A 72089-nucleotide genomic window follows, 5' to 3' on the forward strand; every position below is an offset into this window, starting at 1 on the left:
AACAAGTAACACAGATTGGGTGGCTCAGACAGCAGAAGATTATTTTCGCTCACAGTGCTGGAGGCTGGAAATCTGAGATCAACGTGTTGGCAGGGTCGGGGTCTCCTGAGGCCTCCCTCCTTGGCTAGCTGACGTTGCCTTCTCCTCCCTGTGTCTTCCCATGGTCCATTGCCCCTGCCCCGCCCGCGTATCTGTGTCGAAATTCCCTCTTCTTGTAAGAACCCCAGTGATATTGGATTAGGGGCCACTGGAATGACCATGTTTTACCTTAACTACCTTTTTTGGCCCCATCTCCAGATACAGTCACACTCTGAAGAGCTGGGGTTGGGATTTCAACATATGAGTTTGAGGGGCACAACTCAGCACACAGCAGGAGCCAGCAGGAGCCACAGGCTGGAGAGGAGAGTGGAGGAGAGGAGACCAGCATGTCCTCCATCCCCTGCCTGCTCTAGCACCTCGAATGGGCAAAGGCAGCCTCTATTCCCAGCCTGCTCCCTTCCTGTAAGTAACATCACTTCCCTCCCCGCCCCCCAGGCTGGTAACGGCTTCCCCTGGTATTGTCTCAGCCTCAGTACCCCTTGTTTGTTCCCTCTACCCTACCCACACTCTGAGACTCTCCCTTATTGACAGGCCCTCCATTGGAGCCACCGAGTTGGAGTCTGTTTCCTGCTGTGGTGCTGTCAGGCACAGTTTGTTCATTCACGGTTTTTCAGTCCCTGTCTTCTGCCTGCTTGTCCCAGGCACCCAGGCACATCGCTCCTAAGTAACAGGGAGTCAATGGTTACGGAATGCTGTGACAACACGACAGGAAAGGAGAGGGGGACTGCTTCCCCTCTAATGGTAAGGAAGGCTGCCTGGAGGAGGAAACACTGCGGCTATAAGCGGGAGCAAGTTTGGTGAGTGAAGAAGGGACTGAGGTGGGACCAAGGTTACAGCAAAAGCCAGAGCCAGAAGCTCTCAAAGGAAGTGTGACTCTCCCCCGGCTGTCGTCCACAGTGTCACCATCCACACGGTCACTGGGCTAGAAGCCTTGGCTCCACCGTCAACCCTTCCGTTACCCTCCCCTCCCATGCGTGGCTGGTCCCTGAACCCAGTTGGGTCTCCTGATTCTGATATACTCCTCCCCTGTCTGTCTCCTTTTCTCCACCTTTTCTGCCACTTCGACCTGGTAGCTTGGGACGGGGGTGGGGGTGGGGGTCCTATCTGGCCAGTGCATAATCCAAAGACATGCAAAGAGGTGAGTGTCCTTTGGACATCTACTACATACTTTGTACTATGCTAGGTAGTTTAAATGTATTATTTTTAATTTTAATGACCTTCCTGGGACGTGAGGCAGTATTGCCCCTGTTTGCAGGTGAAGAAATTGGGCTCAAGAGATTAACTAACTGTGTTGTTCCCTCTGCTTTGAAAGTGCCTGTGAATTTTGACACAGGGAGAGAGGGGGCTTGGGGGTTCATCTGTGCTGCCCCCAGGCTCTGGGCTCCTGGGGTGGTGGGATGGCAGCATGCCCCAGAGCTCAGCTCCTTAGAGACAGAGCTTGTGCACAGAATTTAGCGAGCAAGTTTCTCCAGAGCCAGCTGGAGACACAAGCTTCCTGGAGATCTGGCAGGTCCATGAAGGGACGTTTTATTTCTCTGGGCAACTCTAGGCGCATTTTCACCCAGTGGGCCCCAGAGGGGAGACTAGAGCAAACTGTTTTTTTGTCCTGACTGCTTGTGAAATTGAGAATATTTTTAGCAGATCTGAAAGCTTTGGAGACAAATCCCATTACTCATTGCCCTGCTCAGAGCAGGCACTCAATAAACCTGTGTCGAATGTTGCTGAATGCTACTCATTGGCACAAACGATCCTTCAGTGAATGTGCACATTAGGGCATCGGATGAAGATGTCAGCCAGCTTGACTGTAAAAAGTTGTCTTTATGATGCCATAAAAAGGAACACGGACAATAGCTAGAATGTCATTCGAGAGCACAATAAATATTTCCCTGAAGTTCCGTGGCCCATCAGGAAACCACATCACACGCACTTTCAAAACCAGTGGCCCATTTCAACTTTATGGAAAATGCCAGTTTTTTATGGGAACTGATTGGGTTTGCAGTTAACTAAAGTGCACAATAATCCTGTCCGCCCTGATTGATTTATGGGGCAGAGAGCGTGCTTGCGAGAGTTAGGAAAGGGATAGTGCGCAATCAGGGTTTTAAGCACTGCCAAACGCAGTCACTTGGCTTCAGAACAAGGTCCACTGCGTGTATTAAAGAAAGCGAACGCAGCTACGACGGTGTGGTGCCTCTGTTCCACCAGTCAGCCAGCGCTGGCTGAGCTGCGGCGTGCCAGGCGTGGTGCCGGAGGTGCAGGGCTGAGAAGACAGAGGACTGATCCCAGGGGCTCACAGTGTACGGGCAGGCAGGTAATGACAAGCAAGTGTCATCAGGGCTGGGAGAGAGGCATGCCCAGGTCACTGGAGAGGACAGGGATGGAGCAGCAAAATGTGGCTTGGGTGGGCAAGGAGACGTGCAGGAAAATCGAAGGGATTATTGAGGGGTGATGCAGAGCAGGGTGGGGGGGACACACAAAGGCACGGGCTTGTGGGAGGGCTGGAGGAAAGGTTGGAGGAGCTGAGAATGGGCGTGTCGCCGGGGGCTGGTGAAGGGCTTCCGCGACTGTCAAGGAGCCTGCAGGTTAGCCTAACCTCCTCCTTTTGGGGAAGTCGCCCTGTAATGCTCCAACTTGGAGCATCCAGTGGCTCGATTCCTCCTAATGCTGCACACCACACTTTAGGGAAGTCAGCGCTGCTGAAAACTCACAGGGTCAACGTCAGCCGGCGTGGTGCAGTGTTCCTGTAGAGCCAGGCTCTATTTTGCTAACCAAACCCATCCCTTTACAGCAAACGTGGAGCCCGGCTTCCTCCCAGCTGCCTCGGCTCCCTGAACGATCTCACCGTCTATTGCAAAGAACAGAGGGAGAGAAGACGGTGCCTGTATGCCCCACGTCCTCTGAAATCCAATGTCACCTGGGCAAATGTGACCACTGGGGAAGGACCTGCTTGGGGAAGTTGAAAAGCTGAAGCCCGAGGAGGTGGTTCCTGGGGGTAGGTGGCATTCACGGCCGCGTGTCACTGACCTTTCCACTGGAAGGTGGCCAGGATCTGGTAGACAGCTGTTTGCTGAAGGCTTTGAGATGTGGCTTAGGGCTCTCGTCTTCCCAGTGCTGATGAAGGAACAATCCCTAGGGTTCTGTGGGTCAAGCGTCCATCCAGACCATGGGCTACTGAGGCGGGACAAGAGGACCTTCGCTTCACTTCAGAGAGGAGCCTTCTCATTGCCCTGGGGCTTGGGCTCATGCCAGTCCCTCTGTGCAGAGAAAGGGAAGTCTGCTCTTTAAAGCCTGGGTTCTGCTGCCTTCCATACCCCAACATGCTCCATCTGCCCCCACCCCACCCCAAGCGACCTTTTTAGGACAGCACATCTGCAGTAAGCATCCTAAATACACAGACTCGCCGACTCGAGTTTGAGACAACCTCAGGTCCACACTATTTATCGATGATGCCAGCTGCGGGCTTGCCCTTCTTGGCTGGATTAAGCATTAAACAGCCAGCTCCAGGCCAGCCCTGGTAGGCAAGGACCCTGGAACGCTGGAGTTGGGTGGGCCTCTGAGGCCACTCTTTACAAGTTGGTAATACCGCTCAGTGCAGAACACGGGCAGACAGTGCATCCACGCTGGGCCGCCCCAGTGGATGGAGAGGCTGTCCTTACACGGGACCGAGTCTATCTCCCTGAGGCTGGAAATCAGGGACCCTTGTTCTGGCATCTGCAAGATCACAGAATAAGCCTATCCTTTCTTCAAGTATTGCTATTATTATTTACAGCTTACGTTTTTATGGAGTTGATGGTGACAAAGGAAACCTCTTTAGATATGTGATGAATAGTGGTCTCAAAATCCTCTCCAGGTGACGTACCACAGCCTCCTTCAAACAGTCCTTAAATGGCAAACTTCCCATTTCCCTTCAACGCACAGCGTCAGTTTCAATTGTAATTTTTTTTTCTGTTTATAAAAGTGATAGAAGCGTGTTGCAGAAAATTAGGCAAACACAGACAATTAAAAGAAGACAAATATAACCAGTTTGTTGGCTGCTTCTTTCAGCCAAACTCTCTCGGGATTGCCTCCCCTGCTGGCCCCGCGATGGCACGCTGGGTCTGTGGCGCTCCGGTTCCTCAGACTTAGTTACTAACAGTCAGCCCAGTTGAACCCGTCCATCTTCCGTTCAGTTTAAATCTCGCCTCCTTGCCTTCCTCGCACAGGCTCAGGCTGGCACCTCCGCCTCTTTGTCCCGTGTGCCCCCTTCTCCCTGTCAAGTGCATTGGGAGGGGGAGCTGGGCCAGGAAACAGGCTCTCCTCTACACACCCAGCCCATGTCGCCTCCTCCGCTCACTGGCTGTTGGTGCTCCCTCTGTGGCAGGCGTGAGAATGTTGGTGATCTTGTGGGGCACACCGAGGAGGTTTTTTGGGGGAAGTGTGGAGTTCCCCATGGCACCGTTTCCAGATGTAGGAGACAGGTTCCTTTTTATCCCCTTGTCAACTCTCCTACAAACTCAAGTCTGTCCTCTTCCTGGGGGGCGGGGGTTCCTTGCTCCGTGGGCTGCCCCGTTGGGTGAGGCATCTGCATCCCTCACAGGTGTCATTCGGCCACAGGAAACGCAGGCATCCTTGCCGTGGCAAGTGGCAAGAATGTGTGAAATTGACCATGTCTCCCCAGAAGCTGACATTTTTTGTTGTGCTGTTGAATTCAGTGTGCTAATATTTAATCAGGATCTTTATTTATTATTGAAATTGATTTATTTTTCGGCTAACTCCTTTTTTAGGTTTTGTTATTAGTGCTATGCTAGATTTATGAAATAAATTGGATTGTATTCCATCTTTTTCGTACTTTGGACCAGTTTATATAACGTGAGAAGTATCTGTTCCAGGAACATTTGAAAGAACACGCTGTGACAACAGGCTGACCCCAGAGGTTTTGTTTGGGGAGACACTTCTTTGAAACTGGTTTGCTTTCTTCCGTGCTTGTTGGTCAACACAAATTTTTTTTATTTCTCTTTGAGACAAATTTAGTAATTTGTGTTTTTGCCGAAATGATCCATTTCATTGAGACTTTCAAATAAATTAGCAAAGTTGTACTATCGTATCCTCTTACAGATAAAAATCCTCCATATTTGTTCTTATGTCTCATTTTTCGTTTCTGCTTTTTGAGATCTCTCCTCCTCTTTTCTTTCTTTCTTTTTTTTCTATATTAGGATTTTCAGAGGTTTCTGTGCTCACATGCGTGTTTGTAGAACCTGGTCTTGGAATCATTGATCTTTTCTACCAGTTGTTGATTTCCTTGTTTTTCTGCTTTACCTTTGTTATACCCTCTCATCTACTATCCTTGGGCTTAAAAACTCTGGAGTTGAATGTTTAGCTTATTTATTCTTTTCAAATGATGAAAATGCTTAAATCTATGACTTTATTCTCAGACTACAGCCTTGTCCCTTTCTCTTCGTCTCCTAGCTTTCAGCCAGAGCTGGCACGATCTTGCAGATTTTCTTTGGACTCAGAAGAGCCACCCGCCGCCCCGCCCCCTTCCCTGACAACCAGCAGCCCCCTCCCTAGGGACTCCTGTGGCAGCAAATCCCCCTCACTTTCCCCACCTGCTGGCTTTGGGGAGGCTACTACTGCACTGGGGAGGTGGCCTTGGGCACCCTGGAGCTGCGTTTGCTTCCCTTACACCCACAGCTGGGCCCTCCTGCGAGGAGCATACAGCCCGCCTTTACTGTCCTGAATTCTCCAGCGATGCTTGGTGGATCTAAATTCCCCCTCAGTGGCACAAACCCCAGAAAATTCCACTGTGAGATGGAAATGGCACCTCCAATTAAAGGCCAAACCTGGCCTGAGGCTTCAGCCATCCTCACGAAGAGCCGGCTGTCTGCGCATTAGCTGGAAGCACAGCCTCACCTAGTGCGTGCCCCAAACTGCTGCTCCCTGGAGGGTCTGCCTGTGACACTGGCTGATGACAGGAAAACACGGTCGTGATGTAACAGCCCACTCTGAGATGGGAAATCCACTGGAATGCTACAGCCATCCACTATAACGATGGTCCATTGCAGATAACCCGTGGAAGAGGAAATTCTGCCCAGTGGACTGACTTCAGATCAGGACTCTGCCGATAAAGTACACCCACCCAAAACTTACTGAAATAAACCTTTACACAGTTGCATGGACCACCATTGCTGATGACCCAGCTGTATGGTCAGGCCCCCAGACACAGGACCACTGAGATCACACCCACAGGAGGTACTTGCTATGGAAACAAATCCAAGAAGCTGACCACGAGTTTGATCTTTGTGTTGCTCATGTGCATGCCCACAGGAAGCAACCGTACCGGGGGAAGCAGGCCGGGAGCATGCGAGACTATCATCTCTCCTCCAACTCTCTGGATCTGTGCTCGAATCCACATGGGAACAGAGCCCTCAGCAGGGACGGGGATGCTGAGTGAGAAAGCCATTGTCCCCTGCAAAGGTGGCTACATGCCAACTGTGCCAGCGTCTCCAGAGATGACTTCCACAAGGCCTGCTGGTCTGTCAGGCTTCAGCTGCCTATATGTCACACACAGCCTCGCCCTGTCTGTCTGTCTGAGTTCCTTGGCACCCAGGAGGCAGGGGTGGGGAACAAGGAGGATGTGAGGAGCAACCGTATACTCTTCTCCTGTCTTTCGAGCAGGACGCATTGAAAGAGAAACAGTACATGTCTCTCTTGTTTTTTTGTTTTTGTCTTTTTTTGGTAAGGAAGATTGGCCCTGAGCTAATGTCTGTGCCAATCTTCCCTGATTTTATGTGGGATGCCACCACAGTGTGACCTGACGAACGGTGCTCAGTCTACACCTGGGATCTGAACTGGCAAACCCCAGGCTTAACAACGATGCCACCGGGCTGGCCCTCTATGTCCCTCTTGTTTTTGTACCTGCTTTGACCTCAGTGGATAGATGGAAATTTATGTTACATCATCTGATGGTTCCTATTGCTCAGACTGAGGCCACCTGACTAGACATGAACTTGGACCCTGACTTTTCCTTGAGCTCTTCTACAGCCCCCTTCTCTGCCCCCAAGATCATTTCTGACGACCAGTGGTGGCACCTTGATCCCTACAGAAGTCACCACTCGGGGGGAGGAGAGCCCGTCTGGCTCATCCCTGAAGGGTGAGGGACAGAGGCCTCGACTGGAAAGGTGTGAGCACATCTCTTCCGGGGAGATGGGTGAGGGCGAACGGGAGTATGTGAATCCCTGTCCTCTTTCTGAGCTTGGACGTGACCGCCTGAAGTGGCTCTGCGGGATTGCCCCAGGCAGGGACTCAGTGCCAGCTGCTCCTGCTGGTGGAAACGTCCACCCTCCAGCTGACATAACCGAGGGGACCTTGTTGATGCCTCGCTTCCAGACAATGCTATGGAAACCACTAATCCTGGTGGCAACCGGAGTCTGTGAGGACCTTGTGGTTAGGAAGCCTTAAGAGCCCGGGAGAGGAGAGAGGACATGGGCGACGGAACGGCTGGTGCCAGCCTCTGGATTCTGGTTGCTGCCCTCTTTCTTCTCCAGCAAGAGCTTTTCTCTGCGTGTCCCCAGGCCCTCTAAACAGGTGGAGCTTCCTAGGGACAGATTTCTCTCTCCTGGAGCTTTGGTCATAGGGCACGCAGTCCACCCATGCCCGGCCTAAGCTGGGGACAATATTTAGTGGGTCCCATGTGCTTGGCCACGTGCTCCTGTTTTCCCTCGTGACTCTAGTTTTGTATCTGCCCCACATGGTGCTAGGGTGTGTGTCCTTTGCATGAAGGTGCTAAAATTGTTGCTGCCTCCCTCTCATACCCATCTTACTCTCGTTCCTGCCCTTTCATCACAGTGCGTTTCAGTCTCAAATGGGTGTATAATCTGTTATAGCCACAGCTAACAATACTGAGTATCACTATAGGCCAAGCACTGTGCTAAGAGCTTTATATGTATTAAATCATTGAGGTAAGTAGGTGCAATTATCTCTTGTTTTCTACACATTCTTTTTTCAGAAAAGGAAACAGAGGCACAGAGAGGTTAATAATTTGTCCGAGGTCACACAGCTGTAAGTTCTGAGGCCAGTATTCAAGGCCAGGCAGTCTGCCTCTAGAGCCTGTGCTATTAAACTCTCAGCTGATGACTCGTGAGTGGCCTGGAGGGGGAGTCCAGGGGTAGAATTAAAGTATTTTGCTTCAAAGTATCATCTTTAAAAACAGTATCCCATAGGCCTAGATTCTTGTGCTATTTTCTGACCCCCAAGAAGGATCTACTTGCTGTTCCTTAATCCACATACTTGCTTGTCGCACAATAATACCCTCCGCCTATCACCCATTAGGCCCCCATGACACACCCTATAGGTCTTATATCTGATAGCATTGCTTCCATGCAGGTGTGCTATGAGTCCCAAAGTTTCAGGGGTGCTATAGTTTCTGGGATTTTTTGTTTGTTTGCTTGCTTTTCTGTGTGTTCCTAGGTACCTAAGTGGGAAGTGGGGTGGGACGGCTCCTGGGGAAGGAACGGCTGGGCTGCACCCCAGAGGCTGCCAGGCTGCAGGCTCTGCTGTGCACACTCCTTACAGCTCGGCTCTGGCTCCACGAGCAGACTCGCCCCCTGAGATGTGGAAGGAGAGGGCTCCAGCATGAGGCGGGGGCTGCGTTCCACTGCCTCTTCCTGACTCTGGAGGGGTTGGGTTTTCCTGTGACAGCTGCAGCAGAGGTCGTGGGCTGGGGCGGCGTGGGAGCCAGAGCAGGTGTGAGGTGGCGCAGGCACCGGCAGCCAAGACCGCGGCCTCTCCTTACCTGGCTTCTCGATCACGACCAAGCAGCAGCTGGCCGCCCGGAGTCATTCCCGGAAGCTCAGCTCCGGCCCTGCTCCTCTGGTTCTGCCATCAGTTTTGCAGGGACCTGGTTCTCTCTTGTGTAAACGAGCCGAGGCTTCCATGTTATCTGCAACTTGTTGCTGATATTTTGCGACAGTTTTTTAAAACACAGTTGGTTCAGATTGAGCCCGTGATAAGCTAAACCCCTCAGATTTCTTTTCCCATTGATGTTCTTAGGATAGGTGTCCTCTGTTCTGGGTGAGTGCGACAATTTAACTTACCTGTGCTGGCCCAGCCACCCGGCCGGTGAGTCCTTTCGAGTTACTGTCTCTGTGGGAAGCCCGCCACTGAGACCACACTGTTCCCTCCGCCCGCAGCTTGTCCCGTGGCTCCACGATGCTGCCTCCCGCTGGGTTCCTCCCAGGGTTTTCTGAGCTTGTTCTCTGCTCCAGTACTGTGCTCTCCAGGGGAGCCCATCAATGCGTTTACTTTCTTCTCCGTCTCTTCGGTGACCCGAGGGTTAGCGACTCTGGCCCCCTCCCCTGGGGACAGGTGTCCACATTTCTCTTGCTACGTGGCAGGACCATTAGGAACAGTCTGGGTGCATTTTCCCTCAAGAATCCCTTTTAGAAAGATGTGTTTTCTAATACCCGGGTCTCCCAGTGGGGCGTGTGTGCGAGAAGTTTCACGAGCATTGTATGGTTCTTCAAACTGCCGCTTATGATCCTTTAATGGAATATAAAACTGATTTAGAGGGTTGGACCAGCATTGAATATGTAGAAGTTCTTTGTAAGGAGGGAGAGTAAGTAAGTATTGTCTTGAGCATCTTTTGTTTTAGTTGAAGGTGTGTGGGTATGTTATCAGTCAGGGTTCCACCGGAGAAACAGAACAGAAACAGATCTATTTATCCATCTATTTCCTATATAGTCTCTCTCTCTGTATATATACTCACATTTGTGTATATGTGTGTGTATGTATACATATATTCTATATACATATCTATACAGGATGTGTATGTCTATAGACATATATGTGCATATACAGAGAGAGAGAGAGATTTGTTGTAAGGAATTGGCTTGTGTGATGGTGGGGGTTGCCTAGGGAAGTCTGGAATCGCAGGACAGGCCATCAGGAAGGGCAGGCGCAGCCTCTCAGGCACAAGCTGCAGTTGCTGTCCACGGGGGACTTCCTCTACTTCAGAGAAACTCCTAAGGACCTTCAGCTTATTGAACCAGGCCCACCCAGATTATCCGGGAAAATCTTCCCTATTTAAGGTAAACTGGTTGCAGACTTTAACCACATCTCCAGAACACTCTCACAGCAACACCTAGCTTAGTGTTGAATTGCTGGGGACCGTCACATAGCCAAGTTGACACACAAAACTGACCATCAGAGTGTGTGTATGTGTGTACTGAATGGTGATTAAAAATGAAATTCTTACCGTCAAATATAATTTGAAGAATGCAGGGGACAATCATTACCCCTCCTGTCCCCTGTTTGGGGATAGGTGTGTTCAGACCCGCCCCCTTTCCTCTGTCACACTCCAGGCTTTCCGCAGTGGGAGGGAAGCACGCAGACCAATGTTTCTTGAGTCATGTCGGCTGTTTTGGCTTCCTCCAAGGGCATGAGGTCAGCCACTGGGAGCAAGGGCACCTGGTACACTGGAACTGACTCCCTGGACTGTGGGCAAACTGGAAATCAGTGGACGCCACAGCCAGGCTTGAAGAAAGAGCCTGAGTGTGGTCTGTGGACCGAAGGGAGAATCTGCCTCCTGTGCATTCAGGGTGGATGGTGAAATTCCAAGATTCAAAGTCATGTAAGAGGAAGCTGAGCCAGGGGGCTAGCAGGCACGCACCCCCTCCTAACCCTGACGAGTCAGAAAGGCTCTAAGGAAGCAATCGGAGGAGGATCCGAGAAGCACTGTGTCCCCTTGGCAGTTTCTCATCAATCCTACAGTTCAGCTTTCCCGAGTGGTTTTCTAAGGAACAGCTTATTCATAATTCCCAAGCTGAAGATACTTCTAAGGAAAGAATGTACGACATCATGAGTAAACAAAGAAGTCCTAAATTGTTAACGCCTATAATAGGAAAGTGTCATAAGTGGGAACTTCTTCAAATTGTGTGTCTTCCTGAGAGAGCAATACATTCGTTCCACGAGCATAGGTGAACCAGGCTGCATGCAAGGCGCTGGGGCTGTGCAGCTGATGAAGTCGAGGCTAGAGGCTGCCGAGGAGGAGACAGACAGGGAGAGGAACCATAGCCCGGGGAAGCGAGAGAGTGAGGGCTCCGATGAGGGGTGTGTGCATATGGGGCAGAGGCCAGCAGCCTGGCAGGGGAGGCAGGAAGTGGTGGGGGCCTACCAGGCACGAGGCAGCACGCTGGGCCCCGGGAATTGACTAGCAGGTAGGACAGAGATGAGCTTAGGATCCAGGTGGAGAGAGAGATGTTAGTCAGTCACCCCAAGAAATGGACACTGTCCCCAGCATGGGCACGCCCTGCCGCAAGGTCACGCTTCACGCTGAGCATGTGCCAAGCTCCAGGTTTCCCATGGGACTTCCCTTCTGGAGGGCCTACCAGTGCCCCCCAGCCACTAACTGGGATAGGATCTTATTCGTGGAAGTGACATTCCCCAAGTAATGTCACCGGGTTAGAGGAATCCCTCAGGGTCTCTTGACTGTCAATTCTCTGTGATCAATGGTTTTAATGGATGAAGTTCATGTGAGCCATTCTGTTTGGTTCTAGAAGCACACACCAATATTTTTCCTCTTTGTCCCTCCAAAGCGCTTTCTTGGCCCATTGCTTCTGAACGCTTACTAGATTTTGCTTCTCAGTCCCCCACCCTCCCTAACTGTCCTATTTATAACTTTCAGCTGTTGGCAGGTCTGCAGGGCTGGGCCACTGGGGAGATGTAAGGAGACCAAGCTGCCTGTGAGTTGTCTGGGAACGCGGGCTGGGGTGATGGAGACACCCGGGCCAGCCTTTGCTCTCAGAATTTATGGTGCAAACTCGGATTTGGGGAGAGCCAGGGTTTGCGATGGACAACAGTCCTGTGTTTGTAACGCTGGAAGGTGAGGAAGGCGCATTCCACTTAGGCTGGAACCAGCTAAAACCAGCTGTTTGACTCACAAATTAGTCAATAACTTTCTAGCAAAATTTAGAAATAGTGGTTTCAGCAACAAGTTGCTTTAGCTAAAGTAACTTTAAAAGACAAACAAACAAACACCAAGTGGGATATTTGGGACAAAATTTAAATATGGGTTTTGGGCAGAAAGTGTTTTCTGGATGGAAGACTGAAGTCGGGTCATTAAGTGGGGCTGGCGAGACTCCGCCGGGAGGAGGTTAGCGGAGGGGAGACGATGGAAGCTTCGGGGTTAAGACATCCACGCTGGGCCCGCCCTGATAAGCATACATAATTTCAACCTGACCGCTGATTTGTTCCCAGGCGGTCAGAAAGCCACGCTTCCCAAGGGCTTTACCTGCTCATTGTCGAGGCCTGAGATAAACACCATTTGAGAAATTGCCTCCAAAGGCCCGATTTCCCTCCTCCAAGAAGCTGCCGGTGGCGTCCTTCCTTTTCGCTGTTTCATTCCCAGTTCTCTCCACCAGCTCACTTTGGAGCACGATTCTTTCTTGGACCATGAATGAAAAGATTCTGCTGTCACATCAGCATCTTAGCATTTTCTGGCTTTTTTTTTTCTTTCTGGGATTCATGCCGATTCCTTTTTTTCATTTCGTGGAAGCTCCGCTTAAACGATGTGTTTCTGAGGCTCAGCCTCTTGGCCTGTGAGGAGCCCGCAGGGAGCCTTCCTCCGCTGAGTTTGTCTCAGGCTTTATAGCACATCAAAGTTAGCTGCAGTCAACGTCAGCAGAGCCCCACACCTCCAGTCTGGGGGAGCGGGGTGCGGGCTTTGACTCATTTGCCTGACCAGCCTGTGCACCATGAGCAGCCCGCGTCTGCGGATGGACCTGGGCAAAATGCCTGAAGGTCAAAATATTGTATCCAAAAAGCCATGTCAAAGTGCATCTGTGTTCACTGGAAGGGGAGAAGCAGGGAATTTGTCAGCATTCTTGTAGAGTCCTCGATGTGAAGGAGGCAAACACTTATTACTCACTCTTCAGTGCTCTTTGTTCATATGGCTGGTTAAGCCCTCAACCCAGAGAGTCACAATTAATTGTGCACATTTTTCTCCCTTCTGCTGGCTTATAGTGGCCCTCAGAGGATAGGGCCTGTCTTTTAGGCCAATCCTCAGTCTCCAGGCTGTTAAATGAGGAACGCTTGGCATTGCTCGATGGCTATTGAATGACTGAGTGAGTGTATGATGGTTAATTTTATGTGTCAACTTGACTGGACTAAGGGACGCCCAGATAGCTAGTGAAACATTACTTCTAGGTGTGTCAGTGAGGGTGTTTTCAGAAGAGATTAGCATTTTAATCAGTAGACCCAGTAAAGAAGATTGCCCTCCCCAATGTGGGTGGGCGTCTTCCAGTCCGTAGAGGACCTGAATGGAACAAAAAGGAGGAGGAAGAGGGACTTTTCTGGGGGGTATCCATCCTCTCCTGCCCTTAGACATTGATGCTCCTGGTTCTCAGGCCTTTGGACTCAGACTGAATTACACCACTGGCTGTCCTGCGTCTCCAGCCTGCAGACGGCAGATTAAGGGACTTCTCAACCTCTATAATCACGTGAGCCAATTCCTATAATAAATCTATAATTGTGACACCCAGTTACAACGTGCGGACTTTTTCTCTACACAAGCAATTCCCACACTGCCTGGGTGTCCTACAATTCAAGTCAATTCTGACACTATCTGCCTGGAAATAGCATCAGATCCCACAGGTTAAAGGCTCAGTCCCACAAAACTGCCCCCACTTCAGACGCCAACGGAAACTCCAGGTTGTCGCCTGTGCTTCTGACCAACTGCCCATAAAGCAGAGGTTCCCACGGCTCCCTTTGTGGGTTCCATTTATTCGCTAGAGCAGCTCACAGAACTCAGGAAAACAGCTTACTCACTACATTACCAGTTCATTACAGAGGATATTAAAGGATACGAATCAATAGCCCTCATGTAGGATGAGGTCCCAAACGAGGAGCTTCTGTCCCTGTGGAGTTTGGGCCCCACATGGCACATGTGGGTGCTTTCTGGCTCCCCAACCTGGAAGCTCTCCAAATCCTGTCCATTTTGTTTTTTATGGGGGCTTCAGTAGGTAGGCATGATTAATTAAATCACTGGCCATTGGTCATTGATTCAACTTCCAGCCCCTCTCTCCTGTCTGGAAATCAGGGGATGGGACTGGAAAGTTCCACCCTCCTAATCAAGATTGGTTCCTCTGGCAACCAGCACCCTGCCCCCCCACCAGCCATCATTAGAGGATTTCCAAAAGTTACCTTATTAACATGAACTCGGTTGTGGTTGAAAGGGGCTTGTTAAGAAAAACAAGACACCCATATCACCCTTATGGCTCTGAAGGCATGTCAGGAACTGAGAGCAAATATTCTAACAAGAGATGCTCCCGTTGCTCTCATTGCTTCTGTAATTCCAAGGGTTTTGGGCGCTTGAGCCAGGAACTGTGGACAAAGATCAAAATATATATTTATTATAAATCACAACATCATAAAATCGATCTATGTCTGTCTATCTACCTATCCATCACCTATCCTGTTGGATCTGTTTCTCTGGAGAACTCCGACTGGTAGTGAACATCCGTCCCCAGCCCACGGGGCCAAGGTCATTATGTTGTTTATCTCACTTGGTTCCAGAACTAGGGGGGCTCCGGGTGGGCCGTCAGAGGCTGGGCCAGCTGCAAGGGGCAAGGAGAACAGAGATGGGGGCTGACAGGGGTGCTCTGGGCGACACCTGCCACTTCAGCCCTACTTCTCAGGGCCTCTGTAAAAGGAGCTATAGGAGGAGATGGTCTCACCTAATACCAGCACAGTGAGTCCTCTAAAGAACACATTGGCCATCGAGTTTCTTTTTATAATATTCCCGTAAAGCAGAGGAGAGAGGGAAAGCATCCATTTGTGCCTTACAGTGGTGGATACGAGCTGGTGACAGGGAATCCAGGCCAGTCAGCCAGCCCTAGCAGGCCAGCCTCCCCTTTCCATGGCAGTTTTGTAGCAACGGCCTGGCTACCCCCTGAAAGGCGACTCCTAGTTTATGTAACCTATTTACTCTGATAATGAAAAAAATGGCTTTCGTCGTCATATAAAGGAGAAAGAGCAGGAAATATTTTATGGGAAAATATTTTGTATTTAATAAGGAAGTAGATGAGTTTCAGTGAGTGAGTTTGGATTTATGAGATGTGAGATAATATTCAACTGAATAATTTTGAAACTTTAACAATATTTGACCTTCGGAAATAAGGGCTAACTATGTATATTTATACACAGTCACAGGGTTACTGTGAATATGATTACTCCAGATTTGGACCTATTCAGGTGTGTTTACCCACAATCAAGATGCTGTGAGTGGCATGGCTGGAGATGACAGGATTTTCCAAAATGGTGAACAATTTTTGGCAAAATTTTAAACAAAACAAAAACCCATGTTTCATAGTAGTTGCGTTCATGGAAAACTGTCTAAAAATTACTTTGTTTTTATATCTAAACTGGAGCTAGGTTTTAAGCTCAGATGTTATAAGCAGATTTTCCACTCACCTGAATCTCCATAAGTACATTTGAAAGTTATACAGGACACAGGACAATTTTTTTTTTTTTTTTTTTTTTTTTTTGGTGAGGAAGATTGGTGCTGGGCTATCATCTGTTGCCAGTCTTCCTCTTTTTGCTTGAGAAAGATTGTCCCTGAACTAACATCTGTGCCAGTCTTCCTTCACTTTGTATGTGGGATGCGGCCACAACATGGCCTGACGAGCAGTGTGTAGGTCCACACCTGGGATCCGAACTTAAGAACCCCAGGTTGCCAGAGCAGAGCATGTGAACTTAACCACTACGCCACTGGGCTGGCCCCCAAGGAAAATTCCTTTTTGTGCAGAACAGTCCCTGCATTGAGATGTCTCACATCCCTGTCTCCAGCCACTAAATGATGGCCCCTGCCACCATTATGACAATGGAAACCATCCCCACATTTGTGGCATGTCCCCCACTACAAGTTTCTGCCCTTGTTGGGAACATTTGCTCTGGATGGACACACAAAGCATTTAGACAGTACTGATTAGGGACTCAGGATCATCTAGAGAAGAAAACAATAACATCTTTCAGTAAAGAAAAGCAGTTGAAAGGGAAAATAGGGAATGAGAGGGCAAATTATGAGTGTTTTTATTGATACCACTTGTATCAGTTAGAATACTTTGGGCTGGAAGTAAATAAAATCATTTAGAGCCAGCTTAAACAATAAGGAAATGCAGTGGCACACATACGGGGAGATTAAGAGGTACAGAGTATTGCCAGCTGGGAGACGGTGCAGTGAGGACAAACTCCGGAGCCAGACTAGCTGGATTTGCGTTCCAGACCCAGCATTTACTAGTTGGTTGTATTGCCTTGGGCAAGCTGCCTAACTTTTCTCTATCTCAGCTCCATCATCTGTAAATTGGGGGATGAAGTGTGTCCCCCTCATAGGAGTAAATGAGGTAATATAGATAAAAGTACTTCAGAACAGTGTAAGGTATCTAGTCTTAGTTTTTGTTATTACTATTATTATCAAAGACAATTTGGGTATACAATCACCTTGATTTCATCCTGGGAAGACCCTTAGCAGAGAATCTAGCCACAGTGGGACCAGGCTCTAGAAACTGAGAGATGATGTAGTTGTTGTTTCGCAAGGAAATTCGCCCTGAGCTAAAGTCTGTTACCAATCTTCCTCTTTTCTTTTTCCTCCTCAAAAGCCCAGCTCATGGTTGTATATTCTAGTTGTGAGTCCTTCTAGCTCTTCTATGTGAGTCACCACCACAGCATGGCTACTGAAAGAAGGGTGGTATGATTCCGCAACCGGGAAATGAACCCAGGCCACTGAAGCTGTGAGAGCGCCAAACTTTAACCACTCGACCATCAGGGCTGGCTCTACAGTTGTTGTTTTAAGCTGTTTGTGGTAATTTGTTACACAGCAATAGAAAACCAATACAGCTGGCTTCATCCTAAGGCTGTTTCCTCCGGTGTTTATAAGAAGGCTGCCTGGAGTAACTGGTGCCAAATGCACCTCCACTGGGAGAAAAAGGGACCACTTGACTTTCTGATTTTCCTTCAGGACAAGAAAACGTCCCCCAAATCCCCCCAAACCTTCCTCTCATATCTCATTGATTGACAGGACTAGGTCAGCGTGCTTGCTCCTGAGTCAACTGCTGACGATGAGACGGGTGTTACCACAGTTTGTTACGCAAAGTCAAGTTTTAAAATAAGACAATTAACAATGTACTTGGAATGAAAAAATTTTGGCAGCGAAGAGGTAAGATGAAGAATTGTCACATATTGAAATCTTTTTGCACCTTGTGTATCCCCGTTCGTGGCTCACCTTCCAAGCATGGACAACGTACCCAAATCCCCATGAAATCTGGGTCCTTGGATTTAATGGAATTTAAGATGTTTGAGAAGGGCTAATAACTGGTCGCCTTTGAGAAATGAAGGAAAGGGAGGACTCCAGAGTCCTGGCCTCAGTTCTGTGGATGTGGAGTTCGGAGGCACCCATGGGATAGCAAGGTAAAATGTTCAGTGGGCGGTTGGGAAATATGCGTGGTGAGCTCAGCAGCGAGTGTCAGTGGTAGACTTGGGGGTCCATCCGGGACTCTCTTCTAAGCGATGTTCTTCTTTCCCATAGAGCTTCCGACAGGTAAGTGTCTGCCTCACAGGCTTGGAAGCTCTTGGTCAAGAGTACATTCTCCATTTGTGAGGCTGCACCACAGCAGCTTCAAAACATCTATCAGAGGTTATGTACTTATCCAAGCTGAAGCCATCCAATAATTCCACAATGGCCAACATCTTCATCTATTTCATACCTGCCCTTAGGTCCATGAACCAGTATTTTGTGCCTCACTGAGAGCAGGTCTTATTTCCAACAGGGCAGGACAAAGTAGGTGTGACTTCTGGAAGATTCATGAGATTGGTGTGAACTCTGTATTACTCAGGGCGCTGGCAGGGGTCAGATGGCATATAGAGTGACACCATTGGTGCAGACTAGCCTCCTGGGTTAGCACAGAAGCTGGGGAGTGGATCTGGAGGGGCCAAGGGAGATTTTCCAGCACAGCTTGTGCAAAACACACTTGTGCAGAATCTCCTTCTTGATTTTGTTTTGACATAAAAAGACATTTATGGTCTATCTATCCTTGCTTCCTTTCTCTCTTCCATCATCTACCTATCTATCTTTTTATCTATCTATCAACCTACCTACCTATCTATCCATTCATCCTTCTATCCACCTTTTTAAAAATAAGAGCTTTATTGGGATATAATTCACAAAAAATTACCATAAAAGTCTCCTCTTATATAATAAAATTTTCCCTTTTAAAGTGTACAATCCAGTGATTTTTAGTATATTCACAGTCTTTCTTGATTTGTTAAAAAAAGAACAGATAGGTTCCATTTGATTCTGGAGACAGAAGGATTCAGTTTAAGGAAGATTTTTGTTATTGTGGTAAAACATACATAACATTTTAACTGCTTTTGGATGTACATGAGGAAGATTTCTAAAATTGTGTTACATATCCCAAAGTGTGCAGGCGGGGTGGGGAGACAAATAAGGTGAGAGAGCGGACGAAAGCAGGGTTTTCCAAGCGTTTGGGCTGAAAGAGCAGTTTCCTCAATTCCCATCCTTGGCAGACAGCCACCTGGTCCCAGTGCGCTTGACTAGTGTGGCCCATGCCACATGCTTTTCCCTACGTGAGTGCAGTGATGCCCAGACTGGCCCACACTCTGTTCGAGCAGCCAGGTCCATCCATCTCATCCTTGAATATCACGGCAGTTTCAGACTGACACACAGCTTCCTAAATGTTCATTCTTAATTTGTGGACCAGTGAAAACAGGTCAGACTGGCACTGGGCCGTGAATCACGGTTTAGGTAAACTGCACCAGGGGAAACTTCTAGAGAATTAGTACCCTCCTAGTTTTCTTCCTGGCTCTCTTTGTTATCCACAGATTCTTTTCTCCTAGAGGAATCCTTAGTGCCTTACTCACCTCCCGGGCTCAGCTGTGGCCTCCGAGCTTCCCAGAAAAGCCACGCCGCCATAGGGAGGAAGTCCTGAACCTTGTGGACAGGCCGTTTAGGGCTGGAGCTGGCCTGCGGCCATGCGTCTGCCCCTCATCTGCAGAGCCAGGTCCTCCTGCACAGCCACACGTGGTCTCACTCCAGTTTCCCGTTGGCTGGATGCTCCTGGATTCTCAGCAGTCTGGGGACGAGGGAGAGAAGCAGAGCTGGAGCTTCCAGGCCCTGAGGGGACAGTTAAGAGAGGGCAGTGGTTAGGTGAGGACACTTCCTGAAGGCAAAATTGTAAGAATAGCCAAGGACTGGAAAACCTTTATTGAGATGTAGCAGTCAAACCACACAGTTGTTAAACAACCCTAACTGGGTCTTAAATAATCAGTTCAGCTGGCCTCTATTTAACATAATAGCTGCCTGTTAAACCTAAATTAAGTGCAGAGTTAAACGTCTCTAGGACACAAAACCTCCAAAATGACTGCCAAAGCCAGAATGAAACCTCCGGCTGGAATGAACGGCGAACGTGTCCGCCTGGTCTGGGTGTGCTCTGTTCTGGATGAAGCGGGAGCCCCATTGCACTGCCCAGCTGTCTGTGCCTGGAGAGTCGTGTTTCCCAGGGTTGGGGGCATGGGGGCGGAGGACAGGCTCTGCAGGACATTTCAGTCCCGATTATGTGTCACAAATATTTTACGTAGACGTTCTCACATACGCCAGAAATAGAGAAAATGTCTCCAAGAAGTACTGTAAGGCCTCTCCGGCCTCAAATATCCCAGAATGATCGTAAGTTCTGCCCCTCCTCTCTACTCCCATTCTCCTGCCATAGACAGGCCCTTATCCCATGCTCAGACCTCAGCAAGAGACTTCCAGCCTCCCAACTTCCTTCCAAAGCATCCTCTAACCTGCTGCTACTCACCCACTCATTCATTCCTTCATCCATCCATCCACTCATTCATTCAAGAAATACTTTGCCCTAGTATGTGCTAAAGACTCAGGTAGAACACAGTAGCAGTAAAAACAAACCAGTGGGGCTTAGATTCTGGTGGGAGAGGCAGCCGTTGTTCAGAAGGCTCTTTCTAAGAGGCAATCTGACCTCTGACTCTTTGCATCTTTTCTCCCCACAAGCTCTTAGCTTGGGGAATAAAAGGCCCTGTTTCTGTCTCCATTCTCATTTCCTGCATCTTCTTCCTTCCTCCCTAGAGGCCAGCCAAGGATGTTCACTTAGTGGTGTTTCTCAGGGCTACCTTCTGGGGACCACCGGCATAGAAATTACCTGGGATGAGAGCTAAAAATGCATCCCCAGGCACCTCCCCAGATCTAGAATTGGAATTTTTTGTTGTTTAGGTCAGAGAAACAAGCTTTCATCTTTAACCAGGTTCTCCAGGTGACTCTGCTGCACGCTAAGATCGCTGAGTCACCACTGGTTAGCATTTCCTCAGTGTTGGCTGCATCCAGGACTTAGCCCCAAGCCTCCCTCTGCCTGGATGTCCCTCAGTCCTCTAGATCTGCTTGGTGACTCCCATCTGTCAAGGTTCAACTCGATGTCACAACCTCTGTAGCTTTTCCTGACCCTCACTCCCAGTGTCGCCCCCCCTTCCCCCCCCCCCCCAGCACATACCCCTTGGGCCTTAATCAGCACAGAGGGCTGTTTATATTGCTGTGCCCTCCAGGACAGGAGTTCCCGCCGGTGGCTCCTCTTCACAGCCCAGCCCCTCCGTGGGACCCAGCCCACTGCCAGCTCACCCAGCTCACAGCTGAGGGAGGCAAGTACTGTGGTGTAGAGAACAGCAATTAAGAAGTTCAAATCCTGGCTCTTCCATGCTCTGGCTCTGTGGCATCAGGCCGTAACCTCTCTGAGCCTGTTTCCCCAGGTATCAATGGGGCTAATCCGCCTGACTCATAGGGTTGTCTTGAGGAATAAGGAATAAATGCATTCTCCAAGCCAAGGCTTTTAGACTTGAAAGGACCCACAGACCACCCGGATGTCTTCTGAAAATGCAAGTTCTGATTCAGCAGGTCTGGGGTGGGGCCAGCGGTTCGGCATCTCAAGCCAGCTCCCAGGTCTGCCAATGCTGCTGCTCTGGGAACCCCACTTTGAGAAGCAGTGGCTCCAAAGGTTGGTTATTTTAGAGTTACTGACGTTCAAGGTAGTGGGCACATGAAAAAAGATAGTGAAGCTTTCCATTAAAGCACAACGCCAGTCAGCTGCCAGTCAGCTGGGCTCGGTGTAGGGGCCAGAAGGTGGCCCCCACTTCCTGCCAGTAATGCACCCCCAGACGTGCTACTGTCGTATCCTCCCCCGAGGGAAGTGGACAGAGAGAGGCCAGTGCGGGGGTGGGATGGGGTGGGGTGGGGTGTGGGTGGGGCATCGCTCTTTCCCCAGGGCTGAGGGACAGGGTGTAGGATGCAGAACTTGGTTCTGCCCCCACCGCTGTCAGGTGCGCGCATGCGCAGAAACTTAGTAATGGAATGTGAAAGTGTTATACGAGATATTTTGGGGCACTTTGCAGCACTTACATCTTCATTTTCTTACTGTCACTCTTCATCCTACTGCAATCTTGCTCCTGCCTCCATCACTCCACAGAAACAGCTCTTGCTAAGAGTATTAATTACCTTCTGTCACTGCAAATACTGATATTTTGCTGTCCTCTTTCGTGACCTCTCAGCAGCATTGAACAGTGAAGATCCTTCTTGAAACACTCTCTTCCTTTGACTATCCTGATGTAACACGTTGTTGATTTTACAGGCTTGCAGAATCGCCCTCGTCTACTGGCGTTAAATGTTGGAGTTCCTCAAGAGCTGGATCCTAGGCTCTCTCACCCTCTCCCTTCTGTCTTTACCCTTGGGAGGTCTGGTTCACCGGAATGGTGTCTGGTACCACTTACATGAGGATGGCCCAGTCGTTTGTATCTCGACTCAGACCTCTGCATGGAACTCCTGAGCAATTGCCAACCTTCTCTTGGATGTCTCAAAGGCAAGTCAACTTCAGAATGTCCGGAACCAAACTTGAGATCTCTTCATCTCAATCTGTCATTTTCCTGGTTTTCCCAAATCAGTGACTGACCCCAGTTCTATGGGTACCGAAATATCATCCCCCACACTCCTTTCTCTCTCTATGCATGTGCCGGGCCTGGTGATATTACTTCTTACAGGTTCTCCCAAATCTGTCCACTTCTCTTAACCTCCATCACCACCACCTCGCGGGGCTGTGATTGTTATTTTGGTTTTGAGCATCACCTGATTTCTCCTCTGCTGGAGGAGATTGACAAAGTTAATATCCCTTAAACTCGAGGATGAGCAATGACTTTCATCTCTTTTCTATGAAGATGGTTTTATTCAATATGGCAGGAAGTCGTTCTTGTGGGATGGCTTGGACCACTGATGCAGGATGGCTTGGACCACTTAGTCCAGGCTTGGTTTTCTTTTGTGGGGTGGGGTTGGAGTTCATCTCCTGCTTACCTGCCGGAAAACTCTTACTGAGGATGTAGGCATTGATGTTGTTTTCATGTGGATGACAGGACTGCTAAGACTAGGAGCGAGAAATTACCAGTATCAGTGATACAATCAATTTTGCTTTCCACATTTTAATAGTGAATTCATTTGCTCTATATAATAGACTGGACACGTGTTTTCTTGGTTCACCCGTTTACTCATTTGTCTGGGAAGATCTATTTTGGGGAATAATTTTTGCTTTATTGAGTAGACGATGTCATCCGTAATGAGAAATTTTCCGTCTTCACGCTTGTGCTGAGGATTGCATGAGGGTAAGAACTGTGATGACGGGGAAGAACAGAGCCTGCCCTCGTCCCGGCTCTGGCCCTGCCTGAAGGGCTCTCTGGGAGCGGGTGTCCTCGTCCCCGGCTCAGCTGTGTGAGCCAAAACCCTGGATGTTTCTTAGCCTTTTGTTATGAATGATGGATCCAAGGCACAATATTCAGTCCTTAGTTTTCTTTAATTTAGTTGGAGGTCAAAATATAGTCTTTGTGGTTAGACTGCTTGGTTTCAAATTCTCGTTAGGCCTCTTACGAGCTCTGCATTCTTGGGCAAGTTACTTACCCTTTCTCTGCTGTGGTTTCCGCAAGTGTAAAGCGGGGATCATAATGGGACCATCCACATTAGTGTCGTTGTGAGGATTAAACAGGATGGCGCGTGTTTAGAGCTCCCAGCACAGGGACTTCTCCTGAGTGGCTCTTCTTCTTTGCTGACAACACTCCGTTTTTCTCCTGCTTGTTCCATTTCATCATCCTTTCTTGGTATTCTGCCTCTTTCTCTCCCTCAAATATGGGCTTTCCTGAGAGTTCTTTCCTTACTCTGTTTTTTTTTGTTACTCAACTCATATTTTTGGGGGTGATTTAATTTAGTTTTGCAGTGTCAACTCTCATTTCCTTGCTAAGACCTCCAAATCTGGGTCTCCAGTCCAGCCCCTTCATTGCAAAGCTCTGAAGACATTGCCAAAGGCCTGCTGGGCATTTCCACATGGACGTCTCGTGGGCATCTCCAAGTCTGAGCTCATCTTTCTATCCCATCCCCTCTCCTCAACAACACCAACTCAGCCTTATTCTCCTTCCTTAGTGTCTAATTTTTAAAATTTTTTAATTAAAAAAAATTTTTTTTGAGGAAGATTAGCCCTGAGCTAACTGCTGCCAATCCTCCTCTTTTTGCTGAGGAAGACTGGCCCTGAGCTAACATCCATGCCCATCTTCCTCTACTTTATATGTGGGACGCCTACCACAGCATGGCGTGCCAAGCAGTGCCATGTCTGTACCCGGGATCTGAACCGCTCAAGCCCGGGCCACCGAAGTGGAATGTGCGCACTTAACCGCTGTGCCACTGGGCCGGCCCCCTTAGTGTCTAGTTTCCAGCTCCTTAACATCCTGGATGTTGCCTTTGAACGGGCATCCGTCAAGTAATGTCTCTTTTAATAATAATGGTAATATTAAGTATGACATTTAATAATTTTTTAAAAGTAAATCAGATGATAAAACTCATTCTTAAAACACGGCAATACCTTTTAAATGAAAAAAGCCACTATTTTCTTCTGCTCACAGAATACTTCTGACACCAAGTGTGTGGGTTTTCCACACCCAGTAATTCTCCAACACCAACTGAGTGTGCCACAATGCAATTCAATTCTGACACTCTGTATCCCGAGTTAGTGTAGACCCCAGAGGTTAAGGGCTCAGTCCCACAAGACTGCCCCCAACTTCAGATGTCAGTTGCGAGTAGTGGGTCCCCAGGTTACCCACAACTTCTGTCTCACTTGAATACAAGTCAGCGTTTTCCAAGACCCCCTTCACAGTTTCGATAATTTGCTAGAGTGGCTCACAGAACCCAGGAAAACACTTTGCTTACTAGATTACTGGTTTATTATAAAAGGATCCAACTCAGAAACAGCTAGATGGAAGAGATGCATAGGGCAAGGTATGGGAAAAGGGGTACAGAGTGTCCACACTCTCTCAGCACCTCCATGTGTTCAGCAACCCGGAAGCTCTCCCAACACCTTCGGTTAGATTTTCTTTGTTTTCTTTCTATGGAGCCTTCATTACATAGGCGTGATTGATGAAATCTTTGGCCATTAGTGATTAACTCAACCTCCGGTGCCTCTCCTCTCCTCAGAGGTCAGGGGGTGGGGCTGAGAGTTCCAACCCTCTAATCCCGAGGTTGGTTCCCCTGGCAACCAGTCCGCATCCACTCCCAGTCCACAACGCCCCTCCCCCCCCCGCCACGCCCCTGATCCAGTAATCACTTAATTAGCATAAACTCAGGTAGGATGAAAGGGACTTACTATGAATAACAAAGGACGTTCCTCTTACTTCTTCCACTCAGAAATTCCACGGGCTTTTGGAGCTCTGTCCAGGAACGGGGGATGAAAACCAAATATACATTTATTTTTTTTTATCACAATATAGCACCTTTCTTTTGCACGTAGAATGAAATAAGAACTTCACCGTGGCCCCACATGGTTTCCATTCTATATTTCTCCATTCACTGGGCTTTGATAGATTCTGTTGTTGAGCCATCCAAAGGGAAATGAGCACCAAGTGGGGAAATGACTCTTTTCTCCAAAGAACAATGTTTTTCTGCCAAAAGCAGTGCTTCAAAATAGCTCTCAAATTAGTCCGTGACGAGAAGTTACTGGCAGTCAGAAATTGAGGTTGGCTTTGAAAACGGACAGAGCGGGAGATAAATCGAACCAGGGATAATGTCAGCACATCTCATAACTTGATGTTTATACGTCCAGGAGTGAGGGGGACGCGCAAAATTTCAGCTAATTGTTCTAATCCTTGATTTGAGAGTTAGAAGTGTCAGACTGTCATCTTGGCTTTCCCTTGAAGAAGTCACTTTTATGCACCTTTATAGGGAGAGAAACTAGATTACTGGTGCTCCTAGGGAACATTTTGGAAGTTTGTGGGGACATTTCCGATTGTCACAGTGATGGAGACAGATCTACTGGCATTAGTGGGTGGAGCCCAGGGCATGGTGGGATCCTGTATCCCACGAGGCATCCTGAGCCATGTCTCACCCACTTTTCTCTTCTTCAGGTAGGTAAAAATCGTGTTGGCGATCACCTGGACCTCGAACCTGACTCTGTTTTATGTATTAACTCGAGCCATTGCTTCGTGGTTTTAATACACACTGACATATTCCAGAAAGACAAGTACCATGTAAATGGAAGAAAGCATGTCCTTTGTTTTGTTTGTAGCTTTACCAAGATCACGCAACGTTTTGAGAAATCACGTTACTGGTGACAATGCCGTTCCTAGTGTTGGAAGTGCCAGGACAGCACGATCTAACTGTACTTGTCAGCATTGAATTCTTGGTGATTCCATACCTTTTGTTAACGTGCTTGTTTAGCTCTTATTTCAAAATGTCAAAGAGAAAGAATAAACATGGATAATATATCAAAACTACATATAAGCATCTGATTTATTCTTTATGTCTGCTAAATATATTTGTCACAAGCATTTGCATGTTGAAATTCATCTGATTTCAGTTTGTTACTTTCTCATTTATATCATTTATATTACAAGGCATTATATTTATTTTTTAAATTATGTACTTATGTAGCTTATACATCTGTAATTCCATTTAAGAACAGCAAAGGGGCTATTGCAAAATATTTGCTATGAAAGTGGGATGTTGGGTCTAACTGGATTAGGAAGCTTTGGACGGGTTAATTTTAAGTTCTAATTTAGGAAAATGAAATGACATCAAATAAAACGAAAAGGCCGCCAGAACTCCTAACAAAAAGAATGACCGGCACACTAACCCGAGATTGCATATGCCCTTCACAGTGGCAAGCCCCGTGACCCACCCCATTCAAACAAATGCCAATTACACAGCCCTCCATATCTTCATCTCCACTGAGAGTTGAGTTCACTCTCACAATCTTCCCTGGCAACTGTTGCTAGGAAGATGCTGCCTCTCAGCTGACCTTCCAAAGACTTGAGATCGCAGCCCATTGTTTGCCAGCTGCTGATGAGGAGATCAAATTTGCCCAGCGACAGTGATGGAGAAACGTGCAAACAGGGCACAAATGTCAACACACAGAGGATGCAGGGATAATACAGAAGATGTGGTGATCAGGGGGACTCCATGGCTTACCGGCAGGCAGTGTCCGCGTTTCACTGCTTCAGCTTTGGCTGCTCCATTCTTTTGATACAGTTGAATAGCAATAATGATTACGATCAGGATAATGATAATGATAGCTATCATTCATTGATACTTGCTTTCTTCCTGGCCTTGTCCTAAGTGCTTTTCAGGTATTACCTCATTTAATTCCCACAGCAACCCAATGAGGGAGATGTCACAACCTCCCCTACTGTACTACTGAAGAAACTGATTAAATCGCTTGTCTCACCCCATTTAGCCAGCGAGCAGCAGCCCCGCACTAGTGACTACTTTGCACTCTTTGCTTTATTTACTGATTTTGATCATTTGCTTTCTGTCTGACATAACAGGTGCCAGTGCAGGCAGTAAGATTCTTTCCTTCATTCACGCATTCGTTCGTTCTTCCGCAGATGTGGCTCAAGCCTGCACTTGGTGCCAAGCTCATTGGAAGCTTGGGTGAGGAAGACCCACACCTTCCCCAGTTGCTGAGGGGCTGGTTCTGTGCAGAACTGAGCTTTCCCTGAAGGCTCCTTTGCAGAAGCCCACGGCCTCTTTGAACCTTTTGAGGCTCTGAGGGGCACAGTGGAAAGGAGTACCTCCACAGACTGGGGCAGGATACTGGGCCACACAGGTGCTCGTGAAACGCTAGTTGACTGTTTGACCTTCTGCCTTCAGCCTGGGCTCCCATCCCAGGGTGCAGCCCTTAGGAGCAAGAGGCAGAATGAAAGCCACACTGACAAGAGTCAGCAGCCAACCTGTGCCTGCTGTTGCTTGGGGGCAGGCATTGCACTTCATGTCACTTAAGCCGCAGAATGACTTGGACCAGCAGTGCAGGCTTTGAGTGTGTGATTCCGGAAGAACATGGCTGTGTGGAAGGCAAGGACTGGCAGGAGCACCTTTGTAGTACCTGTCGTCACCTCTTTATACTCTACTTGGGCTCAGCTGGACATTCAGCCCAGGCTGCTGATTCAGACAGGAGTTTTTGACGTCTTTCCCTGACTTGCATTTGCATCTGCTCAAGAGGATTCGAGTCTAAAAGAGAGAAATGGAGAACGAGGTGGATGCGGCAGAAACTCTGCCTACAAACACAGGGAGCTGCTTGCCTAGACTGTGCAAAGGGCAAGAGTCAGGTGCTGGAAGACGTCTTTCTAGATCTTCACTGAAGGTGTCCATTGGACAGCTCTGGCGACTTCAGGCTTCCCTTTGCCTGAAGGTCTCGCACTAGTGGACAATGCTCGTCAACATCCTCCCAGGGCCTCTGCCTCCATTTACACTCATGCTGGACCCAGGGAGGGGCCAGAAGCCAGGCCAGGTCTCTGGACGGAGCTTGGCTCAGTGGTCCAAGCAGTGGTGTTTGTGTCTCTTTCTTTCTTCATGTATGAGAATTAAAAACTTCTTAAAAAATTTATTTTTAAATTTACATACTGTAAAATTCACTTTTCTGGCATACAGTTTAATGAGTTTTGACAAATACCATAGTCAAGATAAAGAATAGTTCTATCAACTCACCAAAACATCCCTCATGCTGCCCCTTAGTCAATCCACTGCACCCATCACCCATCCCCCCACAGCCATCTCTTCCCAGCCCCACAGGTTTGCTTTTTCCACAACGTAATATAAATGGACTCACACAACACGTAACCTTTTGAGTCTGATTCCTTTCACTCAGAAAATACAGTGGAGATTCATTCATGTCGTTGTATTTATCAATAGTTCCATTCATTTTCATTGCCGAGTGGTATTCCCTTGTATGGATATACAACATTTGCTTGACCATTCTCTGGGTGAAGGGCATTTGGGTTGTTTCCAGTTTTTGGCGATTACAAATAAAGGTGCTATAAACATTCAGGTACAGGTTTTTGTGTGAATATCGACTTTATTTCACTTGAGTAAATATCTAGGAGCAGGATTGTTGGGTCATATGATAAATACCTTTAACTTTATAAAAAACTGCCCAACTTTTCCAAAGTGGTGTACCATTTTGCATTCTCATCAACAACATGCGAGAGTTCCAGTTGCTTCTTTTCCTCCCCAACGTTTGGGATGGTCAAGTTTTAAGTTTTAAAAAATTTTATTTAAGCCAATCTAATAGATGTGAAATAATATCACATTGTGGTTTTAATTTGCATTTCCCTAATGGCTAATGATGTTGGGCATCTTTTCACGTGCTTATTTGCAATCCACATGTCTTCTTTGTTGAAGTGTCCGTTCAAATCTTTTGGCCATTTTTAAAACTTGGGTTATTAGTTTTCTCATTATTGGGTTTTGAGAGTGTTAAAAAATGTATTCTAGATAGAAGTCAGATATACAACCTGCAAATATTTTCTCCCAGCCTGTGGCCTTGGAGTGATGTGTGTTATTTCCACCTGAGACCCATTCACCAGGACTGGTCATATGGTCACATGGAATCACAGGGCGCTGGGAAATGCTGGGGTCAGCAAATCACAGACAGGCCAAATCTGGCTTGCTCTCTGTTTTTCTTCAGTCTGCAAGCTAAGAATGCTTTTTATAGGTGAACATTTGAAATCGCTTTGATGATAAGGAAAACTGACTGTGAACCCCAATTAAGCAAAATGTTATTAGTTCAAAAAGAATGAGATTATTCTCACTAGTAGGCATGTGTTACCAAAAAATTAATCATTCTTGCATTTTGAATTTGTCAATAAAAATTTTGTGGGGGGCTGGCCCCGTGGCCGAGTGGTTAAGTTCGCGCGCTCCGCTGCAGGCGGCCCAGTGTTTCGTTGGTTCGAATCCTGGGTGCGGACATGGCACTGCTCGTCAGACCACGCTGAGGCAGCATCCCACATGCCACAACTAGAAGAACCCACAACGAAGAATACACAACTATGTACCGGGGGGCTTTGGGGAGAAAAAGGAAAAAATAAAATCTTTAAAAAAAAAAATAAAATAAAATAATTTTGTGGAAATTTGTTTTCTCTATTTATTGTAAGTACTACATAAGATCCTTGATTTTGTCTCTTGGCCCACAAAGCCTAAAATATTTACCCTCTGGCACTTGATAGAAAACGTTTGCCAAGTCCTATTATGTTGAATGGTTCTTCAGAGCTGCATGGGATTCCGTAATATTCTATATATGTACATATCATAACATTCTTATGTTCACATTGTTCAACTGCATTGTTTCTAGATTTTTTCTTTCTTTTTTTTTGAGGAAGATTAACTCTGAGCTAACATCTGCTGCCAATCCTCCTCTTTTTTTTGCTGAAGAAGACTGGCCCTGAGCTAACATCCATGCCCATCTTCCTCTACTTTATATATGGGACACATGCCACTCCATGGCTTGACAAGCCACTGGGCCGCCCCTAGATTTTTTCTATTTAAACAATGCAGCAATATAGATCGTTCCACATGTGACAAAAAGGTAAGCATTGGTTATTTCCTTAAAATAGATTCCTAGAAGTGGAACTGCTGAGTCAAAGGATGGATACATTCTACAGGGTTTGACGCAATGTTTCTAAGTAATCTGCCAGAAAGGTATCATTTCATAGTCCCACCTTCAGTGGATAAATGTGCTTATTGTCCATTTTCCAAAACTGTTGGTCTAATTCTACAATATCAGTGGTGATTTAATTAGGGATAAAATGGTTCCTTATTATCATTTTAATTTGTCTTTTAAAAATAATTGATGAAGCACTACATAATTTTACGTACTTCCAAGCCTTTTGTATCTCCTCTTTTGCAATTGGATTCTTTAAGTCCTTTGACTAAATTTCTGTGGGGTAATTTTAAATTCATTATTTAACATCCAGCAGTGTCCTGGATAAGTGGCTGAAAAGGTATTTGCAAGGTTGAATGAAACCCAGCCCAGATACTCTTCAGGGGAGCCATCCAGCTGCATTCCCTGACTGAAGGCAAATCGCGTCCCTTTCTTCCGCGGCGTCAATCTGTGCTGTGGTTTTAAAAGACTCTCCCCATCAGTCGGTGGATGGACATCTGCTGCTCAGCAAGAAAACACAGCTGCATTTGCCTCATCGGCCAAGCCTGGGGCTTGAAAATACGGCAGTAAGAACACTGAAAGATAAGTTGCACAAAAGTCTTCTGGTTTGAAATTCGTAAGATTTTCTTGGCTCCCAACCAGACCCAACCTCTAACAGTGACAGCGGCAGACATGTGGTGGAATGTGGGGAAGATTCTGGGAACACCACTTGGCTATGAGAAGCTTAGGATATTTCCCCATGGTTAGAAATGCGATCAAATCAACGTTCTCAAAAGTGGTGAGATACAGACGGGGGCCAGGGGCAAGTATCCCCATTGCATTGTTGAGGACCCTACAGGTCTCTCACGTATCAGTGATCATTAGGGAGTTGAAGAAGGAAGCCAAGTGTCTTTGAGCCAGCCTGGCTCAACGGTAGCCAGACCACCCCGATACTGGGGAAACCAGAATCACTGAAGAGAAGCGTCTCCTACATGTGATCCGATCCCTAGGAGATCCATATGCATTCCCTTTGATGCTCATTGTGTTAAGGCCATGTGGGGGTAGAAGAAGACCTTTTCTGACCTGTATCCTTGTCACCACTGATTTCTGGAATTAAATTTTTAAAATGTCCAGGCAAAATGTCCACCTCTGTTTTGGGTTCTCTCTCCATCAATACAGTTGTCCCCACAATGTGAGGACTCTGAGAGAACAGATTCTAAATGATCCTTGACACCAAATAGCAGACGTATTTCAATTTCCTTGAGTTTGGAGATGTGGAGATATAAGGAAAGAAAGCACAGTCTTTGCTTTCAAAGAGCTCGTGGTCAGGTGGCGGGAACCGCGCTAAAGCAATGATTCCAGTACAGGGTGAAAGACATCTAGAGATTTATGTCCAAGTTGTTCTGGGAGCAGCTAGAGGGAGCAGGAGTGGAGGACGGGGGTGGGAGAAGACTTCTCAGAAAAGGGAAACTTGAGCTGGGTTTAAAAACAAAGAACCCAGGCTTCCAGTTACCCAGCAATCGGCTATCCCAGGTATTTCTTGAACCAGGCACTGCTCTTCATGCTACGTTATGACAGTGTTCTCTACATGAGACTCAGTTGAAAGTCTTGGTGTCACTTAGCTTACTTTCTGCACCCTACCCCGTACAAATTTCCAGGCAGGTGAGAATGGAAGTGTTAGAAAGGGCATAGTAGATTTAAAAAAAATCACTCTGTTCCTTGTTTTCTTGGAAAGTTCCCCAGGAATAGACTGTGAAGCCCAGGAAAATACACATATATGTGTTACCCTGCAAAGTCTTTGCTGGTCGCCGACCTCAATGTACCAGAGGCTTCTGTTAGTAACACTCATCACGGAGCACAGTCCAGGGCAGCGTGAGGGCCGCTCTGACCCTCTTTCAATGGAGTTTATCACTGACCTCGTTACGATTTAGGTTTTTAGGAAAAAGCAGAATGAGATAGGCTCAGGGACATTGCACTGGGACAGCTGGGAGCCACAGCCTGGCCCCCAAGGATGAAAATTTGGTTGTTCTAGAAAGATGTTCAAATGATTCCAAAGAATGAAAAAGGCTCATCTTTGCAGAGCTCTTCATTTAAAATCCAGTCCCTTCAGCCTCTTGGAGGCCAGTGTCAAGCTTTTTTCCAATTCGCAGCTGTGGAAATTGATGCTCAGGAGACTGAATGATTTTCTGTTAAAGGGCCAGTACCTGAAGTCAGGCCTCTGGTTCCGGGTCTGATGTTTCCTCTCCTTATATCTTACTTATTAAAATTTCCATAGACAATGTGTTTTCAGTAAAACATGATGGGACAGCGTCTCTCTGTTCAGATCACTTAAGGGTAAAGTGAGATCTCGGTCAATACCGTCTTTTGAGATTTGCCACTCGGTTCCTGATGATTCTATTCTAAATCCAACTTGCTTTTGCAATTATGAGGTTTCCCTTGGTTTTTCGAGCTTGTTCTCGGAATGTTGCGGAATTCCCTCTCGGTAACTTTGGGGCAAGGCAGGAGGGAGTTCTTGGTTTCTATTGAGGAGAAAATTGTTTTTCTTTTTTTCCAATTGAGGTTATGATAGTTTACAACTTTGCGAAATTTCGGGTGTACATTATTATTTGTCAGTCACATTATAGGTGCACTGCTTCGCCCTTTGTGCCCACCTCCCCACCCTCCTTCCCCCGGTAACGACTAATCTGTTCTCTTTGTCCACATGTGTGCTTATCTTCCAAATATGAGTGGAGTCATACAGAGTTTGTCTTTCTCTATCTGGCTTATTTTGCTTAACATAATACCTCAAGGTCCATGCATGTTGTTGTGAATGGGACGATTTTATCCTTTTTTATGGCTGAGTAGTATTCCATTGTGTGTGTGTATATTTTATATATATATATACCATATCTTCTTTATCCAACCATCAGTTGATGGACAGTTAGGTTGCTTCCACGTCTTGGCTATTGTAAATAGTGCTGCAATGAACATAGGGGTACATAGGTCACTTTGGATTGCTGATTTCAAGTTCTTTGGATAGATACCCAGTAGTGGGATGGCTGGGTCATATGGTATTTCTATTTTTAACTATTTGAGAAATCTCCATACTGTTTCCATAGTGGCTGCACCAGTTTGCATTCCCACCAGCAGTGGATGAGGGTTCCTTTTTCTCCACAACCTCTCCAACATTTGTTATTTTTTGTCTTGGTGATTAGAGCCATTCTAACAGGTGTAAGGTGACATCATAGTGTAGCTTTGATTTGCATTTCCCTGATGATCAATGATGTTGAGCATCTTTTCGTGTGCCTATTGGCCATCCATATATCTTGTTTGGAGAAATGTCTGTTCATAGCCCCTGCTCAGAAAATTGGTATTTTTGTTGTTCACTTTGGGTTTCCTTAGTGTGAGATCTCAAGTACAACAGGAACCAAGAAACCAGCTTTCTGAGCAATAAGGGAGATGGGGAGAAAAGTGGGGTGGGCGGAGAAGGGACCACACTGTGTTTGCAAAGCTAGCTCGTAGGAGGCTGGAAAGGGAAAGGACAGGGAGGAGAGGAAGGTGAGAGAAGGCATGCGTCTTTATTCACGATGACCCTTCCAGGGCCTAGCTCAACATTTACCATGGCGAGATGACTCACATTCAGTTGCTGTGGAATGAGGCTGAAGGGATCAGAATGCTGCAGGGTGATTCTGGGAGTCCCTTAGGAGAAGAGTGTGTGAAAGGCAGGAGCATTTTGTCATTGATATGCCTGGTCTTCCGAAAGTGCAGGTTGGTTGTAGAAAGTAGAGGAATGAACAGGCAGATTCCACTACCACTACCCCTACCAGCACCGTCTTAACCACCCCTCCCACTCTCCCCTTACTCCAGCATCATTATCACCATCACCATCACTGCCACCACATCAGGCTCTGCCATCTTCACTACCACTTTTACCACAAACTCTAACACGGCCACCACCACTGCCGTCGTCACCAGCGTCTCCACCATCACTGTCACCACCACCACCACTACCGCCATTTCCTGGGCCTTGTTACATGCCAAACACCATGCGAAAGGTGTTACATGGGTTTATCTTCACAACACTCCACAGTAGGAGTTATTAGTCCTATTTTACAGTGGAGAGGACTGAGCTCAGAGAAGTTAAGTAATTTGCTGAAGATCACACCGTAGAAAGCTGTATGGCCAGGATTTCAACCCAGGCCTGCAGGTTCTTCCAACATGCAAGGCATGGTGGTTCTGAAAGCTGCACTGTTAGGTACGGGCTCATGCTGGGGCTTGTTTTATGTACCACTAGGACACACCATTTGGGTCTGAGAGGCTCCTTGTTGGTTGTGACCAGGCCCAACAATCTGGGCAATCTGTTCTTCCTTCCTTTTTCTGACTTCCTTTCACACATTCTGGATCACTTGGCTTTTCAGGTCAGAACAAATAGAAATGTCTTACATTCCCTCTTTCCAGAGCTTCGTGGGCTACTGTTTGCACACAGTTCTGAAAGCAGATGGAGGCTCATAGAAACCCCAGATGACAACTCAGACGAGAGGGCTCTGTGAGAACATCCATGAGCATGGGTACCTCCGGGCGTATGAGAGAGAGAGAGAGGGCCAGAGAGAGAGACGGAGACGGCCAGAGAGAGACACAGAGAGAGATAAACAGAGACACACAGAGAGACAGAGACAGAGATAGAGAGAGAAAGAAATAGAGAGAGACAGAGTAGGACAGAGACACAGAGAGAAGACAGAGAGAAAGAGGGAGAAACAGACAGAGCGACACAGAGACAGAGACACACGCAGAGACAGGGAGAGAAAGAGAGAGAGAGAGAGAGAGCATGTCTGACGACACCATTCACTGTTTATACTTTTGGGTCTAATTGCGCCAGGACCACCCCTGGGCCTTTCTGTCTCCTGAGCCAATGAATTTCCAGCAGCTTGTCTTCCTCGCAGCTGAAAGACTGTGATGAAAAGACGTAGAGCACCTCACCGTGTGTCTGGCACCAAGTCAGTGCCCGAGGTATAGCCATTCTTTTCACGAACAAGGACCTCTCTTTCCTAGTCATGCTCTGCCAGGTGGGCCCCGCTCCTGGCCATTCCTCACCCGTTTTCTGTTCCAGACTGAGGCCGGGAGGTGGACACTATCTTCTCCCTGGGAGTCCAAGGGCCAACACCTGCAGTGAGCCCTTCTCTGTGCCTGGTCTTCGCTCAGGGGAATGGGACCCCCAGGTGTGTCCCCTCCTCCTGGAGGCCACAGCTCCAGCCCAGGGCCGGGGGTGTCCACAAGAAGTCGAAATTCGTTGCCAAGTGCACAATGTGAACTTCAGCGACATCCCAGAGCAGGTGGCAAGAAAGCCCTGACATTGTTATTTCAAAAGTCAATTCGCCCTCCGTTTAAAGGGATGCTCAGATCACTGTGCTGACATCACCAACAGTTACATAAAAGTGGAGCTTGATTAGGGTTCTGACACAAATGAGTCAAGTGGAAAAAGGCTCTCCAGTGGCAGATTTGGCCTGAGGGGGAGGAGCTCAGCTGCTCTATATTCTGGAAGCATGCAGCTCAGAATCCGTTGAGAATATTGCTGTTGACATCCCACTGGAGGAGGGTGTGTGGGCACAGATGGCTCTGACCCTCCCTCAGGACTTTTCCCTCACCTCCTTTTGCTCCCTCTTACCTGCATCACTTCTTCACCCCCTCAAGCTCTGTGGGGCAGCCCGGGGCCCTCGGAGAAGGTGGCGGTGGGGTTCAGAGGGGAAAGCCCGAGTCTGTGTTTACCCCTCCTCCATCTATGTGACTGTAGCTGACTCATTAGTTTCTTGGAGCTACATCTGTAAAATGGGCACAATAATAGCCTTCCTGCTTATGTCACGAGGATATTGAAGGACAGGAAGAAATAACAGTCATGAAAGTACTTCTGAAGGAGTAAAGTGACCCCCATAACCTCTGTGACCTTGCCAAGTGAATACCTTCACCAATAAAACTGGCAAACAGCAATACCCTTTTCTTGTGCCTACGACCATATAATGTCAGGATCCAAAGTCAGGATGCAAAGCAGGGCGTGTGACAGGCTGTCATCAATGGGTGATAGAAAGTCCCAGGTGTAAGATGGAGGAAAGGCTTCCATCACCCACAGGGGCTGCTCTCGGTGGGGACCGTCATAAGCTTTCAAAAATTTGTTTCACTTTGTCTGTGGTTTCTAGATTTTCCACAATGGCAACCTAAGTTTCCTATAAAGTATTACCTTTAAAATTTGGGAGATTTCATGAAAGTTCAAATTCGCATCTGTAGCTTATTTCCCAGTGGCCGTCTGCTGCCCGCCTGCCTCCCGCCCAGGCAGCCGTCCTCAGCCGCTCCTGAGCCAGCCTGGCCAGTTCTGCCTCGGGCTGGCTGCAGCGAGGCCCAGCAGGGCTGGATGGGACAGTCCGTGGTAAGGATCCAGAGGGGGCCTGCTGAGTGGCCGGGCTGAGTGCCTCTGTCGTTTGGGATAGGGCCAGAGCACAGGGTGTGACCACCCCTCTGCTGAGCTCCCACCCTGCACCAACATCTTTGTGAGCAGCGTCTCCTTCAATCTTCCCATCAGCCTCAAGAGGAGGATGTTGCCATCAGCCCTATTGATTTTGCAGATGAGGCTACTGAGGCTCAGAGAGGTTAAGCATCTTCTCTAAGTCACACAGCCAGTAAGGAACTGAGCTGTAATTCGAACCTGAAGGACTTGAACTCCGAGAGTGGGGCTCGTTCCACCTGCAGGAGCCCCTCAGGGGAGAGCTGCAAGAGAGATGCCTAGTGAATTGTACTGGGTAGCGGGCGTTGAGGAAGGAGGAGTGAGGGAGGGAGAGAGGGAGGGAGAGTTTGTGGTGAGGAATACTCATGCATCCCCCACCTCGATCGATCGTGGGGTAGCAACAAAATGTGCCCCCTTCCTGACTACTCAGAAGGAAGTTAGTCCGCTTTTCCTTGCCAGTGGGAGCAGACGGGGCCTGCCGATGGTGCTGACCCTAAGCCTTTCAAATCCCCACAGTGGAAAGCGCCCACAGTGTGAAATATTTCACTTTTATTTATAAATTAGTATATCAATATTTCTTGTTAAAAAGAGGATCTTATGGGGGCCGGCCCGGTGGTGCAGTGGTTAAGTTCGCACGTTCCGCTTCGGTGGCCTGGTGTTCGCCGGTTCGGATCCCGGGTGCGGACATGGCACTGCTTGGCAGGCCATGCTGTGGTAGGTGTCCTACGTATAAAGTAGAGGAGGATGGGCATGGATGTCAGCTCAGGGCCAGGCTTCCTCAGCAAAAAGAGGAGGATTGGCAGCAGATGCTAGCTCAGGGCTAATCTTCCTCAAAAAAAAAAAAAAAAAAAAAAGAGAAAAAGAGGATCTTATTGTTCAATACAAAGTGTAACAATGTGATTTTGTTAAGAAACAGGAACCCAGGGCATAAGAAGGATGACGTGGGGCCTCCTTTTCAGAGCAGCTCCCCCAGGACGTGGCTTGACATTGGGAGTGGCAGGTGATGGGTCAGCATGAGTACACAGGTCCCTGGTGCCTTTCTTTGTGGGGGTTCTGGCCCTATGGGGTGGGGGGTGGGAAGGTGACTGGCATTATGGATTCCCCACCTCCCTCATGTTGTGTCCCCAGTTTCCAGAGGAGGAAAATCAGGGACAGCTAAGAGACGACAGTGCAGGATTTGAACCCACGACTATCTGGGTTCAGAATCGCTTGATGGGTCCATCCCACTTTGCTTCCTGGGCTGGGCAGGAGAGGCAGTCCTCTGGAAGGAAAAGTAGTGGAAGGTGGGGAGACAGCCCCCACCCGAAGCACACAGCCGTGGGGAGCACAGGGTTTCCTTGGACCACACTCTGAGACCGGCTCCTCTCTCCCCACCAGGACACAGCACCGCAGGCGTCTGCTTTGACTGGGACAGGCCACGGCCGAGCAGAGATCGGGCACGCAGCTGTGGTCCAGGGCCCTCTCACACCTGAGAAACGGCATTTGCAGATGGGGAAGATGGAGAACCTGCGAGAAGACAGGAAGGAGGAAAATCAACAGACACGCGGCCGGCGTCCTGGGAGCTGGGGTTGCAGCCTGGGGAGGGAAAATCAGCCTCAGCCAGCGGGCAGGGCACAAACCCAGAGGCACCATGACGGCCCGTCTGCTGGAAGGAACCTCACTGGCTGGGTTCTGGAGGAAAGGTTAGCCTGGTGTGCAGCGCTTTGGAGGGAGCCCTGCCGTGGAGGGCCAGGGCTTCTGAGCTGGAAGACGAAGTGGCACCTTGCAGAGGGGCCAGGCCCCGGCCTCCGTCTGCCCCCAGAGTCCCCCCATCTCAGTGCTTCTGGCTCGGGCCTCCCACTGGGTCAGTCACAGGCCTCAGTGTAGGGCAGCAGCCTGTAATGCTGTCAGAAAGAACATTCTGGCCAGGAGTGACCCAAGGAAGAGATTCACAGGGTTCCAGCAAGCACAGGGGAGTGAATGCCTCAACCATCTCCTTCCTCTCTGCCTTTTCTAGTTAAAAACAGCCTTGTTGACCTGCAGACGCTTTGAGCTGCTTGTCTGGGTGTGCAGAGGGCTGCCAGCAGCTTCCTCCAGAGTTGTGGGACTGGCTGATTGTCTACCAGGCAGTGAGCGCTGGCTCTATTCAAGGGCAGTGCTGGGCACTGGGGGGCGAGGACCAGAGCATCTACTGGGGGCAGCTCAGCCCCGGCACTTTCTTGGGTCAGCACTTCGCCCTCAGGTGGCCCAGGGGTGGTGAGCTGCCCTTGACAGCTGAAGACACTGTAAAGAGGTTTCCCGATGTGCCTGGGCAATGGCTCCATGGCTTGTGCAGGGTCGCAGAACAACACTGTGACTGTGGGGCTGCCCGGAGGGACCCTGCTGGCTCCCACGCGATGACCTGATGTTGCAACCCAGAGATAAGGATGCTCCGGGCCTGCCTTTGCTAACGTGCAGCATCGACGGGAGGCACCGACGACGCCATTCTGGTGCCATGTGGTGCAAAGAGAGAGAACATGGCTCATGCAGCCTGGCCTGCAGCCCTGGGTTCCCAGTTTCCCAGGGTGAAGCTGTAGCCTTCGCAGCAGGAAGTGGGCGCCAGAGTGGGGAAGGTGACAATAACGGTAATTAATAATGATGATGATGATGACGCTTGCTCTCCTTACTGCCCGGGTTTACTGTACAACCAGATGAGGGAGCAAATGTGGTTCTTTTCTCTGGACTGCAAACCTTGATTCACTTGTGTGAAGAGCTGAATTGTGTCCCCCCAAACTCCTAGATTGAAGTCCCAACCCTAGCACGTCAGAATATGACCGTATTCAGAGATAAGGCCTTAATTAAGAAAATGAGGTCATTAGGGTGAACCCTAATCCTAGATGACTGGTGTCCTTGTAAGAAGAAGAGGTTAGGACACAGACACATGTAACATGTGAAGACGCAGGGACAAGACGGGTGTCCACAAGCCAAGGAGAGGGGCCTCAGAAGGAACCTACCCTGCTGACACCTGCTTCTCAGATTTCCAGGCTCCAGAACTGTGAGGAAGAACTTCTGTGCACGCCGCTTAGTCTGTGGCGTTTGTTACCACAGCTCTGAGACACTAATACAAACGTGTTAGTCATGGCTGTCACGAGGACTCCGGACATACCCAGACACAGACAAAGAATGATGCTCCAGTGCCTGGGGTGTAGCTGTGGGGGCTCCAGAGACGGTGGGAAGTGAGAGGAAGGCACAGCGCTGTCAGCCGGGGCGGTCGGGCCAGGCTTCATGGACGAGGCCGACTCAATTTTGGTTTCTAATCTGTAAAATGGGGACGACAAGAGCTCCTCTCTCAGAGCTGTCAGAAGGACAAAATGAAGGAATCCCTGTGAAGTGGGGTCCAGTGCCTGGCACGGAGGCTGCATGTGGTGAATGTCACTATAATTTTTGAGTATTCGTGTTATTAAAGGATGGTGGGTTCTGGGGTGGGGAACGCAGTAGCCTGGGAACAGGCAGAGCACGGGGCAGCAGACAGCAAGAGGCCCAGCTGCCCGGGGAGGGTAGACCTCCCATGGCCGGCCATGGAGAGTGGAGGGAACAGACGGGATTATTGCAGACATCAGGAGGAGGGTGATGATGGCCATGTTTCTTGTCCTCTGAGCAGAACTTCTCCCAAAACCAGTTTTAAATTCTCCTATCTGATCCAATTTCCCAGTACCAAAGTTACCCATAAAAACTGTAAGATCTCAAAAAAGTCAGAAAGAGTAAAGCCAGGCCCCCCAGTGGGCACCATTGTATAGGGGAGATCTTCAACGTCTCCACAGACCTCTGTTGCAGGGGAAAACCCTCATTTGGGATTCATCAGCCATTTTATATGGGGCTAGGGTCCAGGCTTATCACAGCCTCTGATTTTTCCTTGTCAGTCAATTGGCCCAATACCAATTCACTCATTCATTCATTCGTCATTCATTCATTCATCCCATAGATATTCGTCAGTGCCGTGTATGCACCGGGCCTTTCAACTGTGTGCTGGATATTGGGCAGACAGCGGTGCCGAAGTTGGGCACAGCTCCTCGTTCCACGTGGCGTTTATCTGACTTCAGTCTGCGGGGGACTGTCTGCCTCCTGTCTAGGTCCTCTGGCTGGGCTAATTCCTTGGAGGGGAAAGGGGACCAGAAGGTCTGTCCCACAGCCTGGGCACCGCAGGCCCCGGCACCGAGCTGCTGAATGTGCGTGTGCTCAGTAGGAGAATTGGGTTCGCTGTGGGCACTCAGAGGGAGCTGTCAGGGGAGGCCTTGGAAGACGTAAAGGAGGTCTGGGATGGTTGCCATCAATAACACCCAGGCTTTTAATCCTGCTTTTATCTTAATGATTTCTGTAACAACAGTTGCAAAATGCACGCTAATAATAGTCAGAGTCTAAGGGAAGGAGTGCAGCTTATTACGGTAAAACCTCTTGCCAGAAGCTGCAGAAGACTGACATCTTGGAGTCTGGAATGGCTGTGAAATGCGTCTTGGCCCTTGATCAGTGTGGGCTGATACACATTGAACAGACCCTTCCTCCCATTCCTGCACCTGTTGCAGGCAGCACTAATCAACTTGCTGATCTCATGATCTCTCTTAGGAAAGCCACTACCCACTGAAATTAGCATGGGGATCAGCTCTGTTTATTGTCTCACATGGGTTCTAGGGGCTTGTCTTAGTCTGTTTGGGCTGCTATAACAAAACACTACAGACTGGGAAGCTTATAAACAACGGACATTTATTTTTATCATTCCGAAGGCTGGGCAGTCCAAGCTCAGGGGGCCAGCATGGCTGTGTTCTGGTTAGGACTCTCTTCCTGATTCATAGCTGGTGTCTTCTCGCTGTGCCCTCACCTGATGGACGGGGTTAGGGAGCTCTCTGGGGTCTCTTTTATAAGAACACTGATCCCATTCACCAGGGCTCCCCCCTCGTGACTTAAGCACCTCCCAAAGGCCTCAGCCAGCCCTGCTGGTCTAGTGGTTAAGACTCAGCACTCTCACCACCAGGGCCCTGGTTCATTTCCCGGTCAGGGAACCACGCCACCTGTCTGTTGGTTGTCATACTATGGTGGCTGTATGTTGCTGTGGTGCTGAGAGCTATGCCACTCATATTTCAAATACAAGCGCGGTCACCCATGGTGGACAGATTTCAGCAGAGCTTCCAGACAAAGACAGACTAGGAAGAAGGATCTGACCACCCACTTCCAAAAAAACTGGCTGTGAAAACCCTATGAATAGCAGCAGAGCATGGTGTGATATAGCGCTGGACAGTGAGAGGACGGTGCAAAAAGACCGGGCAGGGTTCTGCTCTGCTGCCCACAGGGTCACCAGGAGTTGGAATCAACTGGATGGCACTAACAACGACCAAAGGCCCCATCTCCTAATGCCATCATCTTTGGGGATTAGGATTTCACCATGTGAATTTTGGGGGGACACAAATGTTCAGACCATAGCAGGATTTCTATGCTGACCTAGGTCCAAGGTCCCAGGGCCTCATTTCTCAAAAGGAGGTCCTTGAGCCAAGTTTATCAGAGCCATTAGAACTCAGGCAGCTGGTTTAAAATGCAGATTCCTGGGCTCCCCCCCCCAGAGCTGTGCAGTCAGCATCTTTGGGATTGGGGCCTCAGAATTCTCATTTCAAAGAAACTGTTCGGTGACTCTTCTATAGACAGCACTAACCCCTGTCCTAGGGACCGGGACTAATCCCAGTGCTTTCTTTTTGGCCTTTGTGTTGGAGGGAGGGGTCTGAGTGTTCTCACACGAGAGTCTTCTTGAGGCTCCCTTCGCAGGGTGAATTCTAGCAGAGACAACTGTTTTCAAGTAAAAGGTCTCATTTGTGCTCCCGGTCTAAGAAATTGTTGGCTCTTTATGGGTGTGAGGGGCATGATCAGGTAGAATGAAGACCACGGACTCTGGCTGCTTCTGTCTGGCTTCAAATTTCATCCCTGCCACTCACTGGCTGTGAAAGCTCGGGCAGTTTCCTTAGTTCCTTTTGCCTCAGTTTCCTCATCTGTAAAATGAGAATGCTTATAGTCCTGCCTCATAGGCTGTCCTGAGGATTAAATGGGCTAATACATATTAACACTTAGGACGGTGCCCAGCCTGACCCCATAACTCACTATGTGTTAGCTCTTTGTTTATTATCTCTAAGGAGGAAAGGCCTTTACAGGTTGTCTTCTCTGTTCTCCATCTTTCAGGAAGCCCACAGCCTTGCAAACCAACATGTGCCAAAGTTAATAGCTTACACGGTCTGTACATTCTTACTTATTTCTGACCAAAATGACTGCTTAACAAAATCTTTGGGGGAATGGAGAACAGTTGGGCACTAGATATGGTATGAACTTCTTCTATCTCAGTAGTTCTTAACCAGTGATTTCCCTCTTGGGGATGTTTGGCAATGTCTACAGACATTTTTGCTTGTTACAGCTGGCAAGGGTTGGGGATGCTACTGGCATCTAGTGGGGAAAGGCCAGGGATGCTGCTAAACATCCTATCGTACACAAGACAGCCCTCATGACTGTTGCCTGGTCCCAGTGTCAATAGAGCTGCCATTGAGAAATGCTGCCATTGAGAAATGCTGCCGTCGCAACAGAAGGCAGTCTTCAATGTGGAAGATATGGGCATTAGAGCCCAGGAGGCAGGGGTTTGCCTTCACGAGTCCACTGTGTGCCCTGGAACAAGTTTCCAAACCCCCACAGACACTGCATTACCCATTTGAAAGCATAGAGATTAATAAAGCCTACTTTGAAGGGTTATTGTTATCTGAGATAATGTACATAAAACGCCAAACACAGTGCCCAGCACGTGGTAAATACTCAGAAATATTAATTCCTCATTCCTGCCTTCAAAGAGAAATGGTTTTTCATCCTCCCTTTGGCCTTCTATACCAGCAGGAAGAGACCCGGTGAGTTAACCTACCATTGTTGGTCTCATTTTTCAATTCTTTAATCATTTTTGTGGTTTTTCTGCTGAATTCTGTCCAATTTTCTCAAGTCCTTCTCTTGTAGAACTGGACTCAGACTCCCCAGGGCCAAGGAATGGGAGAATTATTGCAAAATTCCTACACTGACACTCCCATTTATACACGCTTATGTGCCTGTGAATGGCAACCTTACCCTGCTGACACATTGTCATCTGGCCAGCCCCTTGGGCATTTCATCTGCTTCTTTATATATATGCATTCCTTCTATACAAGTTCTTTGTCTTCCAGGTTTCACAATGAAGAATTATCAATGACAATTGATAAGGAGGTAGAAATTAAAAATAAAAGAGTTTGGGGGATAAACGTAAACAGGTACAAGAAAGCTATAGTTAGAAAAAAAAAAGACCTGGAGAGCCTTTCGGTAGGAAGAGAAGATAATTAAATGAAGAGAGAGCTATACAGTAAGTTGAAGGGCAACTTTGGGCATTACTAACCAGCCTTCCTGGTGCGCTGGAGAGAAGTCATGTGATGGAGAAGCAAGCTCGGTCATGTAGCTTGACAGGAACGCCAGTCCACCCCTTTGGACTCATGGCCAGTCTGGCCCACGGAATCCACAATGCAGAGCCCTGAGACCTGGCCCCCTGCCAGAAAGCAGCAGGAGAGGGCAGTCATCAGCCCCTGGTGCTGGAGTCAGATCGCCATTGATTTGAGGCTGGCTTCGCCACTTACTGCATTGAACGAACAAGGGCAAATTATCTCCCTCTTCAAGACTCCAATTTTGCAAGGGTGACATTGCAAATTGGCAGTAATAGTCACACGTCTTCCTAGGACTGTGTTAGAAAGCAATGCATAGAAAACATTGAACACACATTGTGAATGCTCAATAAATGTTGCTGATGAAGAAGAAGATGACGATGACGTGATGGCCTACTCATGAATATCTGCTCTGGTTGTCTTGTCTGGTGATATATACATACATATAGGACTGCATGTACATGAAAAGCTAAAATGCATACAAAATGTGTATATACACACACATATGCACTTCTATGTACACACACATATATGTATACACACTGATGTATGTATTTTAGCTTTTTACGCACATCTGGTCATGTCCTGGAACTGGCTTATGTGAATCTCTTCCCAACTGTGAGCTCAGTGACATCATGTTGGTAGCTTGGCCATGGTGGGAAGATTTTATAGGGTGGAAATTGGCCAACCTACACATCAAGTGCTTTTTTTATTTTCTCCGCGGAGGGCCAATTTAGGAGAACACCACTGTGTCCATGTCCCTTGCATCTCCCAGTAGACTCTGAATTCCTTTAGGGCTCAGGATGTGCTGTCTTCCCCCTTTGATCCCCACAGGGCCTTGCAGGAGCCTTTTGTACAGTAGGCTTCAAAGGACAGTATGAGTCAATAGGACAAAGGGCGAGTGGATGAAAGCAAAGAAGAGGATCTAGCAGAAATGGACTTAAAAGGGAAAGAAAAAGCTGTTTCAGAAAAACTGGTAGGTGGGTAGGCAGGAAGGGAGTTAAGGATGAAGAGGGGGAGTGTTTGGATGGGTAAAATTGTTTGCTAACAGGAAAGAAGGAATCTAGAAATGAAAAATCCCGAGAGAAAATGAAATTCAGGAGAAGAGTGGATTCCATATGATTTCAGACCATGGCTCATAGTGTACTTTTGGAGTTCCATTCTTTTAGATGAGCGGCATTTGTTCAAAATATTCAGACAATTAAGGAATTGTTTATAAGAGCAAACAATTGAAATCCATCTAATGTCCAAGACTAGGGGATTGGTAAAGTAAATAGGATATATTCACTTTATAGCCTACTTTAAGGTCATAAAAAATGATGGAAAGTTCCAAAAAAGTGCAGACAGAACAATGATAAAAGGCATGACAGTAATGATGTTATTCATAACGTTAAGGGGGAAAAAGCAGGTTAAAAACAGTACATATAATCACACTTCTGTACAAATGTACATGTATAGAGAAATGTCTGGAAGACTACACATTAAAACACTATAGATAGTTACTTCTGGCAGTGTGGTTTTTTTCCTCCCTTTTTGCTTATTAGCATTTTCTGTTTATAATACTTCTTTAGTTAATTAACTGAAAACATTTAAAACGTGTTTTCCACCTCTTTCTCTCCCCCTACAGATATATATTTGTCTTTACTGACTTTTAAGGTCATGGCTTTTTTAAGATTGTCAGCAAAGTGGCTAAGAAAAGATCTATGGAGTAACAGGATTTTCTCTTACTTGCAAATTCTTCTACATAAAAAGTCTTTTACTGGTTTAACAAATCACGGTTATGACTCTTGAACACAGCAAATTTCTTTGATTGAGAAAAAGTCAGCTTCATGAAACTGGAGCTGTCCTGAAGACTTACTGAGTATGCATCAGTAATGGGGGACAGACATGCTGCATTGTCGAACAGTGACTCCCCTGAGCGGCTGGAAAAGCTGGAGGGTTCCATCAGAATGACAAGGCAATTCCAAACATACCAGCCTCCCAGAAATGCAGTGCTGGCCATCTGAAGACTTTCAGATCCCAGGACAGCTCCACCGGATTCAGGGTCTAACGAAAAGCAGGTGTTGGGACGCAGGCAAGAGTTTCCTGTGAAAAATCCTGAGTCACAGATGGAAGATGCATTTCTGCCTCCGGGGAAGTAGTTTAGCAGGAGGTAGACTAGTGCGCTGAGATTTCCAAGCAAGTGTGGTCAGAGCCATGAATGAACAGTCATAGGAGAGAGAGGCTTGTTGGTGGCTCAGTCCATCTTCTAGTAGAGCAAGAGAAGAATTGGGAATTTTCTCCATATTCCATTTTCCTGAGAGGCAGAATGGTGTAGTTGCAAAGATCCTGGACTCTGGAGCTGGAGTGAAGGGGTTTAAGTTCTGGCTCTGTGCATTGTGAGTAGCTTACTTAACTACTCTGTACCTCAGTTCACCAATCTGTGAAATGGACACAGTGAGTCCCTGCCTCATAGGGTTATTGTGAGGATTAAACGAGGTCATATTCAGGAGGCAGTCGAGCAGTGCTTGGCGCTCAGGGTGGGGACGGGGGCTATGGAAATGTTTGGTGTATTATGATTCCTTGGGTTTCTCCTTCCTTCTCACTCGTCCCCTCTCCCCCATTATTTTCTCCTTCTTTTCCTCCTCCTCTTTCTGCTTCTCTCTGCCTCTCTCATCCTCCTCACGATACAGATTCCATAATCAATGGATTAAGCTCTGCATTCTGAAAGAGAATCGAACCTTTCTCAGATCTTTTTCCTTCCAGGATGACACCCTACCTATTGATACTGGCTCTAATGAAAACAGGTTGCTTCTTCACACAATTTACTAAGTGAATTTACTAAGTAAATAGCTAACTTATTTACTAAGTGAATATCTAATTTCCCCAGCAGTGTCTCTATGCATGAGGCTGAGTGTTTTACCTGCATTATTTTATTTCATGGCAGTATCATCCCAACCTCAGAAAGCTCAAGAGACCCATTCAAAGTCCAACCAGTTTTAGTTTCTGCCACTTGCAGCCAGGACAAGAACTGCTGTCACACAGTTCTCTGTGGTGAGATGACCTTGCATTGCCACATGGATCAATCGCGAGGCCTTTCTCCCAGAGTCCCTCAGTGATGTCACAGCTGTGAGCATCCTATCTTCCAGAGCTGGCCAATGTTGATTTGCTACAGCTCTTAAGAGTTTGCCAGCATGTAAAGTAAGGATAGAATTCTTCTCCTGCACCAGAGAGGGATCTGTCATTATTTTTATACCAATCTATATGTCATAGGAACAATCCTGCCAATGGAACTCCGTGTTGGCTACAAGACTATGCACTAAGTGAGGAAGCAGATCATGTGTGTCGGGTAGGTGGTGGGTAGATGGGTGAGTCATGGGGCAGTGTGTGAGTGAGAGTGTGTGTGTGTGTGTGTGTGTGGGGGGGGGTTACACCCTGGGAATACATGAGGACTGGTGTAGGACACAGGAATTAAATGTGGTGGGTCCACAGTTTCAGATGAATTCAGTAATGTCGCTGATAATGTTTTGGAGGATGAGGAGGTGAAGAGTCTTAGGAAAGAAACACCTCCTCAAGTGCAACCCCTATTATTTCGTCCTTCCTTTCTTACTCCTTCTTCTCGGTAACATTTCCTCCTGTAAGCAGAGAGGTCTGCCCGCTTTCAGGTGCTAGAAGCTCAGATCCTATCCTAAAAACGCTTTCAGCAAAATATTTTCATTTTTTACCAAAGTAGGTGGTTCTCTTCCCACAAAGCTTCTTCTACTGGCTGCTGTGACAAGAAGAGAAAAAAGTCACATTGTTATTATTGTATTTTTATAAAGCTTAGGAATTTTTAAAGCATTTTTACATTTACCATTTTTTTTAAGTATTTCTTTTTTTTTTTATTCTCCCCAAAGTCTCCCAGTACATAGTTGTATGTCCTTCTGGCTCTGCTATGTGGGACGCCACCTCAGCATGGCTTGATTAGCAGTGCTAAGTTCATGCCCAGGATCCGAACTGGCAAAACCCTGGGCTGTGGAAGCACAGTGTGCAAACTTAATCTCTTGGCCACGGGGATGGCCCCTACATTTACAATTTTAATCAATTATCAGAACAGATTTTTCAAAAAGAAGTTCAGAGATGTGTTTTGCTCAAGGCCATGTTCTCATTGGGTCGAAGAGCACATGAACTTTAAATTCTGATGCGCTTAGTCAAACCACTTTCCCCAAAGGCTGCGTCAATTTTCACTCCCATATCCAAGGTACGAGGGTGCCCATTTTCTCATACATTGGCAACATAGTCTTTAAGTCTTGCTAATTTGATGGATTCAAAATATGTCACCATTTTAAACCACATTTCCTGATTTACTAGTGAGGTTGGCCATCTTTTCATGTATTTATTGTCCATTTATATTTATTTTTATTTTTTGAGTATTTTTTGTTCATATCCTTTGGTCATTTTCCTACTGATTAGTGGTTGCTGTGGGTTTACCATTAGCATCTCAATTTATAACAATCTAGTTCAGATTAACACCAGTTTAATTACAATAGTGTATACAAATTTTGCTTTGCAGTATCTCCATCTCCCCTCATTTATGCTATTACCACAAATTACATACACTGTGTGACTGTCAGCATGTTTATAACCATTTTTTAGATAAAGTTTTTATATACTTTTATAGTTTATACAATTTGTTTCATTCAGTTGTCTTTCAAATCAGATAGGAGAAACAAAGAACTTACAAACAAAAAATAAATTTATATTGCCTTTTATAGTTGCCTTTATCGATGCTCTGTATTTCTTCACGTGCATTTGAATTACTGTTTAGTGCGCTTTTATTTCTGCATGAGGGACTGTCTCTATTATTTCTTTTTGGGAAGGCCTACTAGCAAAGAATTTGCCCAGTTTTTGTTTATTTGGGAATGTCTTAAATTCTCTTTTATTTTTGAAGGATAGTTTTGCCAGAAAGGGAATTCTTGGTTGAGAGGTTTTTTAAATTAATTAATTTTTCCCCAGCACTTTGGTTGTGTCATTCCATTGCATTCTGGCTTCCTTGGTTTCTGATAAAAGAAATCAGCCATTAATCTTATTGAAGAGCCCTTGTACATGGTGAGTCACTTTTCTTTTGTGGCTTTCAAGATTCTCTTCAGTCGTTTGACTGTTTTATGATGATATGTCTGGGTGTGGATGTCTTTGAATTTATCCTACATGGAGTTTCTTAAGTTTCTTGGATACACAGTTTAATGTTTTTCACCAAATTAAGGAAGCTATTGGCCATTATTTCTTTAAATATTCTTTCTAGTCTTTTCTCTGTCTTCTTTCCTTCTGGGACTCCCATTATTCCTATGTTGGTACACTTCATGGTGTCCTATAGGTCTCTGAGGCTCTGTTCATTTTACTTCCTTTTTTTTTTTTTTCCTGTTTCTTGTATTGGATAATCTCCATTGACTCATCTTCATGTTTTGTGATTCTTTCTTCTACCTGCTCAACTCTGCTGTTGAACCCCTGTAGTGAATTTCCCATGTCAGTTGTTATACTTTTAAATTCCAGAATTTCTATTTGGTTCCTTTTTATACTTTCTCTTTATTGATATTCTCTACTTGATGAGACATCATTTGCACACTTTCCTTCAGCTTTTTAGACATAGTTGTTTCTTTTAGTTCTTTGAACATACTTAAAATAGCTTATTTAAAATCTTTGTCTAGGTTGGGCTTACTCAGGAACAGTTTCTGTAAATTTATTTTTTTCTTCTGTGAATAAGCGAACTTTCTTATTTGTTTGCATGTTTTGTATTTTTTTTTTGTTAAAAACTGGACATTTAAAATCATAAATTGTGGCAACTCTAGAAATCACATTCCCTCCCCACCAAGGGTTTCTCGTTTTTACTACTTGTCATAATAGTTCTTGTTTATTTCTTTAGAAACTTTTCTGATCTAATTTTGTAAAGTCTTTTTTGTTATGTATGGTCACTGAAGTTTCTACTCAGTTAGCTTAATGGTCAACTAAAGATTGGACAGAGATTTTCTTAAATGCCTGGAACCAATAAATTTCCCAGTATCTACTAAAGGGCTTTGTGTATGTGTTGGGAGCATGCATCAATACTCAGGCAGGCAGTTTACAACTCTGCCTTAGCCTCCTGCTTTTCTTTGAGCAGAGCCTCAGTCAGTCACAGGTGAGAGCTTACAGCTTTCTCAGGTCTTTACTGGATATTTGCATAGCGATGGGCATGTGCACAGCCCTATGCATGCATGTGACCTTCCAGACTCCCAGGAATATGTCAGACCTTTTTCAAAGCCCCAACGGACATCTCACTCCCCAGCTTTTCCTTTCAATTTTCAAAAAATTTTTGGTCAGATGGTTGTTTGCCTCAACTATTATTACTGCCTTCAGGCAGCTACAATGTTAAGCAATTGCTGCTGATTGTTTCTTGTAAAAACTCAGGTAAATCCTATATGTACCTGGCAAGCTTTCAGTCAGGTCAAATAAAGACAAACCCTGTGAGGAGAATTTTCCAGGAGGGGACCAGGTAGGATGAATTATGACTATTCTCTAGAAATGGGGCTTTGGAAGAGTTCTAATCTCATTCTATCTTCTCAAGTGGCTGAGAGGCTGCTGTTTTTCACTGTGATTGCAAGAGTGTTGGTCCTCAAGGCTACTGCAGGGCTGGGGAGAGGGGGTTGGGAATAGGGCAAGTTAAAATACCACAAAGCTCACCATTCTTACTGAGATTCAGCCATTTTTCTTGAATAAATGTTCTATGGACTGCTGTAAGTCTTTGGTTAATTTCCAGAGTTCTGAAAAAGTTGATTTTGACAATTTTGCCAGATTTTAATTTCTTTGATGAAGGAGAGGAACAAAAGAGGTCCTTATTCCACTGTTTCTGCTGTCACTCCTTATTAATTAATTTTTAGTTGTGTGTATAGGTATGAATGAGTGTTATGCATGTTATGCAAACACACACACACACACTCCTGACTTAGAGCTTACCCAGAGCTATACGTTTTCCTCTAAGGCCGCCTTAGCTATACCTCATGAGTTTTGATATGTTGCGTTGTCATTATCACTTATTTATAAATATTTTCTAATTTTCTTAATTTTTCTTCTTTAACTTTGTCACTCTCCTCCCATGTTATAATTATCAAGAGGATTTATTCTTCTTCCTCCTCCTCCTTCTTTCATTATGTTCAGTGTTTATTTAGACTAAACTATAAGCTTTATTTATTTATTTGTTAATCATTATTTCTTAAATTCCACACTTTTCTGTTTCTTAATTAATTTTTCACTTTTTCCCCAGTGTTCTTTTTTTTTTCTGTGCTGAGGAAGAGTCATCCTGAGCTAGTATCTGCTGCCAATGTTTCTCTTTTTGTATGTGAGCTGCCACCATAGCATGGCCATTGACAGATGAGTAGTGTAGGTCCATGCCTGGGAACCAAACCCAGACCACTGAAGTGGAGCATGCTCAACTTAACCACTAGACCACCGGGGCTGGCCTTTCCTCAGTATTCTTGAATAATTCTTTAGTGAGTCTGGATATTAACATTCTGAGTCTTTAACAACTAAAAATATATTTTATGATTATTGATTTTGCTGGATCTAGAATTCTAGATTCAAAATAATTTTCTCTATGACTTCAGTGTTCTTGTCTTCCAAAATCCACTGTTGTCGAAGAGGGGTTTTATGTCAGTTACTTTTCTTTCTGGACCTTTTAAAGATATTTCTTTGATCTTAGGTGTACTAAAATTTCAACAAGCATCTAGCTCCATTAATTACTACTTGTACCGACTTGGGCAAGTGTTTTTAGGATCTCTCTACTCAGTTGCTTCATCTGTAACATGGGGAAAGTGGTGGTTCCACACTCAGGTTTACTATGAGGATTAAAATGCATACTACATGTAAACCACTTAGCCTAGCACCTCACTCTGAAAGACATCGATATTTTCCGTATTATTTGATTTCCTTTGTTGTACTCACTAGGCTGTCTTAATCTGAATGCTCATCCCCTTCTTTCATTGAACGTTTTTTCTCTCTTAGCCTTCTAACTTTTCCCTTTTTGTCATTTTCTCTTCCCAGTGAACAAAAATTAGACCGCTTGGATAGATTCTTCAAGTGTTTTATTTCATATTGAAAAATGTGCTTTTTTCTTACATACTAGGAGAGTTCATTTTGGTCCTCATCCTTCATATGATTGATTTTCCTTAAGTATCAAGGGATCTCCTTTGCTTTCTATATCATAGGAATTTTTTACTGAATCTAGTCTATGGATGGTATGCCTTCTTGTTTTCCAGAATATTTATAAATTTACTCTAAAAACAACAAAACTATTCTTTATTATTTTAAGAGATATAGGCAAGAGTGTAAGCGGTTACTATCTGAAATCATCATTTTAATCCCATTTGTTGCTTTTTGCTCCTCCCAAAGACAGTTTTAAGATAACCTTTTTTGTAGATTCCAAAATTAATGTTCTCTATAAAAATTTTCGAAGATTAAAAGAAACACAAGTAAGGAAATAAACCTTGTCATTAATTCTACCACCATTCTAGAGATAATATTAACATTTCTTGTTTATATTTCCAGTTTTTTATGCATATTACGAAAGGAATCCTACTGTACATTTGTTCTCGTGATACTTTATGTTCATGCTACATATATTGTGAACACGTTCACCTTATTAATCTTCTAAATGTTACTTCTTGGCAAATGTATAATACTACTTGTATATACCAGCATTTATTGACTCAATCCCCTCACTGTTGAACATTTGTTTCTTTTACTGCACTAATGCACATCCTCATAGATAAATATTTGCACATCTATATTTTTTTTAGACTATTTGAGGGAAAGGTCTTGCAAAGACTTCCCCCCCATTATTTGAAAAGGATGCCCAGAGAAAAGTCATATGAAATTATGATCCTATCAGCAACAAGGGCTGTGATTTAATGTAAGATTTCCTTGACTTCGGTGGTGGATATGAATAAGGAACACGACTTCATTGAATACAAATGCTTTCCAAAGCTGCCAGTTATCAAGGTCATCTGGGGTGTTTGTTTAAATCACAGATTCTTGGACCCACCCTTGGAAATTCTGATTCACTAGGTCTAGTGCTGGGCCCAGGAGGCCATGGTTTTAACAAGCTCCCAGGTGATTCCAAGATTAACTGAGTTTAGGAAAGAGGAAGAGCCTGGGGGATGGGAACAGGTGCTGGGTGTCTCAGGTGTTTCCCCCAAGGGGAAGTAGCGATGGTGAGAACAGAAAAACGGGGTTTTGAAAGTAGGGCTGATCACTTTGGAGACTTTTTTAGCGTGAAGAGCAAAGGGACAAGCTCTCAAAGACGACTTGAGATTCAGAGCACTGAGACCTGGGCAGCTCACTTTGCGTCTCTGGTCCTCAGTGTTTGTGTAAACCGAACTGTGGGCACTCAAAGCCGCAGTGGTGGAGGGGGTGGCTGAGTAGGTGGAAGTCCAGGCTTGGTCCCACCTCACCCTCCCCTAGTGCCCCCAGACCTGCCTGCTTTATCCTGGGGGTCCCTTTTAAGATTTTGTTTAGAAAAACATCTTCTGCTGCCAAGAAGTTTGAAAATCTCTAGACTAGATGACTTTTCAGGTCTAAAAAGCCAGATAAGTTAGTGAACTAAGGCCAGGAGGAGGAGGAACAGTCCAGAACACGGGGTCGAATGAATCGGAAGGGCAATCCAGAATGGACATCTTAGACTTCATTTTATTTCAAGGGCTGACCCTTCGGATTGGGCCAGGAGCTCCCAATTTCCGTCTCAGCATCAGTGTACCGCCTGAGTCAACTCAGAGTGACCTCCAAGGAAAATTCTGGCTGCCATCCCATCAGATTCTTATATTAAATTTGCCGGGGGAAGTCCCTCACTTCACAGGATCCTGAAGCCTAGAGAAATCCTGGAGTTTCCTTGGCTAATACTTCGGTCATGTCCCGCTGTTTTAAAATTTTTCAACAATGGAGTATATTTGACCTCCCTCCAGCCTCCTTTCAACCTGGGAATTGAAGGTGTTCTGCTGAGCGCTGAGCACACAGAGCTCCAGCTCACTGGCTGCTTTGATCTCTGAGAATTCGTAGGAGCAACAGAGGAGGAGATGAGCCAGGGGCTCTGGAGGAATTAACTGGGAAAACCTGGCCAGGCTTTGTTGGATGGGGAAGCTGGGGTGGGGTGTCGGGTGTCTGGGGAACAGATGTGAGGCTGACTTGATCTTCTGCAGCTGCGGACAGAGGTTTGCCAGAGGTGAACGCGAGTTCCCGCAGCGGCCAAAAGTCCTCTCGGTGTAGCCCACCAGTGGTCTCTCCTCCCACCAGAGCTCGTGTTAGTGCAGGGTTTTTGCAATTTGAGTCCAGCGACTGTGTAACAGGTTGGATGGAGAAAGAGTTTCTTTTGAGAAGCAGGGATTTGATGGGTTTATCTCTGTGTTATTATATTTATTTCTAAACATTCCAGAGAGGTGATGGAGGCATGAAACCAGCCTTCCTCTCTAACCTTTCCCTGCTTTGTGATCTCAATTAAAGTGATGGGCAGGGCAAGGTGGGGCAGAGTCCGAAAATGAGCTGCTTCCTCTGGAGCAGCATGTCCCTGAGTTTGTTCCCGGAATACTAGTCCCAAGAGATGCTCCAAAAGGTTCTTGATGAAGTAGGTTTGGGAAATTCTGCTTGTTGTGTTTCCCTTGGGAGATTCACAACGCACATGTTAACACTAAAGGCTGTGAGATGTCCTGTAGTCAAGAATACTCTGATTTTATGGCACCAAAAATTTCTCAACTAATTGACCAAAGAATCACAATCTTTTTTGATGGGGAAGGGGCACCAATTAATACGAAGTGGATCTCGCTTCGGGAAGGCTGGTCTACAGGTTGGGGAGGAGAAGGTGTCTCTTGGTGCTCACAGAACGGGGGCTTCCTGAAGCTTCTCCTTTGGTTCCTGGTGAGATAAACAACCTGAAAATTCTTCCTTAGGAACCCACTCCTCTGTGTTATTCTAGATAGAGTGGCTCTGCTTTCGATTTCATTTGGAGAAAGAAATCTATCCACTGAAAACAGGTTGAGTCAAATCCCTACACAGAGGAAAACATTCCAGAACTTAGAACAAGGCTCTTTCTAATCCCCAGCTCCATAGTTTTTCCCTACAGAAGGAGCCAGAAGCGGCCAGAATGCGGCATCCTCTTGGACACAGTAGATGTTTCAAGAACGGGTCATTTATCCATAAAAAAATCAGGCTCGAACAGAACTTTATCTCAGCTCTTTTGGTTGAGCAACTTATAAATGAGTATTGTCTTTTCTACTGCACTTGACCTGTGAGGATGTGAGCCTGTTGACACCCATCTTGCCAGGAAGGACAGCCTGCTAGAAGAATCAGCCAAGAGATGGAGGGAGATTGGGTCCTCATAAGTCATTTGAGTACCTGGATCCAGCCAGACCTGAAGTCTGTCCTATTTGGTTATGCCAATTTGAGTCAAGTTTTCTGTCATTTGAAACTCGAAGAGTCTTTACCAATACAGTCCTCATCAGAGACCTTCTCTTGGAACTAGACATCTGATATGACAAGAATTCATTTCAACACGCCTTCCCACCTTACTCCACCTCTAAAATCAGAGCAAGCAATGTTCAAGAAATTAAATTATGATACTCATCATGGATTAATAATAACTAACTCCTTTTTTTCTAGACCGTACTCAAAAGTTTTTCTCATCCAAAGCCCCATCTAATCCTTCACATTTGACATCTGCCTGCCTGTTGTCTTGCTTCCTGGTCCTGGGCTGGCTGCAGACCAAGCCTAGTCCCTCCTGCATAGGACAGGCTTCCGTATTTTTGAAAATAGCTAAGGCGTCTTTCTCCCACACCACACCACATTGCTAGCTTTTACCTAGGAGAGCCAGTTTCGGTTTTCCTCACTGCTCTGCTTTGAGCACTTCCTAGCTGGCTTGTGAGTTGTTTTGTTTCAACTTGGATTGTTTCCATTTCTGATGTCTGAAGTCATAAATGTCCATTGTAGAATATTTAGAAAAATGAGAAGAAAATGAGATGACAGCCATGAAATGACTGTGATTGACACTTTGGGTGACCATTCCGCCATTCTCCCTTTTACACACGTAGACAGCACACATGTGGCTGTGTGGACCTTTGCCACCCTTCTCCTCCCTTCTCTCCACCCAGGAGGCTGGCCTGCAGTGGACCACCCCTGAGACAGACCTTCTGTGCCCCTCAGTTCCACATGGGTTTGGACAAAGGGGTGCTCGGGACACAGATCTGGCAGACAAGAGAGATCAGGGTTCTAACACCCTGGATTCCTCTGCATGAAGCTGCCTGGGGCTGGTGTGTCCCAGGGCAGCCTACTCAACAGTCGTCCCTCTCTGTCCGGGGCCCAGAGTTGCTTCTGTCCTTGCCCCTTTGCTACCAGCTCTGGGCTACTGTGCTGTCTTGCACGGTCCCACGCTCCCATTTCTTTGTCCATGAGCCATCCTCTGCTTGTCCTATTTGAGTGGACCATCTGTTTCCAGTAGGGACTTTGCCTGATACGATTGTGTGGTACAAATATGAAACATACTGTGCAGACTGATTTATAATCTGCTATGTCGTTTCTTGGAAGATTGAAAACCTCTTTTCATAGCGTTAAACATTCCTCTACAGCATCATTATTAATGGCCCAATGGGTTTTATTTTTTAAACAAATGGACCATAGTTTATTTAAACCTAGAGAATTAGAAAATTAGGGTTTTTCTCCAATTTTTTCCCCCTATTACTTTGGAAGTACTTTGATGGCTATCCGTGTAGGTAAGTCTTTGCACACATTCATCATGACTTCCTTAGGATAAATTTGTAGAAATAAAATTTCTGGATCCGTAGAAATGAACATTTGGAAGCTCCGCATTGCCAGATTGCCCTCTAACAAGTTTTATAACAATTTACACTGTTTCCAACTATGCGTACGAAGATTTATTTCCTCACACTGTCTCCAGCATTTCATATTACAGTAAAATAATACTATGTTTGCTGTGTGATAGGTGGTCTATGTTCCTATATGCCTAGGAGTGAACACAGACTACTAGATTGAGAGGAGCAGACTTATCACCTTCTTCCCCCTGACCAGAATACCTTTATTGATATAACCTAAGATGATAGTCACTGTGGTGGCTGAATAATGGCCCCCTGATATGTCCATGTCCTAACACCTGGAATCTGTGAATATGTTACCTTATAAGGTAAAAGGGACTTTGCAGATGTGATTAAATTAAGGATCTTGCAATGGGGAGAGTGCCCTGGATTGTCCAAGTGGGCCCAATGTAATCATAAGAGTCCTTATCAGAGAGGAAACGGCGATGTGACAATGGAAGCAGAGAAAGTGAGAGATTGGAAGATGCTATGTGGCTGGCTTTGAAGCCGGGGGCAGGGGTCAGAGGCAAAGGGATGCAGGTGGCTTCTAGATGCTGTGAAAAGCCAGGGCATGGACTCTCCTCTTCAGCCTCTGAAGGGTACACAGCCCAGCCTTGATTTCTGACTTCTGACGTCTAGAACTATACAAGAACAAATCTGTGTCATTTTAATCCACTGAATTTGTGGTCATTTGTTGCAGTAGCAACAGGAAACGAATGCAGTCGCTTCTTTTTCTCCCATGGCTCAGGTGGAGAAGAGCGTCTGCTAAATGCAATGATTTTTTTTTGACATGTTCTGCAGCAAAACCATATCCCCCTTCTCTTCGATCGTGCCCTCGGTTCCAGGACCTCGGTGTGACACTATGTCTGTCTCCGTGTTTGAGGCTAAGCGCGTCAGAGCAATCACGTTGGCATGACATTGACACAGGAGATGCGGGGAACCTGGGGAGCGTGTTTAGGGAAATGGCCCTCAACTCTCTTTGCTGCCAGAAGGAGCCCTATTTCGTAGACCTTGTCAATTTTATTCCTCAATCATCCTTTCCAATCCTATGATCTGAATTCCTTTCCCACACTTTCATTCCTCTTTTCATGATTTACTGCTCTTTCTACTTGAATACCAGAATATAATGAAAGAATACTTGTCGAGGGATTTCTCTTACCAAGTGCTTTACATAAATAATCTCGGTGAATCTTCCTATCACAGTGCTTGGCAAACAGTAGGTGTTTAATCAATGACAACGCCTCTTCCTCACAAAGAAAGATATTTTTACCCCATCGTGGTCTTCTATAAAACTGTAAGGCTCTTGGGATCGGGAAGAGCACCCGCGTGCACACTCGTACCCACGAATATAGGTGCACACCTGTGTGTCTTCTCACTTGCACACACACATTGTGTGTTACTCCTCTGGGCTCGGTTAATATTTTAGAAGAGAAACTTTATCCATGCTACACCGAGAGCCATTGCCATTTTGTAAACGCTAGTAACGGAAAGAGATCCAGGAAGTCCCTAGTCTGTTGGTGACCTGAAAAAGGAAATCACAAAATCTGTCACCAGGACACGCACAGATCATGCGCCCCCAGCCAGGGTTCATCTTGGCTTGGGTGAGTCCAGCATGAGGCTGGAGGAAGCAGGAGGGGGTGGTGGAGCAGTCTACAACCTACTCCCTCTGCCGGCTCCCCACAGCCTGATGCTGGGCATCTTCTCTGCTCCTGACTTGAACTCAGAACCCAGAATTGGCACCCTGAAGCATGTCAGGAGCTCTAGGACCTGAGTTCCTATCGGATATACCAAAAGCAGTGCCTGGGATCTGCATTCTCCCTGTCTCAGCTTGCCTGGGAAATCTCTGAGAAGGCGCTTGGAGTTTGGAAAACTGGGTGGTTGGTTAATGATGGCTCCAGAGGGCTTAATCCAGACCTGGGTTCCCCATGGGTGCTCAGTAAGGACCTGCTGATGGATGTGTTATGACACCCCATCACATTCAATTTTCTGTTTTGAAGCAGCTTTGTCACAGAGGTCCAGAACCCCTTCTCTGGCTTTATTTTTATTGGCATCCGGGAATCAGACAATGATGCTGTCTGGTCCCCAGCAGCCCAGAAAGGCAGCTCCCTAAGCATTTCTCACAGGCTACTCTTTAAGCCAGCCTCAGGCAAATGTACAGTGAGCAGGCCCACCCCTACGTGATACAGGCTTCCCTGGGCCCCGCTCACCACCCAGGCTCTTGGCCAAGGCGTACGCTTCCAGAGGCGCAGAGGAGAGCTGTTTGCTGAGTTTTCTGACACTCCTAACTGCTGAAGTGGGCAGAGTTGTGGTCTGTTCAGAGAAAACGCTTGTAGTTAAGTAAGAGCCACGTACAATGAATTTCTAACTCATAGGACTTATTTTGGAGAAGCTGTGTGGTGAAGTGGAAAGAGTTCAAAATTTGGGTTTGGAAGACCTGGGTCCAAGGACTGTGGTCTCACCGTGCTGGTTGTGTGGGCCTGGGCAGCTTACTTCGTGCCTCACTCCTGTACAACAGGTAGAATGATGATCCTAACTCACAAGGTCATTGGGAGCCTCGAGTGAAGGAAGGAGTCTGAAAGCATGTTGTATCTGAGCTTTGGTTTCTAGAAAGGTTTGATTTTTGCAGGTGTGCATGTCCTGCTTTGATCAATTCCAACATGGAGCGTCTAGCTGAGTGCTAGCACGCGATCACTCAGCAGGCACTTACTAACTCAAGAAAAATTCCAGGTGAATGCAAAACTGAAATTAGGAGTGGATTGTTTGTATTTAAAATATTTTACTTTTGTGCTCCTTCTGATGTCTTAATCCCTTAGAGAGCACTGACTGGCCAGTAGAAATATAATGCGAGCCACATATGTATTTTTTGTTTTTTAGGTAGGAAATTCAATATTAGTCAGAAATCACAACATATTATAAACGTAAAAAAGGCTGATAAGTACCATGTATATCATGATAACTTAATATTGGTATTAATCAACTCTCTGATACATCTCTAAAATAATTTCTCTTACATTTTTAGCAGTATAGTCTTTGATCACCTGTTCATATGACAAAGGTTTTGTAATATTATTTTCTATAAAGGGAATAGCAAATACAATCCAGTCTTTCTTCTAGCAAGGTTGCATTGTTGATAGTTTAGAAAAATTTCTTTTACTTCATTATTCATTGTCGGAATTGTCTTTCTTTCTAATATACACATTAAGTGCTATAAATTTCCCTCCAAGCACAGCTTTTGCTGCATCCCACAAATTTTGATAAGCTGAAAATTTTCATTTTCATTTTATGGCTGCTTTTAATATGTTCTCTTTTTCTTTTGTTTTTTTTTGCCATTCCATTATGTTTTGTGAAGGTTATCCTGCTTGAGATTTGTTGCAATTCCTGGGCCTAAAGCTCAACGTCTTTACACAATTCTGGAAAATTCTGACTCATGATTTTCTCATGAAATATTGCCTTTCCCCCATTTTCTCTGACATTTCTTTCTGGCATTTTGATTTAAATATTTGTTAAACTTCTTACTGTATCTGCCATGTCTGTTAATGTTATGTTCACATTTTTCAAACATGTTTTTCAGTGTTGCATTTGGGATAATTTATTTGTATCTATCTTTCCACTCATGAATTTTCCATTTGGCTATTGTCTCACATTTTCTGTTGAGGTTTTAATTTCAATTGCTGTGGTTTTCATTTCTGAAAGTTCTATCTGGCTCCTTTTAAATTATGCTTGGTCATTTTTTAAGTCTTTTATTTCCTGTTTATAGTTCAAGTTTCTCTTTTATTCCTTTAAATATAAAAGTTATATTCTGTGCCTGATAATTCCATTTTCTCAAATATTTGTGAGTCTGACTCAGCTGTTGTTGTGTCTGCTGATATTCACATGCTGCTTTGTTTCTACGTGTCTTTTGTTGTGTTTGGCCATGAGTTGCTCATTTTCCTTGGAACACATATATGTAATTTAAAATTTTCTGGTAGCCATGTTAAAAAATTAAAAAGAGAGAAGTGAACTTAATTTTGATTATGAATTTTATTTAACCCAATATATACAAATCTTATCATTTTAACATCTAGTTGATATAAAAATTATTAATGAGATATTTACATATTTTTGGTATGAAGTCTGTGAAATCCAGTGTGTATTTTATGTTTCTAGCACATCTCAATTCAGACATTAACTTTACCGGAAACACTTGATTGGTATTTAGACTTCACAATTTACAGTTGAAAAAGAAGATTCACATACCCAAGCTGTTTCAAATATACTCAAAAGATTTTCCAATAGTTAAATTGAGTACTGGTCTTTAAATTTAAATTTGGTAGAATAAAATAAAATGAAAATTCAGTTCCTCAGTAGCACTGGCCAGATTTCAAGTGCTTGAACGCTACATATGGCCAGGGGCTACTGCATTGAACCATGTAGCCTTAGAGCGATTAAAATTTGCTTTTGTCATTCCAGTTTAGACATACTTTCTAGGGTCTTGTTTGGGCAAATATTGAGGTATGGTTGTACAGATTAGAGCTGTGGTTCTTAGATCTGGGGATCTATTAATATCGATGTCTGGGTCTTCTTGGATTAATGGAAATGATTTTCTGGAGGCAGGATCTGGGCATGACGATTTTCTTACACCTCCCAGATAGTTGTAATGTACAACTCCAACTGATGCTCTGGAAGATGAATTTGGAGCTAACTCATTGCAATATGATGCTCCCTATTGGCTGAGCAACCCATGGAAACATGGACAGGAATGTATTGGGATAGAGGCTCCTGGTGCTTTTTAAAAAAACTCCTCTCTCAGAACTATGAAGTTTTAAACTTTAGATTTTGTTAGTATTCTTACCAAGTGTGAGAACCACATCAATAGATTTTCAGTTGCTTTATTACTTTAGAAATAAAAAATATTTAGCCTTTTAGTCAGCATTAGGTTGATGTGTTCTTGTAGCTTTTCCAAAGAACTTGTGCTTGACATTTTATCTGAAAATGTTTAGAGAAGCTTTCAATACTTGTGTTAATGCATTTGTCCTCACTGATTCGTGAACTGTAAGATCCCGGCGAGATCTTGCATGCCAAAGTTACAGCCCAGCTGCTTCCTGCCCACCTATATTGACATAACTGCTATCGTTCTGTCATGACTCACCACAGTTGATCAGCCTAATCGATTTTAGCAACATGTCTGACCTAACTTGAGTTACATCATCGGGGCTGAGCTAGTATGGGTGAATTACATGAAGATCTTTCTGTTCCGTGTCTGCATTTGACAATTGGCTGTTTATAGACCTATCCTAGTTTTCGTAGTTGGGTATTTGCATTACTTTATTAATTTACGATTCTTATTTCCAGAAACCTAAGGACATTTTTTTCATTTAATTTATTCCATCAACAAAACTTTATGGTGTGGATACCCGGCTCCAGGGGCTATATTAAGCCTGATTGGCAATTAGGCTTCACCTTGTGTGTCAACCCTAATTGTTGATTGGATGGTGTTGAAAAGTATTCTGAATTCCTCCCCAGGTTCCGCTGGAAAGGAAGTCATGATCAATTAGGCATGTCTGCCATGGACACAGGAGGAGAGTGTGGGGCCCCATGTGCAAGATATTCACCACCCTGTGCTAGAAACTGGAGATATAAAGATAGTTAGCACTTATTCCATCAGAAGAGAGAGCCAAAAAGTCAGGAAGTCATGTGATACGTTGTACGATATTGGTTTATAGAAAGTTCTATTGAAACACAGAGGAGGAAGCAATTGATACAGCCTGCAGAGTGGCGGCCATGGTGGTGGGGCATCAGGGGAATATGAAGAAATTGTCACAAAGGTAATATTTCAAGAGGATCAGGAAGGAATTCTAGGACTTCAGCAGAAAATGAGGAAGAGCATTCTTTGTGTGTGCGTGTTTTCATACTTTGATATGTTACTGTCAAAGTAAATGGAATTGATTAGTGCTATCAGTAAAGTTTACATACATTAAAAAGCATTACACCTAATATAAACGATACAATCTGATATCTATTTATGAGAAATTCAAAGCACCTTGCAAATTCTGGCTCATTTTCCCTTTCTTTTTTGTTTTATTTCATTATAATGCTCTTCTTTTGCTAAAGTGATGAGGTTTATATATAGAAACTGAGAACACTGAGAAGCTGAGAGCACAGACTGGCACATAGCACGTAATACATATTGGCTGAATCAATGAATGAGCGTATTCATAGTCATATTCATATATTTAGCATAGATAAATACCATATACATACGTACCTTATATACACTTCTACAAGCAACTTGTAAATTTGTATCATACATATTTTCTACATCATAAATATTCTTTAACATAGTTTGTACTTCCCATATCACTGTAGCTAATGAACAAGCAATAACTGGCTACATGACTTGCCTGTTCCTAGGTGGTCTCAATCCTTTGCTGTTGAAATGTCTGTTATGAACCTTATGTTCATAAGTTCTTTTTTTCTATATTTCCAGAATTGGTCTTGCTGGATCAAAAGGCATGGACAGTTGAGTTCTGGATCCACATGCCAATCTGTGGAGTCTCATTTTGAGGTGGGAATGGTTTTTCTTGTTATCTTGCCCGGTAAGGGGTATGCTCTTAGTTTTGGGGAGGCACAGAACACACAGGAACAGCTGAAGGACCTCCACTCAGCCACTGAGTGTCCTAGGGCCAGGGACTCGGGGTGTGAACCTCAGGGCCATGGGACGAGTGACACGCAAGTAGGGGAGGTGGGGGAGGATGTGGCATTGGGTTGGACTGACGGTGGTAAGCCGCTGCGCTCATCCAGAAGTGGTTTTCAGATTGTGATGAGTTCCAAACATCTGGGACTACTGAAAAGAGCATGATGTGGGTCGCAGCAGAATACCTGGGTTCCGATGCTGCCCTTTCACTGACCAACACTGTGACCCTGAGCAGGCGACAATCTCTGTGAGCCTCAGTGTCCTCTCTGTAAAATGGGGGTAATGATGCCTGTGTGGGAGGAGATTCCTTCCGAACACTTGGCCCTGCCTGTCTGGATGTAAGTCCCAGTTACCTTTCTGTCTTAGTCCGTTCTGGCTGCTATTAAAAAATATCGTAGAGGGGCTGGCCCGGTGGCGCAGCGGTTAAGTTCGCACATTCCGCTTCTCAGCAACCTGGGGTTCGCTGGTTCGGATCCTGGTGCAGACATGGCACCGCTTGGCATGCCATGCTGTGGTAGGCATCCCACATATAAAGTAGAGGAAGATGGGCACGATGTTAGCTCAGGGCCAGGCTTCCTCAGCAACAAGAGGAGGAATGGCAGTAGTTAGCTCAGGGCTAAACTTCCTCAAAAAAAAAAAAAAAAAGAAAGAAGAAAAAAAATACCATAGACTCGGTGGTTTATAAACAAAAGAAATTTATTTCTCAGGTTCTGGAGGCTGGACATCTAAGAGCAGGGTTCCAGCATGGCTGGGTTCTGATAAGGGCCTTCTTCTGGGTTACAGACTGCCAACTTCTTGCTGTGCCCTCACATGGTGGAAGGGGCTAGGGAGCTCTGTGGGCTCTTTTTTATAAGGGCACTAATCCTATTCATGAGGGCTCCACTCTCATGACCTAATGACCTCCCAAAGGCGCCACCTCCTAATACCATCATATTGGGCGTTAGAGTTTCAACATACCAATTTTGGGAGGACACAAACATTCAGACCATAGTGCTTCCTAAAGAAGATCCACTTCCCAATTCTGTAGTTTGAAGATGAGTTTTGAGCCTGAATTCTCTATGTATTATAATTCCGTTAGTTGCAGATCCAAGCATCTCAGAAGAGATGCCAAAGATTCTGGGCCCAGATGCCCCCCCGCCCTGACCCCATGAGAGAAGAGATGTTTCTCCACCTACTTTGGGTGTCCTGACAAGCCCTTGAGGAGCAGGGTGTGGGGAGGGCAACAGGCCTGGCCAGTGTCCTCGTGGGCAGCTCAGGGGCTGCAGGTGAACAGTGCCAATTGACCTCCCATGAGTGCCAGCGTGGTTGTGAAGCCTGGAGACTTGCTGATTAAACTGGAAAACTGCTATTCTTAGTGGCAAGCTGTCATCCAGCCCTTTTGAAAAAGGAGAGAAACCACTCAGCCAGGATCTAAAAATACTTAGGGATTGACAAGCAGCTCTGGTCAGGACTTGGGCCTGGAGCCTGGTTTGGTAGGGAAAGGCACAGTCCATCAGTGGGACCTTGCAGGAGCAGAGAGCCCGTGACTTCACCAAACAAACAAGCAAACACGTTTTCTGAATCGATGGCCCTTTAATTATTATTTATTATAATTAAAATAAATTTGTAAAGTATCTTATAGTAAGAATAATAATGATAGAAGCTACTTATAGAGTATTTCCAATATGGTGGATGCTGTGCAAAGATATTGCTGTGCATAATTTGTCTGAGTCCCACAAAATCTCTGTGGGGTGGTAGGTAGTGTTATTATTGCCACTTACACGTGAGGGATCTGGGTTTTAGAGACGAGGAATTTGGGTGACTCTGGTTAGCCTAAAGACAGTCTAATATGGAGGATGGTCTGGAACTGGCCTTCGATTTCCATCTCCTCTTTTGTGGCTGTCGGTTGCTTGATGTGGTTTTCCTAATTGTTCACAAGCTGCGCCCTTTCAACATCTCCAGGGAAAATCTTGGTTGCTGAACCTCTTAGGAGAAAGGGTCAGTGGTGACTTGACTTTGGGTCTTTTTGCGGAATTTATGCCTCATGGTCAGTTGAGCACGTGGTGTGGTTTAGTGAGGCCTGTTTCAATTTGCCCCGAGACGACACTCCTCTTCTGCTGGCCAGGAAGAAAGAGGAAAATATCAGCTGTGCTGCTTGGGGACTGGCTCAGTGCCGGAAGGCACCTTTCCCTGGGGCTATGTTATAGGCTTTATCTTTATTCAAGCCAATTAGTTTTCCTCTCTTGCCCGCTGGGACCCTAGTATGGTTGAGGCCTCAAAGACTTTGGAACTATACCAACATGGGTTCCTTTCTATCTATAAGAGGCCCCATGTGACATGGCCCCTAGGTAGGTGTGTTTATTTCTGTCCTGTATTTCTCCTTCAGAGGTCCTGGAGAGGGACGGAAGATGATGGGTAGATGGATCTGGGGCTGCCATCTTGAACTGAGAGCCTGTATCTCCCAATTCAATTTATGTTTTCTTGGTTCTGATATTTTTTACTTACAGTTTCTGTTTTATGGCTGTCTTGTGGCCAACTCAAATTCTGTGTGTTAGGGGCTGGGCATGAATTAATAAACAAATACTACAAATATACACACATACACAAGTGGTTACAACGATTCCTTAGTCCGACAAAACTGCCTGCCACCTCAGTGCTCTGTTTCCAGCAGGGAAAGGGAGGGAGGAGGGGAGGGAGGGAGGAGGGGAGGGAGGGAGGGAGGAAGAGAGGGAGAAATATTTCGCTAATGCTGATGACAGCACTAAGTCAAAGTTTCAGTCTCAGTGTCTCAGTATGAGCAAGAGCCAAAGAGATGACATAAAACAAGATGGAGCAATTGAAGTGGCAGATGGCTTCCTTTTGGACCGCCTCCTGCCCTGCTGTATTTCTGCCCTGTCCTAGTGTGTGGACAGAGCCCTTGTTGACTGTGGCTTTAGCTGGTTCGCTCTGTAATCTTTTGGATTACCTTTTATCTAGAGTATACTGACTTAACAAGCCCAAAGTAACCAATGGTCACTCTCCGCAAATCAGCCCAGAGGAATTCTTGATCAGCTCCTTTCCTCAGTGGGGACCCCTCAGCAGACCCTGAACAAGGGGGGACCAGTTAGAGACAACCCCTGTCAGGGAGGAGCTGGAGCTGAGCAGAGTGGGCGTGGTTCCCTTGGGTCCAGCTGCCACACACACCACAGGGCAGCCTCTCTGGAGCGCACGTTTCTCTCTGAATTTCGCCATCTGCGAATGCCTCCTTGCATAAGCTCTCGCCTGCTCTGACCCCTTGCTTCTCAGAACTGTTTATAAAGTGCCTGCCTCAGAGGTGGGCCCTGGGCAATGGCTTACAGAAGAAGACAAAATCTAGGCTAGCTTGTTCTTCTAGAAAGAAGAGAGGGGCACAGCGCAGAAGGCCAAAAGCAGCTCTCTGAAGTGTTAGCTAAAAGAAATGAACTACAGATATCTTTCATAACGCCCAGATGTGTCAGCAGTCATAAAAAATGGCCGTTTCTGGGTGACTTTTAGGGTTTCTTCCCCAAGAAGTAGGAGAAAAATCTCCAAAATAAAAAATAATTTAGTCAAATAGTTTGTGCATCTACTGACCTCTTTCTTATAGCAACCTATAGGTCGCAAACATGAAAAGCACAGGTTAATTCAGGGCATTTAGGTGACTTGCAGACTTTGGAATAATTGGAAACATCCACCAACTGGTCATCTGTTACTCAGCATATCTGTTCTCTTAGCATCCTCAAGTGCCTTCTGTGGAGAAACATAAGATAAGGCCAAGGGGGTAGAAATGTGTAAGCCAGTGATGACTGGTACTTCTTATCACATCGCTGGTTCCATTTTTTTCCTTAGTCCTTTTGTTTTATTCAAATGCCCAAACTGTGTTCCTTCTTTCATTACGCTTTCTGCTCCTTGCCCGTCCCTTCTTTTCTGTTCTCTTACTTCCATCTGAGAAGACATTTAAAATCAGACTGAAACGTTTTGGAGAAAGTTTGTTTATACTTGGCAAGTTGCTGCTTCCTACGTCTAAGACAAAGAAAAGAGGCTTTGAAATGTCATAAAATGTCCGAGAAGGTTTCCTGGATGTCAAGTAGCTGTTTCCTCACACGGTGTGAATGAGTTAAGTGTAGAAGAATCAGAAATATACAGATTAAATTTCACTTAAAACCCACACATGTCGGCAAAATATGCCTGGGGCCAAACCTGATTCGGGTTTAAAAAAGAATTCAGACATGTTGCGTGAAGATGGAAAAGCCCACAGGCAAATGGGTGTATCTGCTCATTCTTCACCAAGACGCTGGGGGTCGCATGTCCCTCCTGGGATGAGCAAGTCCAGGCTCTGTTAAAAAGGGAATTGTCTAGAAACACAGACCAGGAGGACTTGGAGACACCAGTGCTGGCCCTGTTCTCTCAAACACTGCAAAGGAGAGGGAGCCTGTGTCTGGGAACATTCTGGTCACATTGGCAGGGCTAGCTCTAGGGCAGAAGTATTCTTCCAAGTGTCCAGCCTGGTGACATTAAATGGTTGAGGAATAGAGCCAGTCCTCGTTGTTGTTATTCTAGGATCTCAGAGAATTCTTCTGGTGACCCCAACATCTGTGTGGAGCCCAAGCCAGGAGCCTGGCAGTGGGCCTCCTTGCCTCTCTCTCCCGCCCCTCTCCCATCCCAGCAGCTGGTCCTGGGAATCATCCTTGTCCCTGCCGCCCTCACTGCCCCTCCTCCAGCTCGGGACCCCATCGTCTCTCATCAGAGGGCAGGTCTCCCACCACCAACCTCTCTTGCCTCCCATACATTTTCCACAAGGCATGTGGTGTGAGCTTCCTAGAGCTCACGGCAGCTTCTAGCATCACCGATCCAAGCCACTTCAGGAGTTGCTTAAATTTCTGCTTGCAAATTCCTGACGCGATGTGAATGGACCTTCATGGTCTGGCCTCTTCCAGCTTTTATATCTCTGGATGACCTGTGCCTCCCTCCCACTCCCCCAATATGCTCCGGTCATCTTTAACTACTTTTAGCCACTCATTAGCTGGGGAATCTTGGGGAAGTCAGTTAACCTTCCTGCGCCTCAGTTTCCTCATTTGTAAAGTGGCGATAATAGCAGCACCCTGCACAGAATAGTTGAGGATAAAATAAGACAGGCACCGTGTTCTGTCAGAGCCGGGTGCTGACTGTGCCACCTTCTCTTGCCTCTTTGTATGCACAAACTTTGTACCTTGAACTTGCTCTCACTTTCTCTGGCTCACTCCTCTTCACCCTTGAGGTCTCAGCGAAACTGTCCATTCCATGATAGCTAATTATCACCCAGAAACCCCCAGCTGGACCAGGGTCCCCTGCAATGAGGGTTTGTAGAGTAGTGATCATGAGAGACCAGGCCACATCCATGTTGTGTCATAATCGTCTGGTTCCCAGTCGACAGCAGACCGAAAGCTCTTTGAGGGCAGGGGCTGTTTCTCAGGAATCTGAGGCCTCTTGGTAAATAAATATTTGCTGATATAAAGAAAAAGCAAAACAAGCTCCTGGGGAGAGACAGTGCCAGCTTCCAGGTGGATGCTTGTAGACTCTGGGAGGCTCATATTTCTTTTCACAATTGCATAAATGGTTATTCTCTTCTAATGAGCCAAAGCAGAAACAAATGTGCCAAGCTGGCATTTGGCAAAAGCCATTTCACCATCCGAAGATGTTCCTGGTTCTGGAACTCGGAATGACCTTACGCTTTAAAATGTCATTGCGAGGTTGCCCTTTTCGTTCTTGCCCCTTACCCCTGTCCCTGCCCATTTCCTGCCTCAGATGGTGTTCCTCCGGCGCACTCCAACTTCGGCTAGAGTGCCATGGCTCCCTGCTCTCCGAGTAGCCCCAAGTTTCTCCTGGGCCCTGAGAACAGCTGGGAAGACATGCCCTGCCTTTAGGTCTCATGTGGTTGTGACCGGACACGGGTGATGTCCTGGCAGGAGGCATTTCTGCTGCGCGGGGCCAGCTGTGGCAGCATTTGACATGGCTGAGGGATTCCATCACTCCAGTTGGCCACGGCTCATTAAAATGCGTGGGTTTGCTGCAGATGATCTTCCCAGATCTGTGCTGCTCATAGGGTTGTGGAAGCACATTATGGCGGGTCTTTTCCAACGTGTCTGATTTGTCATGGTCACATGACTTGGAGAGGGGAGGAGGACATGTGGTGCCAAGAGGCAAAAGTTTGCACCTGGAACCTCCTTCTGGGAACATATAATCTGCAAACCTCTCCTCATCCTGTAGGAATGAAAAGAAAAAAACCCAGTTTTCCATTTTTGCATGTTACAAAAAAATTGAATTTAAGAATTTTTAAACAAGTTTTCCCCATCCAATAAGCGATGCATGCTGTTTAATTTACTTTAAATAAGTTACGTAAGAAAAGCATGACTTGTCAACAAATACATTCACAAATTACATAGTTTATCGTATTTGGTTGAGAAACATAATTTTAAAATGCAGTTGGAAATTTAATTGTGTGTTAGCATTGTAAATAGGCAGAACCCGCTTTTGTGACCTCACGTTCGGAATTCCTGCCTTTTGACTTAAAAAATCAACTGGTTGATTGCTGTGAATCTTGAGTTTTATTTCTAAGTGTTGTTGTAGAAGAGGAGAATAGGTCATTTGCCATTATTTCTCCAAAATGTCCCATCGCGGGATGGATATGTTCATTTCCAGTAAAGGAAGAGGCAAACTGGATGGAATTCTTATTGAGCTTTTCTCTCTGTAACATTGGCTTCTGAAATATGGGGGTAGCTTGAAGGGCTACTCAAGCCTTTGACTAGATAAATGAAATTTAGAGATTAGGATCAGAAAATCTCTGGGTGAACTGGCAGAATTATCCTTTTTAAGCTCCTTTTGTGGAAGGCATCTTCTAAGATGGTTCCTTCCCCTTGAGTGTGGGCTGGACCTAGTGACTTACTTCTAATGACGAAATGGATGGGAAATCCCTTCCAAGGTTCGGTTATAAAGGACTATGACTTCTGTTTTGCTGTCTCTTTCTTCCTCTCTTTTCCCACTTGCTTACTCTGCTGGAGTGAGCTGCCATGTTGTAAGGACGTCTCCACACTCACCCTCTGGGGCAGCCGCCAGCCAATAGCTGGTGAGGAACTGAGGCCCTCAGTCCAAGATCCGGTAAGAGGCTGAATTCTGCCAAGAAGCACAGAGTGAGCTTGGACGTGGATCCCTCCCCAGGTGAGCCTTCAGGTGACTGCAGCCTTGGCCAACACTTTGATTGCAGCCTGTGAGACATCTTGAGCTGGAGGACTCCGCTAAGCTGTGCCCGGATTCCTGACTCACAAAAAGAATGGGAGATAATAAGTGTTTTTGTTTTGATCGACTAAGGTTCGGGGTAATTTGTTATGCTGCAATCGATACTTAATACACCTTGTTACTTCCTTGATGGAGTTCAAAAGCACCGTTTCTTATTTTTTTTGTCTTTAACCAGTGGGTATACATTAAAGGGTATTTGGGTCTAAATGGCATAGTATCGGAAATACAGGAAGTTCATTCAGAACCAGCCTGGCAGGTTGCACGGACAGCTGAGCAGGAAATCACCTGAGAGTCTGAATCATGTGTGTGCTCATCTGCCATCTCAAATCACACTACAAACACACCAAGAGGCTCTTGCACAGCTTTATTTCAAAGAGCAAACATGTTAATGTCCTTGGTTGATTTAAGGAGATGCCATTGCCGCCTTTCCTGATGTGAACCTGGGTGACGGCTCAGGGGAAAAAAAGAGCATCCAGCTAGCAGCCAGGAAAAGGGAGAGCACGGAGGATCCGATGGGAGGGTTTGCTAGGCCAGCACTGGCCGTGACAGATGTCCCCTCTGCTCACATTCGATGGGCCAGAATCAGTCACGTGGCCACAACACACTGCAAAGGAAGCTGGGAAATGTAGACTAGCGCTGTGCCCAGAAGGTGGAGGGGACAGATTTTGGCAAGACATAGCAATATCTGTCAAAGTGATTAACAATTAATTTCATTACCTGAACTTTAATTGAGCACCCATGTCACGCAGGGAGCATACAAAGCATTACAGATATAAACGAGGTGGAAAAGTTTTTGTCCTCAAAAACATCACAGTCTAGTGGCCTGGAAGGAAAGTCTTAGGCCAGCTTCCACCATCCCCATGTGAAAAACAGTTGCAGCTACAGAGTGTTCTGTTCGTGGGCTGGAGAGTACAAGTTAATCCTGGGAGGTTTTATCCCCAAAGCCAGGGGGCCACAAAACCACTCCTCTCAAGACTTTCTTTATTAGAAATTATGTACACGACAAAACCTCTCCTTCCCCTGTGGGATGGCTGTGACTGTGAGCTTCCAGGTGGCATGTGTGGGAACCGATTCGGCCAGCGTTCCAAAACTCCGGCAACCTCTACTTGTGGCAGTAACATTCTCCACGGTAGTTTTCAGTGTTTCTGCCAAGAATTGGGAAATCAGAATGTAAACTGGAACAAGCTCTTTGGAAAAATAATTTGAGACTATAAACTAAAGTTGAAAATATGCGTAGGCTGTCACCCAGCAGTGTCCTCCTGGCTGCATGCCTTGGGGAATCTTTCGATCACACACACCAGCACAAGAATGTTTGTTGCAGCACTGTCTGTAATAGCAACAAACTGGCAACAGTATGAACGT

At 46.0% G+C, this 72089-nt stretch overlaps 1 long non-coding RNA gene across 5 annotated transcripts; it reads left to right on the forward strand.

Moving 5' to 3' along the window:
* Positions 1-1983: 1983 nt before the first annotated feature.
* On the forward strand, positions 1984-25932 carry LOC139083267 (uncharacterized). Of its 5 annotated transcripts, none has more exons than XR_011539846.1 (5): positions 1988-2407; positions 2885-3088; positions 17144-17281; positions 21768-21995; positions 25564-25932. It is a non-coding gene; the product is annotated as an uncharacterized lncRNA (long non-coding RNA). The 5 variants fall into 5 exon arrangements; XR_011539851.1 differs by having other exon boundaries at positions 2003-2407; positions 25725-25932; XR_011539848.1 differs by lacking the exon at positions 17144-17281 and having other exon boundaries at positions 1984-2407.
* The last annotated feature ends 46157 nt before the right edge of the window (positions 25933-72089 follow it).

This window comes from Equus przewalskii, chromosome 1 (assembly GCF_037783145.1).
Source record: "Equus przewalskii isolate Varuska chromosome 1, EquPr2, whole genome shotgun sequence".
NCBI lineage: Eukaryota > Metazoa > Chordata > Mammalia > Perissodactyla > Equidae > Equus > Equus przewalskii.